This window comes from Gobio gobio (assembly GCF_949357685.1).
Source record: "Gobio gobio genome assembly, chromosome: 1".
Lineage (NCBI taxonomy): Eukaryota > Metazoa > Chordata > Actinopteri > Cypriniformes > Gobionidae > Gobio > Gobio gobio.
In genome coordinates this window covers 12,553,990-12,626,078 of record NC_137097.1, presented here as the reverse complement: position 1 = coordinate 12,626,078, position 72,089 = coordinate 12,553,990, and the positions used below count along the sequence as shown (strand labels likewise).

General features: G+C 40.9%; 2 protein-coding genes across 2 annotated transcripts; one reads left to right on the top strand and one right to left on the bottom strand.

Moving 5' to 3' along the window:
* Window positions 1-18,778: 18,778 nt before the first annotated feature.
* On the bottom strand, window positions 18,779-19,537 carry LOC307135458 (ciliogenesis and planar polarity effector 2-like; the record flags this gene model as incomplete). The annotated part of the gene is made up of 1 exon (XM_079831927.1): window positions 18,779-19,537. The coding sequence occupies one exon, from the start codon at window positions 19,535-19,537 to the stop codon at window positions 18,779-18,781; it is 759 nt and encodes a 252-aa protein (XP_079688053.1).
* Window positions 19,538-26,150: 6,613 nt separating this feature from the next.
* Window positions 26,151-58,236, top strand: LOC307116973 (uncharacterized protein; the record flags this gene model as incomplete). The annotated part of the gene is made up of 4 exons (XM_079801593.1): window positions 26,151-26,168; window positions 35,451-35,674; window positions 49,361-49,762; window positions 58,211-58,236. The coding sequence occupies exons 2-4, from the start codon at window positions 35,512-35,514 to the stop codon at window positions 58,234-58,236; spliced, it is 591 nt and encodes a 196-aa protein (XP_079657719.1). The 5' UTR covers window positions 26,151-26,168; window positions 35,451-35,511.
* Between the last annotated feature and the right edge of the window lie 13,853 nt (window positions 58,237-72,089).

Below are 72,089 nucleotides of genomic sequence, written 5' to 3'. Positions count from 1 at the left end.
TATATCCAGTGCTTATCACCCAGAGAGACAGGGGTCAGTTGAAAGGTTCCATCAGACCTTAAAAGCAATGCTTAGGATATACTGCCTCGAGACCTGGTCTGAGTGGGACGAAGGAGTTCCTTTGCTTTTATTCTCAATCTGTGAAACGGTGCAGGAGTATCTGAAGTTCAGCCCATCAGAGCTGGTCTTTGGCCATACTGTGAGAGGACCACTGAAAGAGAGAATCTTCGGCATTGAGGACTCTACTGACATAATCTAACACATTTGCTTTAATTTCATGATCGGCTTCAGAAAACGTGTGTACTCTATATCAATGTCCCTCCATAAACTTCTGGGCCCTCCGCACTAGCAATGTGTGTGCTATCTCCCCAACGCCACACCACCACCCACACCCTGGTGTGATGCCGATGTGAATAGGATCTAGTTGTATGTTGTTTTTGATACTTTACATGTCTAAATGTTTTGTTTGTTGCTTTGTACCATTAAACTGGTGTTAATTTGCATTTGTCTCTTTTCACCTTAGACCTGACGGTGCTGAAAGAGGAGAGTGAAGTACTGAATGAAATAGAAGAGAAAGATCAATTTAAGAATCATGATTTAATAACTGGAGAAAAAACTTTTAGTTGCTCACAGCCTGAAAAGACTTTGTCACAAAAAAAGGCTAAAAATAAGGGAACTAGAAGTAATTTCACCTGCCAACAGTGTGGAAAGAGTTTCGCTTCAGGAGTAAGCCTTAAAATACACACGAGAGTTCACACTGGAGAGAAGCCTTACACATGTGGGCACTGTGGAAATAGTTTCAATAGTAAAGGAAACCTTAAAGTCCATATGACAATTCATACTGGAGAGAAGCCGTACACCTGCCAACATTGTGGAAGAAGTTTCAACATAAAAGGAAACCTTACAGTCCACATGATAATTCACACTGGAGAGAAGCCTTACACCTGCCAACAGTGTGGAAAGAGTTTTGCTGAAAAAGCAATCCTTAACAGGCACATGCTAATTCACACTGGAGAGAAGCCTTTCACCTGCCAACAGTGTGGAAGAAGTTTCAACCGAAAAGAAAATCTTAATTACCACATGAGAATTCACACTGGAGAGAAGCCGTTCACCTGCCAACACTGTGGAAAAAGTTTCCACCGAAAAGGAAGCCTTAACAGGCACATGAGAGTTCACACTGGAGAGAAGCCGTTCACCTGCCAACAGTGTGGAAAGAGTTTCGCTAAAAAACTAAACTTTAACAGACACATGAGACTTCACTCTGGGGAGCAACCCTACACATGCCCTCAGTGTGGAAAGAGTTTCACTGTAAAACGTCACTTTGAAAACCACATGAGAGTTCACACTGGAGAGAAGCCGTTCACCTGCCAACAGTGTGGAAAAAGTTTCAGCCAAAAAGAAAGTCTTTACAGGCACTTGAGAGTTCACACTGGAGAGAAGCCGTACACCTGTGGACACTGTGGGAAAAGTTTTAGGTATAAAAAAGCCCTGGAGTACCACATGAGTACTCATGTATGAGAGAACTGGTTTCATGTCATCATTGTGGAATTAATTTCACAGACAGGAAATGCCTCATGTTTGGGAGACTGTATAATGTGCTGATTTTTGTAACGATACTAAATTGCCTTATGCTGCGTTCACACCAAACGCAAATAGAGCGTCTGGAGCGAGTGATTTCAATGTTAAGTCAATGTAAAGATGAGCTAACGCGCGTCTGGAGGTCCTGCAGACTCGGTGAATGACTCAAATCGACCGTCTTGCGCGATATGCGCAAGTTACTTTATTTGGTGCTTTTTGTGCATTCGGGCGTTTGAAGTGAATTTGCGTTGAAAAATCTGAACTTTGGCGTCTGTTCGCGCCGCGTTAACCAATCAGGAGCCTGCTTGCTGCTGTCAAGTGGTAAATTGACGTGAAGAGAAACCCCACATAATTTAAAACTACTACTGTTATTGTGTCACAAAATTTAGTTTTATGACTTTTTCAGGTGAGAATGTAGTTGTTTAAATTTCAAATCTGTGGTTTATTTATAAAGAGAGCGCCTATTAAAAAAATGTTTTGGAGTTGTGAGATCCAGGTGATCACCGGGCGCTCAGCGCTCATTAACCCTGGTGAGAGCAGCCTTTCCTCGGCCAGTCCTTCTGATGTTTGCCGCTGGCTCTGATGTCCTGTAGTGGTTAAACAAGAGATATAATTCGTCTTGTGTAGATCTAACTGGCGATCTTTGGTCTCATGAATCTATAATTTGTTGTCTGCCAAATCGTTTTGACTGAGGGCAAAGAGAGGTTCATAACATTATTTTTTAGGATATTTAAATATACATGCAGTGAAGATAATGTAGGTAGTGCGTTGCCTAAACCACATTTGTGTGGCTATTAATGTTTAATATATATTTTTAATGAAAATTAAAAGAGTGGTGTTTTATGACATTTCACCAGGAGGCGACTTGATGCATCTATTCGCTTCAAACGCTCGATTTATATGCAGGTCCAATTCGCTGCAAATGGATTCAAAATGCTCAATTGTCCAACTAGACGCGGATTTAACGCTTTATTCGCATTTGGTGTGAATGCAGCATAAGAGGCCTTATTTCCCTATTTGTGCCCAAATTTTTCTGAATGGTTTAAAGCATATAGTTGTGTTAATAGTGTCCTATGTGAACATGTTCAGCATTTATTTTCCCCAGGTTTTTTTTCATTCTTTTTTTTTACTTTCTTGAAAAACGTATTTTAATGTGTGGCAAGTATATTAATGTGTGGCAAGTATAGTTGTAGGTGGGCAAATATGTTATAGGCACCCCTTCAATGTCAAATTTGAATGGGGGAACACCTACAGACTGTAGTAGGTGAATGTAAACTCATTACTTGTCATTCCGTAAATATCTTATACTTTATCCTAAATTGTACTGGTAGCCATCCCAAAAGAGACGGGAAAGAAATAAAGGGAGTAACATGATATGATTTCCTAGCATTCATTAAAAACCTTGTAGCAGCATTTTGTACCAGCTGCAAGCGAGCAAGATGTTTCTGCCAATCCCAACATAAAGAGCACTACAATAGTCTAGATGGGAAGAAACATATGCATGGACAACTTTCTCCAGATCCCTGGCTGGAAGAATTGGTTTCAGTTTGGCTATTGTCCTTAAATAGAAGAAGCAATTTTGAACCACTGTCTTTATCTGTCAATCAAATATGAGGGATGAGTCAAAAATGACTCCCAAGTTCTTACTTGATCATGTAGGTAGACCTTCCATGGGCCTAAACTATCGTTTACCATCTTGCTACAAGCTGAGCGACCAAAAATAATGATTTCTGTTTTATTTTCATTCAATTGAACAAGATTTTCAGCCATCCACAACTTTACTTCCTCTAGGCATTGTTGAAAGTGGACAAGCTCAAAATATTGTAGATGTTTATTTTACACAAACATTTAGCATCATCCACATTTGATGGGGTCGCCCAAAATGTAATCTTAATACCAGGTGTTAACAGCTCCTAAAAGATCCTTTAATGTTGTCCTTGTAGAAGTTAAAAGATTCATGGCTGGTACCTGGCAATCCGGATGACTTGCTTCCAGCAATTTGGAAAGTCCGCCAGCTTTTGTATCATTGGAGAGTTAGACCTTGTAATCTTCGAGTGCAGAAATGCCCCAGTTTTCACAAATAAATAACACCATCTCTGTCAAGATGACGTTAATAAACGTGAGGTCTCTGTTAAATAAAACTTTTATTTTAAACTACTATTGTTCCAAATAATTTGTGCTTCCTTTTTGTGACTGAAACTTGGCTTGATGCTTTGGACTTGTGTGTAGAAATGTACTCACATGAACAGAAATGTAAAGTTATGTTTTATTTTTTGATAATATAAACTGAAAGTAAATGTTAAGAAAACAACTTTTTTTTAAAAAGATTGGTGAATAGTACTTGCTATTGTCTAAAGGTTGGTATTAGAAAAAGACATCGGTGTGAATCAAGGGAATGATTCATTTAGAAATCATGAACATTGACAATGATGCATCACAAATTGTAATATGCTTTATTGAAAAATATTCAAATTTATGTGCAAAGATTTAAGGTTTTTTTAATTATTGAATGATTGTTTATTTTGTTCATGTTTTTTTTATTTTATCTGTGCTGTTTTTAAAAATTGCATATATATATTATGTATATATCACTGCACTCTCTCTCTCTCTCGCTCTCTCTCTCTCTCTCTCTCTCTCTCTCTATATATATATATATATATATATATATATATATATATATATATATATATATATATATATATACAGTGAGGAATATAAGTATTTTTTGCAAGTTCTCCCACTTAGAAATCATGGAGGGGTCTGAAATTGTCATCGTAGGTGCATGTTCAATTCAATTCAATTCAAATTTATTTGTATAGCGCTTTTCACAATACACATTGTTTCAAAGCAGCTTCACAGAAAGTGCATTTCATAAATGTACATTGAAAAATGTTAGAAAGAGAATGTTAAAGAAAAATGTTAGGATAAGTTAATCAATCATGTATTATTTTAGGCCATAACAACGCTGGCGTTGAGTCGTCTCTTCACAGGCGTCGAGTCGTCTCTTCACAGGCGTTGAGTCGTCTCATCACAGGTGTTGGGGCATCTGAAGTCTCCATGAGAGGCTGGATACAAACTGGAGCTGACGAACTAGTTACCTCGGGACTAGTGTCCCGAGATAACAACAGAAAAGCAGATGAGAAATAATTAGCATAGCTGCTGTTCAGAATATTAATGCTTTTGATCCGATTTAACTGTAGTATAAAACGTATTTATAATGTGAATGCTTGGCTAAAGAGATGCGTCTTTAATCTAGTTTTAAACTGGGACAGCGAGTCTGAACCTCGAACAATATCCGGAAGACTATTCCAGAGTTTAGGAGCTAAATGTGAAAATGCCCTCCCTCCTTTAGTGGACTTGGATATCCTAGGAATGACCAGAAGCCTCGAGTTTAGTGATCTTAAAGAGCGCGATGGATTGTAGGGCGATAAAAGATCAGTTAAATACACTGGAGCTAAACCTCTGTGAGAGCATGGAGCATGTCCACTGTGAGAGACATAATCTAAAAAACAAAATCCAGAAATCACAATGTATGATTTTTTAACTATTTATTTGTATGATACAGCTGCAAATAAGTATTTGAACACCTGTCTATCAGCTAGAATCCTGACCCTCAAAGACCTGTTAGTCTGCCTTTAAAATATCCACCTCCACTCCATTTATTATCCTAAATTAGATGCACCTGTTTGAGGTTGTTAGCTGCATAAAGACACCTGTCCACCCCATACAATCAGTAAGAATCCAACTACTAACATGGCCAAGACCAAAGAGCTGTCCAAAGACACTAGAGACAAAATTGTACACCTCCACAAGGCTGGAATATATATATATATATATATATATATATATATATATATATATATATATATATATATATATATATATATATATATATATATATATATATATATATATACTGTATCTATGTCCATTCTATTGTTTAAAACCATTGTTGATTGGAAACTAGTTGATCTGTTGACAAAATGTTAAATGGCAATGGCTAGATGTAATAATGGTATTTTTGTAAAATGTTATATTACCATTGGTTTAATGGGTTGAAAGGTTAAAATATTAATAGAAGATAAAAAATTTACAATAACAATTTCTATTCTAAATTTTTCAATTTAATTACACTCTGGACTCGACTCGGCCGATAAGAACTCGGACTTGAGTCCAACTCGGCCCCTTTTGGACTCGGACCTGATTGTTTAAGACTTGGACTTGACTTGAACACAACAAAGGTGGACATGGACTCAAAACTATCACAAACTTTCATATGAACCTTTTCCACATAAAATAATGGCTGTTTTTGTTTCTTTATGCTTGAGTGTTTATCAGATATGGTTGTTGTAAACTGCTGTTTGCTTGATTATCCTATAAAACACTCCATCAATGTCACTTTTTCCACATTGAGGGTTGCCACAAAGATTTTTTGCATTACCCTTCACAACCTATCATAACACAGATGTTTGAAGTATTTTTTTCTCACTCACTTTTAAATGCCCGCCCTAACAATCTGCAAATCTCATGTTTACTCATTGGCACCTGCTGACCAGTTTCATATGTATAATAAAGATGGTTTATGACACTAAATATTCACAGTTCTAGTACTATTGTTTTCACAGGACACACATACTGGTACATTTGCATACCTCAAACTTGGTTTGGACAAAAGCATCTGCTAAATGTAAAACAAAAATCCAGATGTGTAATCAGGTAATGGTCAGCTGTTCAATGTACTGTATTAAATCAAAGGCAGTACTTTTTTTTTTTTTTTTTTTTTACTGATTTGTGTAAGAGAGGGCGGGGCACAACCTAAGGCAGGTTTAGTTTTAACACACATGGTTTAAAACTTTCCACACATGCCAGGACGACAAAACTTAGTGTATTTACTAGTTGCCATATCAACATTATTTAGAGAAAAAAATGCACCAAAATAAAAAACATTTGGAAGATATCACTGAACATTTCTTTAACCATAGCAACATTTAATTTCTTACGTTTATTTTCCCTCTCTGTTTTTTGTGTTTATACAAATCTGACAGTTGAGATTTTTCTTAAATGGGTTAGTTCACCCAAAAATGAAAATAATAATCATAGTCATTAATTCCTCACCCTCATGCTGTTCCACACCCGCAAGACTTTGTGTCATTTAGTGACATGATTCAACTCGCTCCGAAGCTTCATGCCGCAGTGTTTTGAAATCGCTGATCTCACCAGCAGAAGACATGAGCCGGGTCTAAATGCCAGTTGCGCAGGTAGGGCTTATAAAACTGGACATGGGAACTGAAAGTATAAGGAACTTAAATACTGACAAGGAGTAATCAAAGTGAACAGGAACAGGTGTGTGGAAATAATGAACAACCAAGGAAACCAACTAGAGGTGCGCTCCATTCGACCGCAAGTGGACTGCGAAGTGGACTTCAGAGGGACATTCTGCCATCTTAAGTGAGAATCCAATCCAAAGGGAGTGAACATGTTCAGTTCAAAGGGCACTGCGAACGGCGTAGGGAAGAAGGGAAAATATACACATCGCTTCAAAGAAAGTGGAGAGGGAAAATCACCCAACTGTCACGTCACCAGTCTGAACTAAGGATGGAGCAGAGCCGATGGAGGAGTTTACATTTGAATATTCATAATTATTATACAAACTAGAGTATTTATGAATGGTTATGGCAATAACTGTTACATCCGCATATTATATTTTATGAATAGGTAAACAGATTAAAAGTGTGAAAAAAGTGAGAAACAGCTGAGGGGTGTCATTTTTTTATATTTTACTTTATTTACCTCAGGAATGTTTACTATGCAGCTGCGCTTGGGAAAGAAAGTGTACGAGATGAGAAAAGACCATTAATTAAGAATACATTTATGCATACCAAATCAAAATGTATTTTCATATTTTAAATGATAGGTGCAGCTTCAAATCTGTTGATAGTCAAGACAGGTATATGTAAACTAATCAAATTAATGGACAATGTTTTGATTATATTTTTTAGATACATTCTAGGCGTTTCTCAATGTCAAGGAAGGATCCTTGGAAGCCAGAGTTCCGAGGATGCTACGTCATCGACGTCCGTCGAAGGGCTGTTCCAATGTCAAGGAATCCTCGGAATGTCAACCAAGGTCCGTTCGAAAAATATGCCATACACAGGAAAGGATGCTTACGAGTAGACTTCGCGCACTTAGCGTTCTCAAATCACCCACAATCCTATGCGCGCAGCTTTGCTATCTTGTTATACAAAAAATACAAAATATCGGACGTTGGCGGAGTCGGAGCGTTAATGGGGCAATATGCTTTCAAGTGTAAGTATTTACGTTACCAAACATTTGTTATAACCGTAGTAAATATAAGTAAAGTTTAACTTTTAAATGCCAGTACAAATCACAACCGTATTGATTATACAAATGACGTTATTGATGGCTAACGGACCTTTTCACTGACGTAATGAGGCTGACGTGCACTTGCTAGCCTGTTCCATTTATGTGTTCTCCGAATGTTAAAGAGGAGCCTCGCCTCGCCTCTGAAGGAAGTGACTTGGAAGGACCAGTCCTGCAGAGGAAGGATCCTTGACATTGAGAAACACCTACTGTGTTTTGTAAATGTATTTGATAATGATATGGTTTAAATTTGAAAGTAAATTAAAATATACATTTATGTTATATCATAATCTTTGCCTTTCTTCGATGACGTTGCAGGGCGTTCCAAATGAGCGATTATTTCCTGCTAAGTCCACTTCAGCTGATATACTGTGCTCAGGGAGTAGGGAGCAGGGATCAGTGCGTAGGGACCCTGTCGAATGGAACGCACTCTAGGAATTAGGCAAAACAGGAACAAAACCAACATATCCTCCAACCAATACGCCTATATACAGTAGGTTGTTTATCACTTCCCTGAAATGTGACCCATAGGAGCGTTTACTAAAGTTGTGCCCCTATCAACAACAGGACACTTTCATTTTAATGCAATTTTCCCTTTTATTTGCATCATAGGCCCATCATAGGCTTCGGGTTTTGCATAGCTCAATTGGTAGAGCATTACAAAAAAAGCAAAAACATAATGTAAACATATGATTATGCAATCGTGGGTTCGATCCCAGGGAACGCATGTGCTCATAAAGTGTATATGCACTATAAATCATTGGGTAGGTTTAGGGGTGGGGTGGGTGTAGTTGTTAATAAAAAATTACTTTTGCTAAATGGAAATAGGACAAATGGTGGTAAAAAGTCCACACATTGCATTAAAATGAACACACATTTTGAGTGGTAATGACGTAACATGACACTGTCATTATTTTTCCGCCAGCTAGAGCAGGGCCGTGCAGAGAGTTCGTCAGGGGCAGGGGCTCAAATGTAAAAAAGGGGCAATATGTAAAAAAAAAAAAAATATATATATATATATATATATATATATATATATATATATACACAGTATATATATATATATATATACACAGTATATATATATATATATATATATATACACAGTATATATATATATATATATATATATATATATATATATACAGTATATATATATATATATATATATATATATATATATATATATATATATATATATATATATATATATATATATATATGTGTGTGTGTGTGTGTGTGTGTGTGTGTGTGTGTGTGTTTATATCCTTATGCTCATCAAGCCTGCATTTATTTAATAAAAAATACAGAAAAAACAGTAGCCTAATATTGTGAAATATTATTACATTGTGTTCTTTTTAACTTTTTATTAATCAGAGAATCTTGAAAAGAGTATCACAGTTTCCTAGCCTGGCGTGGCCATACTCAATTCTAGTCAGAATATGAGTCTGGTACCGCTCCATTGAGCTTTGATTATGGGGCGTGTTTCAACCGAGCCAGGAAAGACCTCAATTGGATAGACCCACAACCAATCAGAGCAACGCGTAACGTTAGTTGTCAAATGTCAACAGAACTCAACTGACCTGTGTTGCCAAGTCCGTGTTTTTCTCCATGTCCGCGGGTTGAAGCGACCCCAATTATGTGATTATATAAACCCAGGAATGCGAATTTTAGCAGGCAACCTTGCCAAAATAACATATTTTTCCAACCAAACGCCATTTTTTTCCGGAGAACCCCCCGGAAAGTTATTGTTTTGGGCTATAGTTTTGAGTAGCAATTGTGCGCGACATTGCAAAAACACTTGGCAACCCTGTCTGCACGCACGCTGGATTAAGTAACGTTACAAGAAAAAGATGAGTGTAAACGATCTTTGCCAGTAATAAAATAATTTAAGGATACACAGAGTACTTACCAACACGATCATCGTTTCTGAGAGAAATAGTGAAGGTGAATGCATATACGAACAAGTTCTCCGTTTAGGATAAGAGCAAATTCAACCCAAGAGCCTTCGATGACGTGGATGATTACGTTAGTGTTTATCATCTGTCCATCATCGTCTAAAGCCCGCCCTGACAATTTCATTGGTCCGAACAGTTTCTGTTCGGGCATAATTACTCCTCTATGGAGCGAGTCCAGACCGAATTGCCCGAGCAAAAAAAATTGTGGGCGGGGCTAAATTCGGCTGGCATCCAGGCTAACAGTTTCCATCATTGACATTAAATCCTCATATTAGAATGATTTCTGAATGATCATGTGACACTGAAGAGTGGAGTAATGATGCTGAAAATACAGCTGTGATCCCAGGAATAAATTATATTTTAAATTATTTTAAAATAGAAAACCATTATTTTAATATATTTCGCAATATTGCTGTTTTTTATCAAATAAATGTAGGCTTGATGAACATAAGAGACTTATTTCATAATGCTGCATAATATTCAAAAATAGTATAATAAAGTCCTTTCACGTAACCATTTCGCCAGTCACTTGGGTTTTGTTAACTTTGATAGTTTCATGAAATAGTAAACGGTGTATCAATATACATAAAAGTGAATTTAACACTACTTACCATTAATGCGACTTTTGCTGCTGTGGTTTTGTGCAGGGATTTTTGTTGTCTGTTAAAATCCATTTTGTCAGTGATGCAATTTATAAAATGAGCCAAACCGCAGGAAATTGTTCCAAAAGCGTTAGTTCGTCTGTCCATGTCATTTTCAACCGATTTATGAATAAGAACAGAAAATTACCGCTTCACATCGCCCAATGGAATTTGAACTTGCTTTGCCAGATCACGATTGGTTGGTGTATATACATGACAAACGGGCATTGGTGAATTGTGTAATACTTTAAAATATATAGCTAATATATAGCTTTGTAATTAAATCAACACATTAGCTCTGATTATGGATGAAAAAAAAAAATATTGGTTTGCTTTTTTCCCGTGAGGCCACACACTCTCTGAAAGCACCATATTTGGCTCGAGAGCCGCTTCCGAACAGAGGAAAATCAGCTGTCAATCAAAACGCACGCGACCCATAGCAACGCGTTATGACAACACCTCAACAGAAATTGTCTGACTTTTGAGCCGTTCGTTACTATTGTATACATTGTCATGTTATAATAATCACATTTATTTAAAAGGACTCAAATGACATGGTTGGGGGTCACCAATGCAAAAGAACAAAGGAAGGAAGTGAGGTCTATTTATAGACCTTGATCAGGGGATTATGGGTAATGTAGTACATCATATGGTAATGCAAGTTGCCAGGATTTATGAGAAACGTAGTACAAAGAAAAATAAAGGGGGAAAAAAAGGAAACAAATGGGTCAATTTACAACAGTATGCACTTATTGTATTGTTTTTTTTACAGTACTTAGTGTATCCACAAGGTAGCAACCGTGCTCTAGAGGCGTCGATTCACAAGTAGTCAAAATAAAACAGACCAGAATGTATGCAAGCTACAATGGAGGTATGAGACAGTATCAAAATTCTGTTCTGTGGGATTTCCTTAATGGCCGTCGTTAATAGCAACGCATTATCACAGCGCACATCCACATATCACAAAAGACGCTCTGCAACTTGAGTCTCTGTTTTTGATTGTATTTAAAATGAACTCCGAGGACTTTAATATTAACACTACTATAATTATTACTATCAACTTCTTGTGATCATTGTTTTGTACACCGTACAAAATAGATCAGATTTAAAATCAGGTAAGATTTAAAACATTAATCTCAATTCAATATGTCCCCGTAATTATTTATGTGGTTCTGTGTACTAAGTGTACAATGAATATACATTATTCTCCCTTAAATGTCACCTTAGTCTTGTCTGAACTTGTTTGTTCATCTTTGACCTCAATACCAAGACTATGTCTGGGAAATATTAATGTGCAGCTTGAGCCAAAGCCCACTTGCCTTGCGTTCACAGATTTGAAGTAATTGTTGTAACTGTAATTGTTTCCCCCTATTACAGCGAGTTTCTTCTAGCATGTTCTGCAGACAGGGTGACCATCCTCGATTATGTTTCCCTTAGGACTTTTGTAAAAGCCAAAATATGACCACGCCTCAGATTTGGTCCTGTAAGAAGGCTGGGAAATCTCCCGGCGCTGTCACTGCCTTCTGCCATTTCTTCTCATTCAAAAAAACTGCTTAGGGCGCTGCGCCTGCACCAGACGGACGCTGACTGGACAGGATTTACTGTGAGTTTTCAAAATCGTGATAATCACACACTGTTTTAATGATAATTACATTTTAAACGATATTACTAAATGTCTTTACATTTTATCGTAGTTTATCATGAAACCGGTAATCGTTCCATCCCTAAGGGCTACACAGATGAGAGATTGTGCAAAGAGGTTAGAAAGTCCCTCATTTTTAGATTCAAGATTCAAGATTCAAGAGTTTTATTTGTCACATACACAGTTATATACACAATATACAACTGGCAGTGAAATGTAAACAGGTCCGCTCCATGGACAGTGCAAATAACAGTTACAAGAAATTAAAATAGAAATAGAATAAAAAGTATTAACATAAGTAGAATTATAAATAAATCAAGTAAAAGATAAAAATAGGAAATAAGATAAAAATAAAAATATAAAAATTAAAATATAAAAATATAAAAAAAATAAGTGGATATGATAAGTGAGATAAACTGTAGACTTAGAAATAAGTGGTTAACATAAATATATATATATGTATATATAAAGAAGTATAATGTGCAAGGTTTATTACAGGTTGTTACGCAGTAACAATAGGAAAGTAAAGTGCAGTGCAATGGCAGTATGTGGATGTTAATGTTTAAACTGGATGTTTATGTGTGTGCGGGGGTGAAGTGAAGTCACGTGACTGAGTTCAGGAGTCTGATGGCCTGGGGGAAGAAACTCCTCCTGAGTCTTTCAGTCTTTGCCATCAGGCTACGGAAGCGCTTACCAGATGGCAGCAGGGTGAAGTGAGAGTTTGCAGGGTGATTAATGTCTCTGATGATTTTAGTAGCTCTACCTCTGCAGCGTTTGGTGTAGATGTCCTGCAGAGACGGGAGAGCTGAGCCTGAGATGCGCTCGGATAAGCGCACCACTCTTTGCAGGGCTTTGGAATCGTGACTGGTGCTGTTCCCGTACCACGCTGTGATGCACTGAGTCAGGACACTTTCTATCGCCCCTCGATAGAAAGTTTTCAGGATGGCTGGTGAAACCCTGAATTTCCTCAGCTGGCGCAGGTGGTACAGTCTTTGTCTGGCTTTTTTCACCTGTGTCTGGATGTGTGTAGTCCAGGTCAGATCCTCGGAGATGTTCACACCCAGGTATTTGAAGCTGCTCACTCTCTCTACCGGTGTCCCGCTGATCATGAGAGGGGAGTATGACCGATGCTGTCTCTTCCTGAAGTCCACAATCAGTTCTTTGGTCTTGTTAACATTCAGAGAGAGACAGTTGTCCTGGCACCATGATGTCAGTTGCTCCACTTCGTCCAAGTATGCCGTCTCATTGTTGTTGGAGATGAGACCCAGGACAACAGTATCATCAGCAAACTTGATGATGGAGGTGGAGCTGTGTGTGGACAAACAGTCATGGGTGTAGAGAGAGTAGAGCAGGGGACTCAGCACACAGCCCTGTGGAGCTCCAACACTCAGGGTGATGGAGGTGGAGGTGAACTGGCCTACTCTCACCGCCTGGGGTCTGCCAGTGAGGAAATCTTCAATCCAGAGGCAGAGAGAAGAATTCAGGCCTAGATCCAGGAGTTTGTGTGTTAGCTTAATGGGAACTATGGTGTTAAAGGCTGAGCTATAGTCAATAAATAGCAGCCTGACATAGTTCCCACTTTTGCTGTCGATGTGAGTGAGGCAGGAGTGAAGGACGTGAGAAATGGCATCTTCAGTCGATCTATTGGGACGATAGGCAAACTGAAGAGGGTCCAAAGTGTCAGGAATGGAGGAGCAAATGTTGTTTTACAACTCTAGCATGAAAGAATACAAAGATATTTACATGGGTTGTAACTCATGGCGAGGGATTGATCAAAACTGCACAGAATGCCTATGCACTAGGGGTGTAACGATTCATTTTAACAACGATTCGATTCGTATCACGATTTGAGGTTGTCGATACGATTCAAGGACGATATTGGTTAATTTAAGTCAAGTCAAGTCAAGTCAACTTTATTTATATAGCGCTTTTAACAATGTAGATTGTTTCAAAGCAGCTTTACAGTGTTAAACAGGAAAATAATGCAGCATAATTTTATTCAGCTGTATAGCCATTCTGGAAAAATTTCAAGTATCATACAGTGACAGTGTGGGCTTTAGATTAATAATTTGATCAGTAATTTAGTTTAAATGGTTAATTTAGTTTATTATTTAGATGTATTTCGATGTTTAGTTGAAAAATTTAGAACGATACGATCCGAAACGATTCAGTGACTTGAAATCGATTCAGTAACTTTTTAGCCAAAAATTGTGTGACTGAAATAAATATCTGGATACTGGTCAGTGCAGGTGAAGTTTCCTAGATTTCTTTTGTTTCTTGTAAGGGAATCAGGTATCAATTCATTATGGATATAAACAAACAAGTAAACAACAATTAATGGCAAATGCATTCAAATTTTATTAGAATAAAGTGCAACCAACAGTTTAGGTTGAATTAACAGGAAGTTAACCTTTTCTGCTCTCATTTTAAATATTCAATACATTTTCAATAAAAGCACAGTAAGTGCAACCAACATTTCAACAGTAGGTTAACCTGCTACTTCTGCTTTTGTTTTCCAACATAAAAATATTACAATATTAATATCAAAAATAAAGTGCAACTAACTTCTCTTCAGGTTTAATTAATAGTAGGTTTACCTGCTACTTTTGCTGTTGTTTTTCAACATTAAAATAATACAAATACAATATTAATATCAAAAATAAAGTGCAACCAACATTTCTATTTAACAAAAGATAAAATGTAACCAACTACCCTTCAATGACGCTACAGATTTCTTTTTCCAAAATATCAACATGATCTGACCGCAGAACACTTCTCTGTGCGTTCACTATGTCGCCAGCAGTATTATAAACTCGCTCTGCTGGCACACTGGTGTCAGGAATGCACAGGTAACAAGCAAGGGTTGAAAGTACAGGTAGCGCTTTCTCCTGGTGGCTTGATAATTTCTCGCTCGTTATCTTCTCCTCTGTCATCCGCCATGCTATATTTTGTTTTCTCAGCGCTCGCTGCTGCTGGTGCGTTGCGATGATGTCACAGATAGGCAGACTGAATCGAGTAACGTTTAACGCCTTTATTATTAAAAGTGCTAAGAAAAAACATCCATATAAAGTCTGACGTGTTAAAATCCAATGCGTTATTTCCTATTATCGATACAATCGATTGATTACCTTTTAAAACGATGTTAGATCGATATATGTCGTCCGGAAGGCCATCTTGCCGAGCACAGATCGATGTAGTTAGATCATAGGAAAAAAAATCGATACAGTGATGTAGTAGATGAATCGTTACACCCCTACTATGCACTCATACGAGTTAAAATAAGTATACTTTGCAATGCTGTGCGTTTGACTGCGCATACGACATACAACTACACTTTCGGCTTAAGGCTTTTCTGTCTGAAACTCATTCCAGACTGATGACAAATAAAACCACTCTCACAAGTGAATGCTCATGTGGTGTTTAAAGCTTTGTTTATATCTGAAACTCTCTCCACAGAGATCACAAATGAACGGCTTCTCTCCAGTGTGAATTCTCATGTGTGTGTTGAGGCTTCCTTTTCGGTTGAAACTTTTTCCACACTGTTGGCAGGTGTCAGGCTTGTCTCCAGTGTGAACTATCATGTGGGAATCAAGATTTCCTTTACAGTAGAAATCTTTTCCACACTGAGGTAGGGCTAGGCGATAAAACGATAATTATCGCTAAATAATTTACCTCGATAAAACGATAACAACAGTTGTTGACAGCCACAGTGGATGACAGGCTTGAAGGATTAGGGTGCAGTGGAGCGAGAAAAATGAGCGATAGTGAAAAAAATTCAGCGCTCACGACCAGAGCGACGTGCACTGCTGATCATAGGTCCACCACACGGTAATATAATTATTCAATTATCTTGCTTCCTCAAAGTTTTTCCATATAGCATTGAGCCCAACACAGCGCTAACTCTACATTAGCCTAATATCAGTTCACGCATGGGCTTATCGCCTCGTTGTGGGTGAATTACAACAAGCTGTTACCAAACTATGATCACTAAAACATCGTGGAACTTGTGGAAAAATACATAGGTATCATATTTTTTTGTTTTTGGTGATTTATTAATAACACATCGCCTGTATTAAGAGAATAAAATAATAATTTATTTAAATTATTTGTAATAATTTAAAAATAATTTCATCCAATGTTTAAAGGGAATAAAATAGACTTGACAGCCTGTAACGCTTAACTGAGAGATTGGATAGTTGCAGCTAAGTGCAAACAAAACTCACGTAGGCGATCTGACATTTCACATGGGGTGTTATTGTCAGCGTTCCCACACACACATGCGCCGTGCAATGCAGCGTCTCAGGTATCTCACACCGGACGTGCACATTTTATACGCACAAGCTCAAATTTGAATCGACTTCTGACAGAAGAGCTGCACGGTGGGTGAGTTCTTGTAGCACAGGGTGAAATCAGTATGTACATTGACGATTTGAGGGAAATATAAAATTTAGCAGAGCCAAATGTTATATCATTACAGTTCTAGATTTTACAATAGATATTTATTTTATATATTATATTTATATTAATAATATTCTACTCTACCTCAGTTTTTAAAATTGTTCACCTGTTTGGGAAGTGTTTGTCATGTTTTGACAATAAAGGATAGTTAACCCACTATTAACTGTCTGTTTTCTACGTCTTTCACTCAGAAGCAAAAATATGTCTTTAAACTTTAAAGAAATAAAGATTTGACATTTATCGATATCGGCTGATATGGAAAACTATATTGTGATAATTTTTTTGGGCCATATCGCCCAGCCCTACACTGAGGGCACACGTAAGGCTTCTCTCCAGTGTGAACTCTCATGTGCCTGTTAAGGATTCCTTTTCAGTTGAAACTCTTTCCACACTGAGGGCAGGTGGAGAGTTTCTCTCCAGAGAGTGAACTCTCATGTGGACTTTAAGGTTTCCATGTTGTTCAAAACCCTTTCCACACCGTCTGCCGGTGTAGGAGCTCTCGCCAGTGTGAATTCTCATGTGACGATCAAGAGTTTCCTTTTGGTTGAAACTCTTTCCACACTGAGGGCACGTGTAGAGTTTCTCTCCAGTGTGAACTCTCATGTGCCTGTCAAGGCTTCCTTTTCGGTTGAAAATCTTTCCACACTGTTGGCAGGTGAAAGGCTTCTCTACGGTGTGAATTTTTAAGTGGTCTTTAAAGTTTCCTTTTTGATTGAAATTCTTTCCACACTGAGGGCACGTGTAGGGTTTCTCTCCAGAGTGAACTCTCATGTGGACTTTAAGGTTTCCATGTTGTTCAAAACCCTTTCCACACCGTCTGCAGGTGTAGGAGCTCTCGCCAGTGTGAATTCTCATGTGACGTTCAAGACTTCTTTTATGGCTTATACCTTTTCCACACACTTGGCAGGTGTAGGGTTTCTCTCTAGTGTGAATTCTCATGTGGACTTTAAGGTTTCCATGTTGTTCAAAACCCTTTCCACACCGTCTGCAGGTGTAGGAGCTCTCACCAGTGTGAATGTTCATGTAATGTTCAAGACTTATTTTATGGCTTATACCTTTTCCACACACTTGGCAGGTGTAAGGCTTCTCTCCAGTGTGAGTTCTCATGTGACTGTTAAGGCTTCCTTTATGGTTGAAACTCATTCCACACTGTTGGCAGGTGAACGGTTTCTCTCCAGTGTGAATTCTTAAGTGGTCTTGAAATTTTCCATTATGTTTGAAACTCTTTTCACAATGAGGGCACGTGTAGGGTTTCTCTCCAGTGTGCGTTCTCATGTGGTCTGTAAGATTTCCTTGTTGATTGAAACTCTTTCTGCCCTGAAAGCGGGTAAAATAACTCATAGTTTCTTTCTTTTCAGCTTTTTCTCTGCTCTTTTTTGAAGTCTTTTCAGTCTGTGAGCAACTAAAATATTTTTCTTCAGTTATGAAATCATGATCATTCTCATATTGATCTTTTTCTTCCATTTCCTTTAGTACTTCACACTCCTCTTTCAACTGCATCAGGTCTAAGGAAAAAAATACAAAAATTAACCAATAGCACAACACAACAGCCATCAAAACCATTTAAGCATTAACCCCTAGAGGTCTGGCATGGCACTTTTTTCTTATCAGTGCAAAATAGACTCAAAATACTTTTTCATACAGGCAAGTATTATATACATCATTATAATCTGTTAAGTTTCTACTTCTATTTTTGTACTCTTCCGTGTGGTGTATAGGTTGTCGACCCTGGTTAAGGTTATTTAAGAAATGTAATTTCGCCAAGGGCTGTGACGGTATGGGAATTTTTCTTACCGCGGTGAAGAAGCAACTAATCTAGCGGTTTGTCGGTTAACCGCACGAGAGTTTTCATGTTTCGTGACAGGAAAACCAACATGTTCACTTTGTCTGGTTTCTGCAAGGATCTTAACGGAGTGAAAATGTTGCTTGCAGAGCTGAATACACGCTCAGGGGGAGTGCTCGTAGCGCATATAGTCATATTTTCTGGCAACTTTCATCCTATGCAATAAAATGTATTTATTTCTCTGTTATGTATAGTATTTCGATAGCAGCATAGTCCATCCAAACATTTTGCCTTATACTGACCAACAGATGTGAAATTGATCTACAATACACACAAGCTATACAATGATCTCTGAGCCCGTTTCTCTGAGAGCAGCCTGTGGGGAGATGGAGACAGATGAAGCAGCCATACAGTCCTGGTGCCACAGATGTTCTGCAAGGGCATTTAGGAGAGGCGCTACTTCACCAAGCCCCGCACTCACATCACCTCCCACTCGGAAGACCAGAAGACCACACACCTCTTGAAAATGTGTTATGTCACTCTCTGTCACGTCTGTGTGCATAAATAAGTCAAATTTGGTGCCAACCACCAATTTAACCACTGGATCTGAAGATTCGGTGATCCGTGATTTCTGATTTGAAAGATCATCAAAGGAGCCTCGATCAGTGAAGGAGAACAGGAAAAGGATGGCATCCACCTGTTCCTTACATGACGGTAACATGTGGTCAAATCTTCGCATGGCACTTTCCCCACAGTCCCAAAGCTCAAAGCGGAAAAACAGCACACGGCCACTGTCCTTTAGTCTCACAGGCCAGAAGACCGCTGTTGTCTCTATGCCTGTGGTCTCATAATGCATTTTGGGGAGATCGAGGCCAGCGAGACGGGCAGCAAGAGCACTCTTCCCGACTCCAGTCTTACCCGAGATAAGAACCTTGTAGCGAACGATGTCCACATTCATATGAGGAGGCATCATCGGCGCCTCCAAGAGCCTAAACTTTCGCCGTGTCTTCTTGTGCAGTATTTTGCTGAAAAACTCTCTGCTGTCTGCACAGCGGTGCCAGTCCGACACCAATATGGATCCAAGTGGGATAGCCATTTTAATTGAGCTAAATTAGGTAAATGAAGAGACTTGTGCTTTATGTTATGATATCAAGTAACTTATTCTGGGCGAACGCTGCTGCTGCTGATTGTGTGAAAGTCTTCGCTGCTGCTGCTGACTTTTATACTGGCGCAGCTCGGAATGTTCGCCGGAATGTTCGCTGGAATGTAGCTCGGAATGCAAGCACTGTGACATCATGAGCCCTGTGATGTCACACCGCGCAGTGGAGCCTCGATCGCTGCTTTCACAGATGATCAACTTTACAGCTTCATACAACATATCATTTTGTTCTTTTCACGGGTGTTGTGTGTCAATTTAAAGTATCGTGTGTGTGATATGCTTTATTATATTTCGCTGTTATAATGTGCATTAGTTTATTATGGCCATTGAAAGGAGATTATCATGTCTTTAGACATGCAGTGCTGCATACATTAGCTTATTTATGATTAGTTGCTTATATTGATGTCCTTTATGTATATTTAATTTGTATTTCTGTTTATTTGTCAAATCGCTTGTTTTGAGGTATTCTGAAGTTGTAAATAACTCAATACTCATGCGTATAGAACAGAGTAACACATCTCGACCCTTACAAAAATTAGCCATGATTTTACTACAAATAAAACAAAACAAAAAAACACATGGTTATTATAGTAACCACAAACTTTTTGCTACACTTCCATGTTTTTTAACCAGTTTAACCATGGTATTTGTATTAAAACTGTGGTTATTCAAATGGTAATCAATACGCCAAAAAAAAAACATGGTTACTATAGTAAACCCATGGTTTATTTTCATACTGTTAAACTTAATATGACATGCCCATTTTGTTTCTTATTATTAATCTTTTAAAATAGTTTGCTGGATATTCAACCTGTGTTTAATGACTTTGGTAAAGTTGGTTTTATATTCACACATTGGGACTTTCGTACTCAATATCTCTCCATTGGCGCATGTGGAAAGATTTATATCAGTAAAGTATTCTTACCTGTCAGTCTACTACAAGCCATTTCTTCTTCCTTGAAATATTTGTTTTTCAGATGTGGATAAAATCATTGTTTCCTATGGACTTGGTCTGCATTCCTGGGAACGCTTACAAAAACGTCATATCCATTTATGCCATGGAATTACACAAAGTGAGCGATGCGTTTGCCGCAAATGTGTGATTTTCCCCTCAATTGCACCTTCTGCACAAGTTGAAAAAATATTTGTGACTTCCACAACAGAGTAGCAATAGTAGTTATCCCCAACATGTTTGATGATGGAAAAAATGGCAGAAATAAGTGTTTTGTAAGTCATCATGCGAGTAATATTAGCTTCACTTTTGGTGTGCACACACCATTAGGCGCTTGATATTTACTTTTTGTAATGATTATGATAGATTTATTAAAGCAGCACTAGGTAACTTTTCAACCTTCATAATATATTTTCAAGACTCTTGTGATGATACATCGACTTACAATAGGTTGAATGACACGTGAATGACACAAAATTCGACTGCTTTACAGCATATACGTCACTTCCTTTATTTGTCTTGCCTCAAGCTATAATGCAAATCGATTTTTCAAATTTGAAGATTAATCTATGGTAGCTTGATATTATATTGACGATATATGGTTATTATCTACCACTCAAACATTGAATTGAAGTATCATATATATTCTGTAAAACGGTAACCAATAGACTAGACTACTATAATGACGCTGGCTTGTAAACGTGAGCATCGCGATCATTTGGCGTTTGAAAAAAAAATTATAAACATAAAATGTATTAATTTATAAATTAAAATTATATTCATATGACATGCTGAAACATATGCCACTGTACCTGGGATGAAGACATTTCACACGCCACGCAAGCAGAACACCTGCATGTGAACTCCTGCAGTGTTCAGGACTATCATAGTTGTCATGTCAACAAATGCACATGTGATGCATCCCCTGATGTAGGATGACAGAGTTTACGACAGTAGTAGAGGACAATACTGTTTCCCAACTGTAGGGGGACCCCGAGAGCAAAACCTACCTAGTGCTGCTTTAATTGATTGATCAAGTATACACTTCTCCTGTCTAATTTGGCTTTCTTTTTTGTTTTCCTTATCCATTTCTATTATATCCAGTGTTTTAAAACTCCTTGGGTTAATGTGTACAGTAGCGTGTCTATGGCAACAATAGAATTGTATTCATTATTTTATAAATAATGCATTTGGCAGACGCTTTTATCCAAAGCGACTTACAGTGCCCTTATTACAGGGACAATCCCCCTGGAGCAACATGGAGTAAAGTGCCTTGCTCAAGGACACACTGGTGGTGACCGCTGGATCGAACCAGCAACCTTCCGCATATCAGTTCCATGGTTTAACCCACTGGACCACCATCCCCTTGCTCAAAGACACACTGGTGGTGACCGCTGGATCGAACCAGCAACCTTCCGCATATCAGTTCCATGGTTTAACCCACTGGACCACCATCTCCTTGCTCAAGGACACACTGGTGGTGACCGCTGGATCGAACCAGCAACCTTCCGCATATCAGTTCCATGGTTTAACCCACTGGACCACCATCTCACATAAATAACATTTAAGGATAACGTTTTTTTTTTTAATGGATTAGGGAAATAGGGTATCTTTGTCAAAAATATTGCTTCATAATTAGCCCCCATTAATTGCAAATGCATAAGACACCTTTATGATTCTTAGAAATTAATATTTTTACCATGAAAGATTTATTTAATGTTTAAAGCCGTCTGAGACAAATCTTGAAATCCTAAAAGATTTCTCTGATCCTAGGCTAAAATCAGAAGTCTTTGATCCTTAGTTTGACATGTGCACCAACAACCGATTAATGACCGTTGCGATCAAATTTTACCTCGGACAAAATTCTGGCAGTGTCAGAAGATTTGAGGCACAATCCTGCAGTGTGACTTCTCCTAGGACGACCGTCAAATCAAGAACCAGTAGGAGCGCAGAACCTGATGACGCATTTCGTGCGACAACATCAAATCACAACAGGGAACATGTCGAAAAGAGTCAGGTGAATGAAAAATGCCAGCGCTTGTTTTTGTTGTTTGCTGAACGCTACCGTTGTGTCTGTGAATGCGGCTCACCGTTACCGAACGTGTCACGGATTGATGACGTAAAACTCAGTCCGTACGAGTCTCTTGCTTGCGTTCGTTTTTCCCGTCTGACTGTCGTACAGTCTGACATAATGACAACGGAGATCCTACAGTGTGACATTACATCAGGGATCATGTTCGTACAGTCTGACAAGCAACATTCGCAGAGGATTTAGAAAAATCGCACAGTGTGCAGGACCCTTTAGATAATAATGTGTACACTCATGAATTCAGTGTATAAGTAAAACATGTTATATCTTTACACCTTACAGTTACAGTATTTATACATACCTTACAGTATTTTTTAAAATACATACTGAAAAAAATGACAATGCGATAAAAAAAAATATTTTTTATTACTATGATTTAAAAGAGAATTTAAATAAATGTAAAATGTATTTTTATAGATGTAGGTATTAAAGCTTTTTATTTAAATGTAAAGAAACCCTGGAGGAATGCGCTGTCAAAGAGCCCTCGCCGTTGTGGGGAATCCGTGGTCCCAGCGAGCAGCTGAGCAGATTCTGCCGCCATGGACACTCGAGCCGGTGGGATGGACTGACTTAAAAACCTCAAAATTAACATTAGCAAAATATTACTCCTTAAACATTAGAAAGGAAGACTATTTCAAACTCCATATGTGAAAGTACGTTTTATTTAGCAAAAGGCATTATTTGCCAGCATTATAACAGACCTCTGTATACATTAGAATGTAACTGTATTAGACACAACAAATGAAAAGGACAGAGGTGTAGAAAACTAGTGCATCCAGAGATACAGGAAAAACTCTTTAACAAGTAAATTATTTTTTTAAACGCAATCTGGGTGCTAGTGGCATTCAGTAACGCAATCCCAGTAAATACTAAGTGAACACAAAATCTGTGTTCTGGAAAATTTCTAAATTTGAGAAGTATTACAATAGACTGTAACAATATTAGTCACAAGAAGTGAAATAAAAGACAATAAACAGTCTCTTGTGCATCCAGAAGATTTAGACAGCAATCTGGGTGCTAGTGGCTTTCAGTAATGCAATCCCAGTAAATACTAAAATGAAAATGCAATTCTCCACTTCACTGGGAAATTTCAAATCTTGAGCTCAGTGTTTAATAGGGCAACTACAGCAGTCACAACAACTGAAAAGAACAGAAAATAAATTGTATCGAGCTCGTACATCCATTCTTCTTACTCCTTAATCAGTAGCTCATTTTTTAGACTCAGCAATCTGGGTGTTAGTGGCTTTGAGTCATCCAAACCCAGTAAGACTTTTTGGATGAAGTTAAAGGTGTGGGTCAGCTCTTTGGGGTAGTTGAGATGTAATGCATATATCAAACCAAACATCAAAAGAAAAGCATCAGCCAACCTGGAAATGTCCCTTAGAACAATGTCACCTTCCAGCACTTCAGCAATTCCAGCAGGGTCAAACTGAACAGTGGAACTCGAGTCTCCATTCACCTGCTGACAAGAGCTACAGCTGAATCTGCAATGTCTGGCTCATCCGCCTCTTCAGTCTGAAAAGCATGAGAGAACTTCATGAGCATAATCAGATAAATAACATTACAAGTCAAATGAGATGTATAAAAACCTACATTCCACATCTTGAAAAACACAGAGTCATCTTCGCGCAAGTAGACAGGGAGGGCTTGAAGTGCAGCTGTACGTCTGTTGTTAATATCATAGTGATCCGGAACAAAGACAGAACTGTCTTAGTGATGCAAGAGAAAAGAAATATCTATATCACCTGTCACTTAGTGAAAGATCACTAATGTGGTGTTTGCGTATTGCACTGGCAAAGCATCTGTCAATTGAACAGAAAACATTATTGCGATGTAGTTTAGTGCACTAATCCCACGGCAAAGGCTCTGATCTAATTACATAGGTCGTGCGGATTTCAGAATGAATTCCACAATGTTCACGCAAGCAGCGCATGATTCAGAGCGGCTCTGATCACACACTCACACACCACCATCACTGCACGTGCTGTGAGTTTACCTGCATTTTTGTCTACTCCTGTGTATCCAAGTGGCTTATATTTGGTTCTTGCATTGATGTGACATGACATTTGTAGCGATGTTGCACTTTGACAGTCAGTTTGAGATGTAGAATACATTATTGTATATTTGGATAGTTTACTAAATAAAACTTTACTCTTATCATAATTGTGTTGTTTTAAACCCCAAACATTTAACTGAGAATATTCTTCATTAACAATTATTCAGTTATTTGTAAATATGCAATTTAATTGTAAAAATAAATAAAAATTCAAAGTAGTTTTGATGTAGCTGGCTACATTTTGGTAGTAACTTTTTCAGAAGGGTAGCTTGACTGTAGTTTAAAGGGATAGTTCACCCCAAAAATGAAAATTATCTCATGTTTTACTCACCCTCAAGTCATCCTAGGTGTATATGATATTCTTCTTTCAGACGAATATAATCAGAGTTATATTAAAAAAGTCCGGGCTAATCCAAGCATTATAATAGCAGTAATAGTTGCTAGTTAGATACTTGTAGTGTATCTAACTACTTTTCCAGAAGGGTAGCATGACTGTATTTTAACTACTTTAATGTATAAGTTGCTTGTAGCTTGTCAAACTACTGTTTCAGAGTAGCTTCCCCAACACTGCACATATAACACTATTATTTACCTGTTCCACAGAGTATCAGAGTTGTACTCTCAAGTTTGCTCTTTATATTGGCAAGAAATAGCCTATATGCAACAGTATGAAGAAACATTATTGTAAGTAATTTTCAGAGCAGTACATCTGATAAACTTCTTCTTATTCTGAGTGATGTGACCGGCACGACAGGATGAGTTGAAGGGCGTTTCAGGGCTTGTTTTTACTCCTGAACAAAAACCCCTAAATATTTAGTGTAATTTTTCATTTGATTTTCATAAACAAAACGAAAAATAAAATCAAAACGTTTCTTATTTCTCATTTTTAGAAATACGTTAGAAACTGCAGTTTTTAGCCTCCTTGTTAGTACGCTCCTTATTCAGTTTTCCACCCCATTTATCTAATATAAGGAAAATAAATCAGAGAGGACACAATCACAATTAACTGTACACTATTTTATTAGTAACATATTGCAAAATGTTAATTATTGATTGTTGCATATTTTTTTGTTTGTTGAGTCTGTGGCTCTAAAAAGGTTTAATTAATTGACAAACGTTTATTATTTTTGCTCTTTAGAAAAATTGCAACAAACAAAAATGGGTCTGTCATTGAAAAAAGTTCCCAACCCTGTACATGGTTTCTGCACACAGAACAGAATCTCACATATTAGATGTGGTTCAAACTCTTTCTCTTTCTTTGGTAATTAATTTTAGCACATCAATGGCCAACACGTGTTTAAATATGTATTTCAACTAGAATTCAACTGATATGTGTTGTATTATCTGTATGTGATTGTCTATACACATCTGTGACTTGAGCATGGGAGCAGGACTTTTATTTTGGAGTGGTGTTGTGACGTCATACGGCCGCGCCGCGCTCGTGCATCTGTTGTGTTTCTGCTGAAGAAAGGTTTGTGTTTTAAGCTTTTAAAGTGCTTACATCAATGAAAACTGTCCAGACAATGTTATCGTTTTAACAAGAACCGTTAAATGACTGTTTGATTATTGAACTTAACATTATAACGCATTATCTAACATTAATGAACTTTATTCTGTGTAAGTAAAGCCCAATCCATACATGAGGAACAGAAAAGATCGCATTTCTTTCAGTTTATCAGTTTATATCATAAACATGAATTCGGCCACTGGCGGGTAGAGATGAGAGAAACCGAGCTTCTGAAACTCATCACAGGCTCAAAATCAAGTGGAGGTGGAAACATTTTCTGTGCTTTGTTCATTAAATAATCGTAATGAATTTAATCCTTTGTAAATTATCATTTTGCGTGTAAGATTACAGATAACACATTTAAATGTTTAAGTGTTTATTCAAGTAAACAACCACAACAATCTGGCCAAAGAAAAGGGTTTAAATGCATCATTGATATATTTCTACATCACTATAGGACATCTGTACATCTGTGTTTGTGGAACTAATGGTCACTCTTTTATTTGTTAAACACAATCCAGAATCCACTAAGGACACACTCCACTTCATTATAGAGAAAACAATACATTAATACAAATATATAATCATAAGCTGGGCCATTCCTGTTATACAGTGACTTTTCTGTCTCTATGATTTACTTATATTTTCTATAAAATGAGTCGCATATTTTTTTTTTTTAAAATGGCTTAAATTACATATTTTGGCCTTCTTTATCACTTAAACAGATATAATAGACATTAAAAATACAATATTGTGTTTACACATCTTTTTATTGATGTATGCATTCAATCGTATCATGTCCTCGTGCAAAGTATTCAACTTCCTCAAGAACTATAAACCATAAAAACATATCTGTATCACAGTTTTAAATTCCAGTTGGTGTGCGTCTGATGCCGATTCAGAGTCCTTGTGGTGTGTGTGTGTGTGTGTGTGATCTAACAGACACCCAGTACCAGCGAGTACAGCATTGTTTAGAAGCCACAATAAACTCCAGCAAGTCATTTTATGCAAATTCACAACCCTTTCTACAGATCAAGTATTATAATGCAAAATATCAAATTGGAGAGTTTTACGGCACTGATACGTGAAATATGAATGACAAATGAATAACAAAAATGATCTACCGGTCAATATTGAGTGTTTATGTGTTCCAGTTCTTTACTGGAAGAGAGGGCGGATATAACCTGAGGAGATGTGGGAACTTTAAAGTCCAGGTGTTGAGACACACAAACTTTTCCTGGTGGTTATCTGTGTGTGGTGTCCGACTTTGGAATGGGTTGGGGAAACAGCTCAAGCAATGCCCAAATATTTATCGATTTAAAGCAAGATACAAAGAAATTGTGTTGGCAAAATATAAGGCTGAAGGAGGGATCGTGGTGTTGTGATTAGTGATGATCATAATTGTTCTTACTATTTATATTGATATTATAAATGGAGATATAATTATAACTGAGCGGAATATGACTACATAGATAGTAAATAATGGAGAGTAAATAATAATAATAATAATGATATTATATGATATATATGACCACTATATTGTAATCTACAACAAAATTGCACTATAAAGTCTTTGCACCGGTAATGATGTTATTATTATTATTGTGATGTAGTGGAGATTGTAATTACTATTATTGTCATTATTGTTATTATTTTTATTAGAAAACGATACTCGGTTACTTAACGTAACCTCGGTTCCCAGTATTGCGTAAGTTCCTTACGCATCGGGAAAGTATTCTTTCTTCGAGATTTCTGAAAAACCCAAAATTATCCTTAATTTTGTAACATTGTCAACGCAGTGCGGCAGCCTGGCAGACCATAGCAGGCTATTCCAGCGTGCTATTGGCTGCTCTGCTGGCAACTGCAGCAGCCTATCGGTGAGCCCGCGTGACGTGGCGACCAATGAGGGCGCTTCGCGCCCACCTGGCCTCATTTGCATACAGGTGGGGCGTGGCCACGTGTATATAAGCGGCGCTCACGGGCTGCATATTCGGTTTTCGTAGTTCTGAAGCGTAAAAGCCCGCGGGGCGCACGGCAAGGAACGCAATACTCGTTCCCTCTTCTAGAGAGAACCGAGGTTACGTTAAGTAACCGAGTATCGTTCTCTTACGAGAGGTTCTCTCGTATTGCGTAAGTTCCTTACGCAGCGGGAACATATTGTCAACGCCGTGCGCGCCTCGTGTACAGCATATGTATCCCAGGGAACCGGGGACCATAACACTGCTCGGGCAGGGTGGCCCGTAAGGAAAACGGGCCACCACATATACAGACACTTCATTCGAACTGACGGGTGGTTACGACGGGTGGTTACAACACCCTGTCCCATGAATGAGGGAACGGCACCTGCCGGTCTCCTTCAAATTCACCACACCTTGTCTTATGAGCGAGGGAGCGGCACCGCCGGTCACCTTCGAACTCACAACAGCTTGTCTCGTAAATGAGGGAACGGCACCGCCGGTCTCCTTCAAACTTACGTAAGCATAGTACCGAACTTGCTACCAGTACATGAGCTGTGTCTGCACAGAAAACACTGGGCAGAGCTAACAGCCCTACTGAACTGATAACACTTTCGCCTGTAAGGCAGGAACTTCCAGATTATAGAATCTCACGAATGTAGACGGAGAGGCCCAGCCTGCCGCCATACAAATGTCGTGGATGGAAATCCCACTGGCCCAAGCCCACGAAGAGGCCATGCCTCTAGTGGAGTGTGCTCTGACACCTATTGGGCACTGCAGGTGTTTGGAAGCGTAAGCTGCTGCAATCGCGTCCACTATCCACCTGGACAGGGTCTGTTTCGAGGAGGCGAGACCTTTAGTGCGCCCTCCAAACGAAACGAATAGCTGCTCAGAACGCCTGAAGGCGGTGGAGCGTGTGACATAAATCCTCAATGCCCTCACAGGGCAGAGGACATTGCCACCGTCCCCCTCGTCGGATGCTGGCAGAGCCGAGAGGGAGATGATCTGCGCCCTGAAGGGAGTGCCGATCGCTTTGGGGACATAACCATGTCATTTGGACCGAACTCCATACACGTCGGGCTCACTGAGAGCGCGTGTAGATCCCCCACGCGTTTTACCGAAGCCAGAGCTATCAGAAACGCGGTTTTTAGCGAAAAGAACCTCGGTTCCACGGCTTCGAGCGGTTCGAAGGGATGAGCCTTCAGGGCCTCTAGGACCAAGGCCAGATCCCATATAGGAACCGACTGGGGCCGCGGGGGATTCATCCGCCTGGCTCCTCTGAGGAAACGGATGACGAGCTCGTTCCTTCCTGGCGTGCTACCTAGCGTCGTCTGGGCGAACGCTGCTATAGCCGCCACATACACTTTGAGCGTGGAAGGGGACCTGCCCAGTTCCAAAAGCTCCTGGAGGAAGGAGAGCACCCGCTGGACCCCACATTGCTGTGGATCCAATCCCTTGGAAGTGCACCACTTAGTGAACACGACCACTTAGAACTATATAACCGCCTCGTCGAGGGGGCTCTAGAGTGCGAGATCGTGTTCATAACCCCTTTGGGCAGGTCAACGGGTATCCGTTGGTCACCCATACATGCAGAGACCATCGCTCTGGATGGGGATGCCAAACTGACCCTCCTGCTTGAGAGAGGAGGTCTGCTCTCAGCGGAACTGGCCAGGGGGGTGAGTGCGACAGCTTCACCAGCTCTGGGTACCAAACCTGGTTCTCCCAGCGCGGCGCTATAAGGAGCACCGGGCGGCGCGTCTCCCTGATTTTCGCTATGACCTGGGGCAATAGGGAAATCGGCATACAGCGGGAGGCTGGGCCAAGTTTGGGACAGCGCATCCTCGCCTTTGGATAGAAACCTCGGGCAGCGGGCTTTCTCTTTCGTTGCAAAGAGGTCGAGCTCCGCTCTGCCGAATAGGCGCCATACCAGCTGGACTGTCTGGGGGTGCAGGGACCATTCGCCTGGGAGAATGAGGCCCCTGGACAACTTGTCCGGGCCCACATTGAGGAGGCCCGGCACGTGCGTGGCTCTTAGCGAGCGCAGCAAGCTGTGTGCCCATAGGAGCAGGCGTTCTGTCAGATCGGCCAGACACCTGGACCTGACACCGCCTTGCCGGTTCACGTAGGGGACCACCGTGGAATTGTCCGACCGGACCAACATGTGGTGTCCCCATATAAGAGAGAGAAACTGCTTGAGCGTGTTCTCTACCGCTATCATCTCCAAACAATTTATGTGTAGGAGTTTTTCCCGGCTCGACCAGAGGCCCGAGGCCGCCCTGCCCTCGAAAACGGCGCCCCAACCCGAGGTGGAGGCGTCCGTCGAGATAATCTTGCGGTGTGAGATGGCTCCCATTGTCACTCCCCGCTGGTACCAGTCGGCTACTAACCAGGGCTCTAGGGCTGAAACGCAGCCCTGAGTCACTCTGATCCGAAAGCCTCCGGACGCCCATGCTCTGTGAGGCACTCGGGCGTTTAACCAGCGTTGCAGCGGGCGCATACGCATTAGGCCCAGCTGGAGCACAGCTGCAGCTGAAGCCATACGTCCCAGCATCCTCTGAAAAAGCTTTAGAGGTGCGATTTTGCACGGCCGGAAGTACGCCGCCATGCGCTGAACTTGGCGCGCGCGTTGGGGTGACAGGCGGGCTGACATTGCCACAGTGTCCAGATTCAAACCCAGGAATGAGGTTGATTGCGTGGGCACTAATGAGCTCTTGGTCCAATTGACCGTGAGCCCCAGGCTGTCCAGATGGCTGAGCAGCACTGCCCTGTGGGCGAGGAGCTCGGCCTCTGACTGTGCCAGGATGAGCCAATCGTCCAGATAATTCAACACTCGCATCCCTTGACTTCTTAGGGGAGCGAGGGCGGCGTCCATGCACTTCGTAAATGTACGGGGTGCTAGCGAGAGGCCGAACGGAAGGACGGTGTATTGATAAGCCTGGCCGTCGAAGGCAAATCGTAAGAATGGCCTGTGACGCGGCGTTATCTTGATTTGAAAGTATGCGTCTTTCAAATCTAGGGAAATTAGCCAGTCTCTCGGGCGAATATGCGCGAGGATCTGCTTGGTCGTGAGCATCTTGAACGATCTTCTCATAAGAGCTTTGTTCAGACGCCTCAGATCCAGAATCGGTCTGAGTGACCCGTCCCTTTTTGGCACGAGAAAATACCGGCTGTAAAAGCCTGACTTGCTCATAGAATGGGGAACCGGTTCTATAGCCCCTTTGCAAAGCAGTGTAGCTATCTCCGCTCGAAGTAGGTGTGCTACTTCCTCGCTCACCCTCGTCTCTGTACGCGCAGAGAAGCGCGGAGGACGGCGAGCGAACTGCAGAGTATAGCCGTGCTTTACTGTTCTCAGCACCCATTCTGATACACCTGGAATGGCTTCCCACGCTCTCGCGTGTGCCACACGGGATAGAACGGCCTCCGGGCTCAAAACGCCGCGTCCCGCGGGTTCGATGGCCCGTATGTGAGGGGCGGGCGCAGAGCGCGCGCTCTCTGTGCTGTGGGCCAGCTGATCGCTCGCGATGGCTGGCCGCCTTACACACTGTGTCTCTGCCGCATCGAGCGGGGAGTACCCTGTGTGTGGCCCTACACTCATCGTCTCGACCACCCCGGGCGGAGAACGAATGGTGTGTGGCGCGGCGCCGGGGGCAGAATGTTCGCGAAAAATGTGTGAGCGCGTTTGAGCGGGCACAACTCTTACGCGTGGAACATGACAGGTTAGTAATGGCTGTGTGACAGCGCGTGTGGTGGTTAGGCGTGGGCGCAAACAAGCGGACACGTGACCTAACTCTGGCACTCGAGCGGCCGGTGGCCGCTTTATGTGAGTGAGAGACATGGGACTTGTGGTGCTTGGGTGCAGGGGTGAACACAGAAAAGTGGGCACGTTTACTGCATTTAACACACATACGGCTTGAGCCGTGCCACCAGACAAAATGCATCTTTTGTGATTTCTCTGGTTCGCCGTAAAAACGGCGTTTGTGGGCAGGCGAGAGGGCGGTTTTGCCGGCTCGTTGGCTGCGCGAGAACCATCTGCAGCTGCCACAATGGTGGGGGCTGACAGGAAGAAGAGTTTTGACGGTGGTCCGGCCGCGGCGGGACTCAGCCGTCGTTTCCCCCCTCTGGCTAGGAGGATTTATGAGGCTCGGACTTCAGCGTGATCCTGGGCCGGGGACCCCGAGGGGGAGGCGGCTTGCCTCTGCTCGAGGAGCGCGATCTGGCGCAGCGCGGAGCTCGGTGCTGGCTGGTCACGAGGACGGCAAGCAGCGGAGCTGTTGCTAGCGCCGGGGCGTCGAGGCAGAAAGAGGTTCATGGCTTGAGTCGTCTTCTGTACCTTGGAAAAACGATCGAAGATCCCCTGGACCGCTGGGCCGAAGAGTCCGGAAGGAGAGAGCGGGGCGTTGAGAAAAGCTGCGCGCTCCGTTTCTCGCATATCCGCGAGCGTGAGCCAGAGGTGGCGCTCAGCTACCGTGAGAGTGGCCATAGAGCGTCCGAGGGCCTGTGCTGCCGCTTTGGTAGCGCGAAGGGAGAGATCCGTCGCGCTTCTCAAATCCGTGATCAACTCCGTGTCTTTGCTTCTCTCGTCCAAGTCGCGGAGGAGATTAGCTTGGAGGATTTGCAGCACGGCCATAGAGTGCAGAGCAGACGCAGCTTGACCGGAGGCAGCGAAAGCGCGGCCGATCAGCGATGACGTCATTCTGCAGGCCTTAGACGGGAGGGCAGCCTTTGAGCGCCAACCAGAGGGCGGGCAAAGGTGCGCTGCGACCGCCTCTTCCACCGGAGGGATAGCGTTGTAGCCTTTCTCAGCCGCGCCGTCAACTTGTGAGAGCGTCGATGAAGCATGAGATGAGACCCTCGCGGAGAATGGCGCGTTCCAGGACTTTGCGAGCTCCTCGTGAAGCTCCGGCAGAAAGGGTGCAGTCCTGGAGGTGGGCGCACGGCGGCGACTGTTTAGGAAGCATCCGTCAAGTCGATTCGGCGCTGCCACCTTGGGCGGAGACCATTCGAGGCCTAGCTGCTCGACAGCCCGGGTGAGAAGGCGCAACAGTTCCGCGTCCTCACCCGATCGAGAGCGCCCGGATGTCCGGATTGAAGAAGCCGCGGAAGACCAGCCCTCGCTGTCGGAAGCCATGATGGAACAGATGTCGGCGCGTTCCGCGCCCGCATCCGCCTCATCCCCGAAGGCGACAACAGAAATGGCGGCCTGGGGTGGGGGCGGGGAGGGCGAGAGAGAAGCCGGCGGGAAGGGATCCGGCGAGCTTCTCTCTGCGAACTCCGGAGTCCGCTGCGAGCGGCGCTTCTTCTTGCGCGGCTTAGCAGGGACTGGAGGGATGTCATCCTCAAACTGGTCGAGTCGAGCCCGCAGGGTCGACATCGACAGTTCTTCTCCGGGCATCCGCCGGCGAGGAGTGCGGCAGCGGCGTGATCACGGCCCAGGCAGAGAGCGCAGATCACGTGGCGGTCTCCGGAACTGAGCGGCGCGCGACACGAGCCGCAGTTGGAACGAGACATTTTGAATCAAACGCTCGGCTCTTTTTGGGAAAAGTGTGACGCAGCGGCGACAACACTTGAGCAATAAAGGATATGGGCTGCCGGATAGCAGAGCAGGCACGGATGGCTGAAGGTGGCGAGATGCTGCCGGCTTCTTCAGGCGCTGTCCTTTGCTTGCTCGTCTGCACGATCACGCCGGCGGGTTCCAGATCCAGCGATGCGGAGGGCTTCGCTGAAGAAAAGAAAATCGAATATGCAGCCCGTGAGCGCTGCTTATATACACGTGGCCACGCCCCACCTGTATGCAAATGAGGCCAGGTGGGCGCGAAGCGCCCTCATTGGTCGCCACGTCACGCGGGCTCACCGATAGGCTGCTGCAGTTGCCAGCAGAGCAGCCAATAGCACGCTGGAATAGCCTGCTATGGTCTGCCAGGCTGCCGCACTGCGTCGACAATGTTACAAAATTAAGGATAATTTTGGGTTTTTCAGAAATTTCGAAGAAAGAATACTTTCCCGATGCGTAAGGAACTTACGCAATACGAGAGAACCTCTCGTAAGAGAACTGTGATTTAACAATATAATACGATGTGGGTATATTTTATATGGTATTACATGATTATTATAAATACCGGGATATATTTGTATATTTATGTTAATGAGGATTATTACATTGCATTATTGTGTTGATTGAGATGGTCATAATGTAATTGGGTATTTTGTATATAAAATATTATAATATCACATCAGTTATTAGTAATTTAACAGACAATGACAGCAGCTATATGGGGTAATATAAATTAATTGGGGGTGGAAGTAAATAAGTCCTACTTCTTTCCACTCCGTTTCAAGCAAGTGTGTGTGTGTGTGTGTGTGTGTGTGTGTGTGTGTGTGTGTGTGTGTGTGTGTGTGTGTGTGTGTGTATATATGGGATATAAGCTATTATATTTTTTCTATGTATATTGTGTGTGTGTGTGTGTGTATATATATATATATATATATATATATATATATATATATATATATATATATATATATATATATATATATATATATATATATATATATACTGTATTTAATTATATATATACTGTATTTAATTATATATATTATTTTTTACTTTATTTTTATTTTTTGTTGCTCGAAATAAACTTCGGTCAAATCAAATACGTAACCATAGACTTTAAAAGTAAAAAAACAACAACTTTAATTTAACAATGTATATATTTTTCTGTCGATCACACTAAGCTATGGGATGCTTTAGATGACTCATTATATTAGAATGATTACTGGAGGATCATGAGCCGCTGATATTTATCTCTGATTATTTAATTATCATGTCCGGTCTAATCCAGGCATGAAATTTGATGGAAGTGGCCGCCCTTGTAATTCTCTATGCAGGAAAAACCCTGTAACAGTGAATCATTCTGTGTAGCGATTGATTCAGTTGACTGAGTCGAATCACTTCAAACACTGACGACTCCTGCTGGTCAAACAGTGTAAATGCAATGAGAACAAACAAACGTTTATTATGACAACTTCTGCAAACCAACTGTTAATGTTTTCATGGTAATGTAGTTTATTTGATCTAATCTACAAATCATAAATGTAAAGCATAAGTGTATAAATACAAAACATACTATATAATATGTGCTCTTAATAATTTGTAGTGTGATTGAGTGTTTTTATGGGCAGTTTTATGAGAGTTTTTGTCCTTTACCAGTAACTGAACTAGAGCTGAGTGAGACACTCAGAGATTTAGTTGGGATGTGTTTCTATTTCTGTTAATTATTCTCATCTTAAACAGGACAAACACACAGAAAAACTCCAGGAGAAGCGACCGAGATCCACGTGACACTATTATAAAGATGGAGTTTATTAAAGAGGAGAGTGAAGACGTAAAGTTTGACGACACATTGAGAGTGAAACATGAAGAAACTGAGGAACAAACAAAGATGGCGTTTATTAAAGAGGAGAGTGAAGACGTAAAGTTTGACGACACATTGAGAGTCAAACATGAGGAACCAACAGGTTGGTTTCATTCTCAAAGCTGAACAGAAATGAGTGATATTTTTGAAGAGTTTCCTAATTAAAGCATTTTTATCTTTCATGAAGTAGGTTTCCTCATGTGGACAGACATGTAGACATCACATGACCAGACAAATACTCATTACTACGATGTCACACATTAGATTAGGGAAAATAATACGAAAGAGGCCTGAAAAAATATTTTGTGGAACATAACCCAATATCTTCTTTTTTTGTAAAGATATATACATACAAGTGTGAAATATGTAAGTGCACTGGGAGTATCAGCAGATTCCCTTCCCATCACAACAATTAACAAGATCAGGAAGGATATATAAACTAAATTAAGCAAATGAAATGCACAATTATAGAAATAAAATCTGTATTCATCACACTCTTTTGCTATTTAATTTATTGTGAAATTAAGCACACACCATTTATCTAGTTCAGGGGTCTTCAACTAAAATTCAGTGGCCGAGGTCCGGACAATTATATACCTAAAAACAATAATTTATGTTTATTGCCAGACTAAAGAAATTAGTGTAGATATATTTTGTTCAATTAAGAACAAATGCTAATATGTTCTCATATGGACAGAACATGTCTGTTCATATTGTTAAAGCAAACATAGGTAATCCTTCACAAATTGATCTCATGTTGTTGTTGTTGTGTTTTGTCCTTTAAGTTACTTTGGTACAAAATATCTTAATTAAACCAGTAACCATGTCTGACAAAAATATGATGAACTAAAAATGCCTTCATCTCTAAATCTGCACTCAAAATACATTCATTTCAACATTACTAGCAACTAAAGTGCTTTTTCCTACAGTCCATATTGCATCTGAAATATAAGTGACTTGATGTTAATTAATTGTTTATGGAACTGGCGTATGAAATCAACGTCATTTTCAGTCGTGATGGTAACCATTTTTATGTAGAAAATAGGACTGGAGTCGAAATATCAGTCAAAAATACAAACATGTATTTGGTTCTAACTAAACTGAAATTTCTATGAACTTCTATCCTGACCTGTCTTTTTTAGGTAAGCAGAACTGAAATACCGGTGTAAATCTATGCGTCTCTTAACATTTTCTCACACACACACACACACACACACACACACACACACACACACACACACACACACACATCGACACACACACATCGAAGTGTCATCGATTTTGACAGTTTTCTCTACTGTGCATGCAATCTTTTTCATTCAGCAACACAAAAATAGACGTAAAGTAGTAAGTTCTTTGACAAAATTACATTTCCTTAATAGTCTAAACACAATCTTACATTGCCACTTTATCCGTCATTGCAGCTTCTTGAACACACAACACTAAATATGTTCAACCCAAGCTAAGACTGGATATAGGCTTTATTAGTTTACTGTCATATGCACACCATGTTTTACAGAGTTGCATAAGTTATTAAACAATATTTAATATTGTTTTATATAATGACCACTAGGAGGTTTTCTAGGTATATGTTTTCCTTGATTGGTTGAAAATGTTGCTTTGAGGTTGAGTTGAAAATGAAAGTAAAAAAGTAATGCACATTCGTTGAATTTTACCATGAAATTTTACCATGTAACAAACACAATAATGATTTATCTCCTATCTACCCACAAATAATTTGAATGTTTTTTTTAGTACTTGGCCCGCTTGATTGGTGTATATAGAACCGTGCATTACACGCGCACACACACCCTACGCGTTAGCAGAGCATAAGCAGCACTTATGTTAACAGATTAGGCATATCTTAACTTCAAGGTTACTTTTATCATGTAAACTACCTATATACAGCATGTTATATGCATATGTGTTTGGGACAGAGGGGAACACGGCCGCATTCTCAGCAGATATATGCTGCCCATCATAAATCAAAGCACGAGACAGACAGGGGTCGGAGGAGAACAGCTGAAAAAGTTACAGAATGGACAAAACTTGTCTGTATTTAAAATACACAAGCTGCGGTTCAGCTGCGTGAGGCAAACGCTGCCAATGTGAAAGCACAACGGGCACGCTGCTCCTGCTCTCCATACGCACAGCTTCTCCGCACTAGCCTACTTGTATGTGCGGTGTGAAACCGATCAGCTAAACTTCCCTGCGGTCAAATCGGCATGATCAAAACTTCCGCGATTTGTAATTTTCCTTTAAATAACAAGTCAAGAGAGTGAAAACGCACATCAAGAAAGGAATGTTATTTCACTATTTAAGATAGCCCGTCGGGCAGGGCAGTGATACATTTTCGTAGCCCAACTGGAAAACACATTAGCCCCGGGACGTCGGGCTAGCGATTTTGCGAACCCTGCATGTGTTCTGATCAGGTCCAGATGGGCTTCGTCCCATACGATGAAACTCAGTTTCACTGCTGACAGTTCTGGCCTCAAGCCATTGAGAAAAATGTTGCGGGGTTCTGACAATTGAATTGAAGTGAATTGAAAGCATTTATTGAATTGAAATAATTTATTGTCATTGTATTTGCATACAACAAAATTAGGAGAGCTGCTCCAGAAAGATGGTTGAAAGACATGCATATAACCAGATAACCATTACCACAAGACATAAACTGTAGAATATACAGTACCATTACAGACTTAGTATTCACATTAACCTCTCATTTAGTGCATTTGTTTCAGTCCTAATATTTAAAGTGTTCACTTGGTGATATTTTTATATATTTGGCATTTTGAGTTTAGAGTCCGGAATGCCACTGGAAAGAAGCTGTCCCTTAAGGCCCATTTATACTTCTGCGTCGAGTGTACGCCGTAGGCTACGCGCATAGCCGACGCCGTCGTGAGCATTTATACTTCTGCGCTGTTGTCTGCGTCAATGTGCAATTCCACATGCAGACACTAGAAGGCAGTGTCCTCGGGCATGTTGGTGTAATCAAGACAACAGCCGAAGAAGAAGCAGCTTGATGTGTAGAATCTGTACATTCATGTCGGAATATCAGCAGCAGTGAGAGAGCGGCTTTTCTTGCAGCTTGAGTTGTTGTATCTAATACAAATTAAGCATCTAGTTGATTAGTAAAGTTAAATAAGGCGATCTGGCGCTGGAATGCATTTGTGAAACCATGCGGAGCTCGTGGCCGCTGTTTTCAGCAGCGGTGGCTCAGCAAGCGATTGTTGTTGCGGAGACTTCATTCACGAAATATACCCTAATGTGTCCCTGTTCTTGATATACAATTACTGATTAACATCTTTGGTTTTAATGAGAAAATAAATAAACTATATTCAGCGGATCTATGTATTTATTTACTACCATAAAGAATCACTGGACTGCAAAATAGTGTGTTATAGCAGACGTAAGGAACTATCATCCAATTTCTGGACACACACACACACTCCTATCGCAGATTTTTTTTTTTTTTATTGACCTGAGGGAAGGGTTCTGGCAGACCAATCACAGCGCTTGCGGTCCGCGTAGAATTGACGCGTTGTTACATTTTTGGAGAGGTGCGCGTCAGGCTACGGCGTAGGGTACGGCGTATCCAACGCGTCTATGCGTAGGGTACGCCGTACCCTCTGCGTGCACTCGACGCAGAAGTATAAATTGGCCTTCTGTCTTGTGGTCCTTGATCTTAAGGATCTGTATCTTCTGTCTGAGGGCAAAAGGTTAAACGGGTGGTGCCCTGGATGTGATGCGTCCTTAGTGATGTTGCTGGCCTTTGAGAGATGGTGGGAGCAAGAAATGATTTCCAGGGAGAGTAGCGAACAGCCAGTTATGTTTATTTTTTGTAAACACTCCGTACAACTGTAGTACCACACTGTAATACAGTACATTAACATGCTTTCAATATTGGTAGCACCAATAGTGGACACCAGCAATTTAGAGTCTAAATTATGTTTCCTGAGGACTCTAAGGAAATACAGTCTTTGTCTGCAACATCTCAGAAATTATCAAAAAAGCACAGCAAAAAGAGCTTGTTGGATATTTGGCCTCCCAGGAACTTAAAGGTGTGGATCCTCTACACACAGTCTCCATTGATATAGAGTGGGGCTGGTTTCACGCTGCGCCTCCTGAGGTCAAAGATTTGCTCGTCTTTAAAGTGTCAAGTCAAGTCAACTTTATTTATATAGCGCTTTTAACAATGCAGATTGTTTCAAAGCAGCTTTACAGTGTTAAACAGGAAAATAATGCAGCATAATTTTATTAAGCTGTATAGCCATTCTGGAGAAAATGGTGATGTCATCAGTTCATTTCAATTATCATACAGTGACAGTGTGGGCTTTAGATCAGTAATTAAGTTTATATGGTTAATTTAGTTTAATAATTAGATATTTAGTTGAAAAATTTAGAAAAATATAGTGTCCCCAACTGAGCACGCCAAGCCAGAGGCAACAGTGGCAAGAAAACCAAAACCCCATCAGGTGACCTAATGGAGAAAAATAAACCTTGGGAGAAACCAGGCTCAGTCGGGGTGCCAGTTCTCCTCTGGCCAATTAACAAACAGCGTAGTATTATTATTATTATTATTATTATTCTGGCAACTTTACAGGTCAGAGGTCATAATAGATAGGAAATATCGAAGGACCGGAGGCAACACGCTAGAGACGGGTTTATTGCGGATGACATATCGATTTAAGTATTATTAAATTGTAATATTCGAACAATCAGAGTCATCACGCTGGAGACGGGTTTATTGAGGATGCCGTGTCGATGAGGCAGTTGCAGGGGGAGTCTAATCACGATCTCTGCAGACACTTCAGGGTCATGCGTTGGTCTTCTCTGGGCGCAGGTCCAGCATCTGATCTGGATCCGGCCCGGATCCGGCTGACTGCAGTAAACCTCGGGATAAAACAGAGAGACTATCATTAGTGTAGATGCCATTCTTCTGATGATGTAACGAGTACATCATGTGTTATAGGAAGTGTTCCCGGTTCCGGCTGACCTAGTTAATGCAGCCTAACAATCATTTCATTGAAAAAGTGTTTTATGTGTATGCCACAGAAAAGAGATGTGTTTTTAGTCTAGATTTAAACTGACAGAGTGTGTCTGCTTCCCGTACAATGCTAGGAACACTGTTCCAAAGTTTAGAAGCTAAATAGGAAAAGGATCGACCGCCTGCAGTTGATTTGGATATTCTCGGTATGATCAACTGGCCAGAGTTTAGAGACCGCAGTAGACGTGATGGAGTATAATGTGTTAAGAGCTCGCTCAAGTATTGGGGAGCTAAACCATTTAGTGTTTTGTAAGTAATAAGCAAGATTTTAAAATGTATGCCATGTTTAATAGGCAGCCAGTGCAATGTGGACAGAACTGGGCTAATATGGTCATACTTCCTGGTTCTAGTAAGTACTCGAGCTGCTGCGTTTTGGACAAGCTGGAGTTTATTTATTAAGCGAGCAGGGCAACCACCCAGTAGAGCGTTACAATAATCTAACCTTGAGGTCATGAACGCATTAACTAACTGTTCAGCATTTTGCATTGAGAGCATGTGCCGTAATTTAGATATATTTTTAAGATGGTAGAATACAGTTTTACAGATGCTAGAAACGTGGCTTTCAAACGAAAGATTGGGATCAAAGAGCACACCCAGGTTCCTCACTGACGACGAGGTCTTGACAGAGCAGCCATCAAGTGTTAGACAGTATTCTAGGTTACTACTTGTGGAGCTTTTTTGTCCAATAATTAAAAAATCATTTTTTTTCTGAATTGAGTTGCAGGAAATTACCGGTCATACAATGTTTTATATCAGCTATGCATTCCGTTAATCTTGTGAATTGGTAAGTTTCTTTAGGGCGTGAAGAAATATAGAGCTGAGTATCGTCAGCATGTGTTTTTCAGAGATAAGTTATTATCAGAGCACCACACCCCTAGTTTCTAAACTTCATCTCTGTAGGCTGATTCATTATCTCCTGCGATGAGTCCAATCACTATAGTGTCGTCTGCAAATTTGATGATTTTGTTGGTAGGATGGATGGAAGTACATTCATATGTGTACAAGGAGTAGAGTAGAGGGCTCAGCACACAACCTTGTGGGTGATGGTGGATGAGAGGTGAGGGCCAGTTTCTGGGCAGTTCGTGATGAAGTCCCTTATCCAGCTGCAAATGGAAGGAGAGAGGTCCACTTCAGTCAGTTTGCGTACTGGAAACCCTGGGATAATTGTATTGAACGCTGATCTGTAGTCTACGAAGAGCATTCTGGGTTCCCTGCTGCTCAAGATGGTTAAGTGCCGTGTGTGAAGGGCTATGTTGAACACATCCTCTGTCGACCGGTTTGGTCTATATGCAAACTGGTGTGGGTCCAGGGTGGAGGAAAGGCTGGATTTGATCATGAACGATTACAGACAGGTTGCATTAACACCAATTATCAAGTTATTTGTGGTTGCTTTCTTAGGAACAGGGATGATGGTAGCAGATCTTAAACAGGGTGGAATGATGGCTAATGTCAGTGAAAGGTTAAAGATCTTTGTAAAGACCTCACCAAGCTGTCTGGCACAGGCCTGGAGTACTTTGCCAGATACTCCATGAATGATCATTCATCAAAAACCAAAGCCCCTCACTCGTTCTTTTATACTCTCATTTCAATGGGTGAGGGCCAATAACACAAAAACACAGTAACAAACTCCTTAGTTGATCTTCAGCTGTCCCACCTTGAAGTTTCTGAGAACTTGTTCAAGGTTACGGTCAATGAACACACTAGTTATATATATAATCTTATGTTCAAAATTTACATTACAATAGCACTTTTTAATTTGCTTTGATGTCAGGCACTCTGGCTCCCGGTAAACATTTGACTATGGTGTCTTGTTTAATGTTCTAATCAGAACGGAAGAGCGGTGGTTTGATCTGCGACTATGCCGTCTCTTCGCTGCCTGGCTGCACAAGCTCTGTTTTTGCCAGAACTGAACAATGTACAGAGTTCACTAAGCTGGTTGCATCCAAAGCTGTGTCTAAAGCGATTGCATTCTTACTATTCTGATTTAAAGTTTGGATCATTGAGTCCAAACTTGAAGTGCCTCAAGATCATTCACATCGTCAGAGGCTTTTGTAATGGGACGGGCGTTAAGAATTGCTTCAATCTCAGAGAGAAGAGTTGGAAAGCTTTCATCACTCATAGATTGTCGTCTAATGGTTGAATTCAACACCTTTTCACAAGCCGAATAAGCCTCTCCCAAACTCCACCCATGTGAGACCTGGCAGGAGGGTTGAATATTCACTTAAGTCCTCTTGATGACAATGCACGTTCGATCTTATGGTTCGATCTTATCTTATTCTAACCCAGTTGCTGCTTCCCTCAGCTCCCGCTCAGCTCATACCATTATCTGATCTCAACTGGGAAACTCAAACCGACAACACATAAACTGTCCTATGGTATTAATACAGGAGTCTGTATTTAAAGCATAAGCCATCTCAAGATGAACAGCCCTGCTTGCCATGCAGGTGAAAATTACCCCTCAGCATTTAACAGTTCCTCGACCTCTCTTGATTTCAATAGGCCCAAAATAGTCAACTCCAACGTTTGTAAATTGGCGGTAAATCAGGTAAAACTCTCTCTGCTGTTGGCAAGTCAGACATTTTTGGCTCTCCAACACAGAGATTATTTTCCAACAAGCGGAATTAGCGTTAGCTATTCAGTAATGCCTACGGAGAACTAATTTCTTCCTGTGTGGCCCAGTTGCTAATGTGCATACTTCAAGATAAGTTGAGAAACAGCCTGGTCCTTGGACAAGATAACTGGACGTCCATCAGGAAATCTCTTGCTGATAATAGCGAATTTCTGCTTTCAAGAGATCATCAGCAGTCAATGATTTGGCACCCATTTTGGCCTTCCTCTTTCATGCTGTATGAAATCTATTTGATTCAGTGCCTGGAGCATTCTTTGCACAAGTAGATGCCGGTAAAGCCCTCTTTGTTTCACAAACTGCATAAGCATCTCCTTGACCTTGAGCATCCATGCGGTCAATACACCGGTCTACTTTCAGTGCTGCTATACAGTGCAGATACGGCAGCCATCTGGCTGAGAGATGATCTGTGGAATATTATCATCCCATTTCTTGGAGCACTTGTTTTACAGGCAGAGTCAATGGTGAAAGAAACCCCAAAGGGTTATAGATTTAACTAACCACAGACAACATGCCACATCTTGTGTGGACGTTCCTTTATGAATGACCTAAAGGTGAATTTCAATGCACCAGTGCAGACCAAGTACTCTTTCCATTGGCAGGTCATCTTTATCCAAGTCAAGCTCTTTGATTTGCTTTTGACCTCTGTTCTTCTGGAATGCTGGACATGGTGACACGACTATTACTGGCACATTGTATCACCGGCATCATCCTTTGCACTCGTGAATTCATCATCATTAATTTTTCCAATGATGCTCATTGGGCACATAAGTGCTTTCCCTTAAAAAGTGTTTTCAATAAGAAGCCACAACGCAATAATAATACTGAACAGAGTGAGATCCACTTCAAGACCACAGAATTTAACAAACTGAAATGTTGATTGCAGAGCAACATAATCAATCAAACTCAGGATGTGATTCAAACTTCGTTACGTATCATCATTATCATCTCATCATGCGATAAATATCGCTCAAAGAAGTTCACTCACAGCCTTTTGTAGTGCTTCGAAGATTTCTCCGCATTCAAAATTGTTCAGTGCAAGACGGCAAGACTCTGCAACACATCAGGTAGGCAATCCACACTCCAGTACATTTACATTTAGTCATTTAGCAGACGCTTTTATCCAAAGCGACTTACAAATGAGAGCAATAGAAGCAACTAAAACAGTCAAAGGCAACAGTATGCAAGTGCTGTAACAAGTTTCAGATCATCTCACACAGAACAATTTTTTATATATATATATATATATATATATATATATATATATATATATATATATATATATATATATATATATATATATATATATATATATATATATATATAAATAAATTAGACAGACAGAAAATGAATAGAATGTTAAGTGCTATTCTTGATTGGTCAGGTGTTGCTGGAAAAGACGTGTCTTTAGCCATTTTTTTGAAAATGGCTACAGACTCGGCTGCTCGAATTGTGATAGGCAGGTCATTCCACCAGGTGGGGGCGATCCAGGAAAAGGTCAGAGAGAGTGATTTCATGCCTCTTTGGTATGGCACCACAAGGCGTCGTTCACTGGCAGAACGTAAGCTCCTGGAGGGTGTGTGTAGTACAGTTCGTGGGTGTGAGAGGAAGAAGGCAAGGGGTCGGCTGGGTTGGACACGGAATTCTCTTTATTTGTCGTATAACTTCGATTCAGCAAACATACGTGCACATCGCACGATTTAAACTTAAACTCTTTCTCAGCGGTTTGTTTCCGGCAGTTCCTCTCTGCAACGTCTCGCTCTCTCTCTCGTGTCTCGTTCGCGTGTCCTTCCAGCTCTCTCTCATCTCACAGTGTTTGGAAAGCGGCTTTTATCCGGTCTCTCCGCGCCAATCACTGTAATCAGACACAGGTGTTCGTTGTTATGCACTTGACCTACTTTCTCACCGCTCGTCTCCTCACTCTCTCCGTCTGTGTAGACTCCGCAAAACCACGCCCCCCCCCCCCTCCTCCTGGAGAGGAAGTCAGCCACAGCCTTCTGTGCACCCGGCCTGTGGACCACCTTGAACTTAAAAGGCTGTAAAGCTAGATACCAACGGGTGATCCGGGCGTTGGTATCCTTCATGCGGTGGAGCCACTGCAAGGGGGCGTGGTCCGAACAGAGGGTGAACTCCCGCCCCAGGAGATAATAACGGAGGGTGAGAACGGCCCATCGAATTGCCAGGCACTCCTTTTCGATGGTGCTGTACCTGGTCTCCCTCTTTGAGAGCTTCCGACTCACGTACAGCACCGGCCGCTCCTCACCCTCCACCTCCTGAGACAGGACCGCACCCAGCCCCCTGTCCGACGCGTCCGTCTGCAACAGAAATGACAAAGAGAAATCAGGAGAATGCAAAAGCGGCCCGCCACACAGAGCAGCCTTAACTTGGGTAAAAGCCTGCTGGCAAGGCTCCGACCACTGGACCGTATCTGGTGCCTCTTTTTTAGTGAGGTCAGTCAGCGGGCTGGTGAGGTCCGAATACTTAGGGACAAACCTTCTATAATATCCCGCCAGCCCCAGGAACTGCCTCACCTCCTTTTTGGTCTGTGGACGCGGGCAGGTTGCAATAGCTGCTGTCTTGTTAATTTGGGGACGCATCTGCCCGTGCCCTAAGTGGAAGCCCAGATACTTGACCTCCACCCGCCCAACCGCACACTTCTTCGGGTTGGCCGTCAGCCCCGCCCCTCTCAGCGAGTTCAGCACCGCACGCAGATGCTGCATATGCCGCTGCCAATCATTACTATAGATGATTATATCATCCAAGTAAGCAGCGGCATATGCAGTGTGCGGCCGAAGGATTTTGTCCATCAGTCGCTGAAAGGTGGCGGGTCGCCTCTGGCCAGAGATCATCTTCGTTGGTTACCACCGTCGCCAGCAACACTGACTCCGCCTCATTCCATTTTTTTAAGATATTGAGATGGTATACCTGATGTGCTCCATTCCTATCCGTTTGCACCACCTCATAATTGAGATCCCCCACTCGTCGTGTGACCTCAAACGGTCCTTGCCACTTGGCGAGTAACTTTGAACTGGACGTGGGCAATAACACAAGTACCTTCTCTCCCGGTGTAAATTCTCGCAGTCGGGTTCCCCTGTTGTACAGTCGGCTATAAACGCTGTGCCTTGATCGGTGAGAATCTCTTTCGGGATTCCCACCCGGGAGATTAAGCGAAACAGCGCATCCGCCACACTTTTAGCCGAAATGTTGCGGAGAGCTACTGCTTCTGGGTATCGCTTTTCATAGTCCACTATCACTAATGCAAAGCGGTGCCCCCGTGCAGATCGTTCTAACGGCCCGATGAGGTCCATACCAATTCTCTCGAAGGGGTCCTGCACAAGAGGTAGAGGGCGCAATGGCGCTTTTGGAGCGGCCGGTGGGTTTACCAACTGGCATTCACGACAAGCGGCACACCACCTGCGCACATTCTCGTGAATGCCCGGCCAGAAAAAATCAGGCCATTAAACGATTCAACGTGCCTGTTTGACCCAAATGGCCAGCAATGGGATTACAATGAGCCGCCTGGAAGAGCATTTCCCGGCGGCTCTTCGGTACTAATAATTGGGTTGTATCTCTGTTTGTCTGAGTATCCTGGGTTACTCGATACAACCTATCTTTAATCACGGCTAAATAAGGGTAAGAGAGCGGCCGGGCGGGTTGAAGAAGCCGGCCGTCGATCGAACGGACCTGTTCAAAGACGTTTTTGAGCGTCTCATCTTGGGACTGTTCCAGAGGAAAATCATCACGCTCCGACAGGATTAGCCTGTTTACCGTGCTCCGTTCCTCTGACCCAGTCCCGGATGGTCCCGGCTCGGCTTCCCCAAGCTGCGCGACCGTGCTCTTCCCCCGCCCTTTCTTCCCCCAGGAGACATCCGCACATATCCACCCCAATAAAGCCCCAAATGCTGGCCAATTCGTCCCCAAAATCAGCGGATGTCGAAGGTGGGGACTAACCGCAACCTGTTTTTCGCCCCGAAATTGGATTGTGACTGGCACCAATGGGTGCTGCACCTCATCCCAGTGCACACACCTTACCGTAACCAGGCGGCCATTATCCAATGCGTCAGGTTGTATCAAGCTTTGATGCACTGCGGTTTGGTTACAGCCGGAATCCACCAAAGCCTGATATGTACCCCCCTTAATACTCACGGGTATTTGGTATAACCCGGCTTGATCGGGGGCAGCCTGTGGCGCGTCGGGGACCCGGACCAGAGTCCCCACCTCCATCACCGGACACCGGTCAATGAAGTGCCCCGGGTCCCCACAGCGCCAGCAGGCCGGCCCAGGCTTCCCCGCCACCCTAGTGGCGGGAAGCGGGTCAAGGGATTGGCGCGAAGAGAGCGGTGGGAACGGTCCGGTCGCTCGATCCGCATCCCAGGATCCCGGTCCTCTGGGCGGGGCCCCCTGACCGGTCGACGCCTCCCCCGATCTCCAACGGGCCACCGGCCTCGGTGGTGGGCCCCGGCGGGACCTAGGCGCAGGGACAGGTCTCGCCGAAGAAGGCGAGGGAGAGGGGAAAAGAGGGGAAACAAAAGAAGAAGGAAGAGAGACAGCTGGTAAGGGCTCGCTGGTAAGGGCCCTTGGAACGCCACCATCTGGTCCTCCACCAGTTGGATGGCCGAGTCCAGCGACGCGGGCCGGTGGCACTGGGTTTTCTCGTGGCAACCGCGCCACGAACTGCTCCAGCACCACCTGGTCGATGATCTGGTCCACGTCGCTTCCCTCGACCACCAGCCATCGGCGACACGCGTCCCGGAGCTGTTGAGCCAACACGAAGGGCCGGGCACTCTCCCCCAGATCCAGCGACCTGAAGAGAGGAGAGGCCGACCCGCTGAAGGATGGCCCTCCTCAGGTCATCATACTGGAGGAGGTTCTGGACCGGAAGTTGCTGCGCCGCCCGCTGTGCTTCTCCGGACAGGAGGGGGATGAGCCTCACTGGCCACTGTTCCCTCGGCCATCGACAGGACTCGGCCGCCCGCTCGAACAGGTCCAGGAAGGCTTCAGGTTCGCCCTTGGGCCCCATCTTCAATAATGGCACTTGCGCGGGCGGCGTTGCAGCAGTGGCTGGTACCTCGGTCCGAACCTCCTGGCTCAACCAGCCCCGGAACAGCTCACGATCCTCCTGCTGGGCGCTGACGAGGGATTGGAAGCGCCGTTCCTGGTCCTCCCTCATGTCCAGCAGGGCCTGATGGTGTTCCTGGTGTAGGACCGCGAGCGACTAAACAAGGCTCGCCAATGGCGTGGCTACCGGCGGAGTTTGCATGACTGCGGCGTCCCTCTTCTTCCTCCCGGGTTTCGGCACCAGTGTAGTACGGTTCGTGGGTGTGAGAGGAAGAAGGCAAGGGGTCAGCTGGGTTGGACACGGAATTCTCTTTATTTGTCGTATAACTTTGATTCAGCAAACATACGTGCACATCGCACGATTTAAACTTAAACTCTTTCTCAACGGTTTGTTTCCGGCAGTTCCTCTCTGCAACGTCTCGCTCTCTCTCTCGTGTCTCGTTCGCGTGTCCTTCCAGCTCTCTCTCATCTCACAGTGTTTGGAAAGCGGCTTTTATCCGGTCTCTCCGCGTCAATCACTGTAATCAGACACAGGTGTTCGTTGTTATGCACTTGACCTACTTTCTCACCGCTCGTCTCCTCACTCTCTCCGTCTGTGCAGACTCCGCAAGTGTAAGTGTGTAAGTCTGAATAAGTGAGTTTAGGTATATTGGTGCAGAGGAATTCCAGTAATGGTAGTAGTATGTTGTACTCCTTTGTTGTACAGTAGTATGTTGTACTCCTTTAACTTTGAGGGTGTGCAGCTGAAGCTTGACTTAACAAAATTAAATTGCAAATAGAATCGCAATCATAATATCTGTCGTAATATTGCAATTAGATATTTTCCCCAAATCCCTATATTCCAAACCACTTCAATAACAACTGTGGCAGTGTTCTGAACACATAGAATCAAAACATGATGAAAAGAGAGTTTGTACATTTTCCTAAAGAAATGTAACCCCTCTTTCTGTAGCTTTCTGGGTATAGGATGTAACATACATGTTTCTGGTTTAATGTCTTTGTCTGTTGTTTTGTGCCATTGAACTAGGGTTAACTTGTTTTTTTGTCTCTTTTAGATCTGATGGCACTAAAAGTGGAGAGCCAAGAACTAAATAAAATGGAAGAGAAAGATCCATATGGGCAACATCATGATTCCATAGCTGGAGAAAAATCTTTTAGTTGCTCACAGACTGAAAAGATTTCCTCACAAAAAAAGCCTGGAAAGAGTTTAATTGAAAAACAGCACCTTAAAGTCCACTTGACAGTTCACACTGGAAAGAAGCCTTACACCTGCCAACAGTGTGGAAAGAGTTTCATTCAAACGGCGCATCTTAAAGTCCACATGAGAATTCACACTGGAAAGAAGCCTTACACCTGCCAACAGTGTGGAAAGAGTTTCACTCGAAAAGAAAATCTTAAAATCCACACGGAAATTCACACTGGAGAGAAGCCTTACACCTGCCAGCAGTGTGGAAAGAGTTTCATTCAAATGGCGCATCTTAAAGTCCACATGAGAATTCACACTGGAAAGAAGCCTTACACCTGCCAGCAGTGTGGAAAGAGTTTCATTCAAATGGCGTATCTTAAAGTCCACATGAGAATTCACACTGGAAAGAAGCCTTACACCTGCCAACAGTGTGGAAAGAGTTTCACTCGAAAAGAAAATCTTAAAATCCACACGGAAATTCACACTGGAGAGAAGCCTTACACCTGCCAGCAGTGTGGAAAGAGTTTCATTCAAATGGCGCATCTTAAAGTCCACATGAGAATTCACACTGGAGAGAAGCCTTACACCTGCCAACAGTGTGGAAAGAGTTTCAGTCTAAAAGAACATCTTAAAGGCCACATGAGAATTCACACTGGAGAGAAGCCTTACACCTGCCAACAGTGTGGAAAGAGTTTCATTCAAATGGCGCATCTTAAAGTCCACATGAGAATTCACACTGGAAAGAAGCCTTACACCTGCCAACAGTGTGGAAAGAGTTTCAGTCAAAAAGAACATCTTAAAGGCCACATGAGAATTCACACTGGAGAGAAGCCTTACACCTGCCAACAGTGTGGAAAGAGTTTCAGTCTAAAAGAACATCTTAAAGGCCACATGAGAATTCACACTGGAGAGAAGCCTTACACCTGCCCTCAGTGTGGAAAGAATTTCATTCAAACGGCGCATCTTAAAGGCCACATGAGAATTCACACTGGAGAGAAGCCTTACACCTGCCAACAGTGTGGAAAGAGTTTCACTCGAAAAGAATATCTTAAAGGCCACATGAGAATTCACACTGCAGAGAAGGCTTAAGGTGATGATACACAGGGCAGCTTTTTGAGCAATGTTGCTGGGCAATGTTGCCATCAAAGGGCAACCAGGTGAGAAAGGGCTCACGACCGATCTAAAGTATCCAGATAGAAATTTGTTGGATGGCAACATTGCCCGGCAACATTGCTCAAAAAGTTGCCCTGTGTATCATCACCTTTACACCTGCCAGGAGAGAAGGCTTACACCTGCCAAGAGGTAATGACCCCTTCCTCTCAAAACAAGATCCATAAAGACAGAGCCAGCCCAAGGCATAAGCGAACTAAGCGGCTGCTTAGGGGCCCCTTGGCCACCAGGGGGCCCCCAAGAGCACATGAAATTACTTTTTGCTGTGTGTTATTTTATGATTATTGAAATCGCTAAATGGCCTTAAACAATTACTAAATAAACTGCAAAATGTGAAGTTTTCTTATATATGCACGGATTGACTCTGACAGCACTGCACGAGCTCGCGGCGCCAGCGGCCGGACACTATTCGCTTGTTAGCCAGGGTTCAAAGTCCAAAGTGTGAGAAAATCGGCTAAAACGTAGGCCTACTACTCGTCAGTTGCCCGGTAACCTTTTTATGAATGGATGGATTTAGTAAACATGGACTGTAGTAGACACTGTAGTAAACACGAACGTTCAAATGATTGCATAACGCGCAAAAACAACATGAGAGGGAGTAAATGCAGAATTAAAATTCTTGGATGAGCTAAACATTGACAGTTTGACTGGTCATTTTGACACGCTTTCTTGTGATGAGAACTGTGACTGATTGCATTGATCATCTGAAGTGCACGCGCTGCCGCAACGGCACTCTACAAAGTGAGAGCGCAAACATTATTTAAAGCGGAAACACCATTTAAAGCGGCACTCCTTAGTGAAAGCGCAAACATAATTTAAATCACCAGATCACATTTAGTTTTACTAGCATGATTATTCAAAGCATTTTAGATGGTTTATTCTATATGTATAGTGCATTAATAGCGGGACAGCGAGCACCGGGAGAGATGCTGCCTGCATTGAAAGTGCAAGTAATGCATGAGGGAAAAAATGAAAAGTTTACCGAGTTTCAGTGACATTATTACATTAAACAACTATATATAATGTTGAATATAATGTATAATAATGCAATGGGAAAATATTTATTGGGTCCTGATAATAATACACTAATAATAATATTATTATTTTAATAATAATAAAAAAGTACAAAATAAAATTAAAGCTGCGAGCAGCGATGACGGGCCCAAGCCGGTGGCACCGCCACGCCGGTGGCATCAGCTTAACTGTGCACGGCAGGCAATATGCATTTAAACAGGAGAATATTTTAGAATCGCTCGAATATGCCACATTTACCGCAGCAACTGGTGCCACTATCACCACAAGCCACACCCATGATGTAATTTAAATCTAGATTAATTTTAATGTCATAGGATAAAATAAATAAAAGTTATATTTTCCTGCTCAAAATTTTGTAAGTCCAGAAGGCCAGTATTTAATTCAAGGTGTTTGTAGTTCTTTTTTACTTATTCACACTAAAGTGATAGTTTTTTGTGATAGTCTATGATACGAAAGGGGTAAATTATCATTCCGAGAGAGAAAGGCACACACACAAACTCACAGGGTGAGAGAGACACCCCCCCCCCCACACACACACACACACACCACACACACACACGTGCGCGCACACACTCAAACACACACACACACCCAGGGTGAGCCTGAGAGTGAGGGGGGAGGGGAAGGACTGAGAGAGAGGCAATCTGCACATTGAACAAGATTCACAAGATTTTAACAACAAAAAGGAATAAAATCTAAATGGTGGGAGAAAGTTTTTTTTATTTCACTCTCTGAAAATATGTTGAATATATTTGAAATCAATATGTGTGGTCCAATATAAAAAATAAATAGAGAAAGTCACACACACACACACACACACACACACACACACACACACACACACACACACACACACACACACACACACACACACACACACACAATGATAGAGGGAGAGTGAGGGGGGAGGGGAAGGACTGAGAGAAAGGCACACACACATACTCACAGGGTGAGAGAGAGAGCCCCCCCCCCTCCACACACACACACACACACACACACACACACACACACACACACACACACACACACACACACACACACACACACACACAGAGAGTGATAGAGAGGGGGAAGGGGAAAGACAGGCAGATGGCATTCCATAGACTTAATGGTTTTTATACTGTACAAACTGTAAATTCTATCCCCCTACACTACCCCTAAGCCTACATATCACACACACACACACACACACACACACACACACACACACACACACACACACACACACACACACACACACACACACACACACACACACACACACACTACCCCTAAACCTACCATCACAGAAAACATTCTGCATTTTTACATTTTTATTAAAACATTGTTTAGTATGCTTTTAAAGCTATTTTGATTTATGGGGACACATGAAATGTTTTCATAAACCATGATTATGTTGTAATAAACACCCCTCCAACACACCCATTTCTGAGGCTTTGCCCATTTAACAAAAACACGTTTGTTTTTGTGAAATGTGAGGACATTCCATAGGCGTAATGGTTTTTATACCGTACAAACCGTATTTTCTATCCCCTTACACTGCCCCTGCCCCTAAACCTACCCATCACAGGAGACTGTGCAGTTCACTTTCTGTGAAAAAAAAACTTGTTCTGTGTGATTTATAAGCATTTTGAAAAGTGAGGACATGGGGAACGTCCTCATATTTCACCCTCTTTTTGTAATACCTATGTCATACCAATGTCATTATACACATTTGTGTCCTGATATTTAACAAAAACATGCCCACACACACACACACACACACACACACACACACACACACACACACACACACACACACACACACACACACACACACACACACACACACACACAGACACACAAACCCCTTAAAGCTATTTCATTTATGGGACACAGGAAATATTCTCATAAACCATGTTTTCATTGTAATTTGTAGTATATTTTTAAAGCTACTTGGTTGCATTTTAATAATACATTATTTAGTATGTTTTTAAAGATATTTTTATTATGTGGACACATGAAATGTCCTCATTAACCACTACGTTGTAATAACAGTGTAATACCCATGTCATTATACAAATTTGTGTCCCTAATAAATCACATAAACACACACACACACACACACACACGCACACACATGCACACACACACACACACACACACACACACACACACACACACACACACACACACACACACACACACACACACACACACACACACACACACAGAGAGAGAGAGAGAGTTTCAAAAATAACAACACTGCTACCTTTTAGTGAAGGGAGGGCAGACAGAGAATAAATATTCAGAAGAAATATATTAAATAAAATAAATATATTGATCTGAAAAATAGTATGATTATTTTAAAGCTATTTGGTTACATTTGAATAAAACATTGTTTTAGTATGTTTTTAAACACACACACATACACGTTGTAATACCAGTGTAATACCCATGTCATTATACAAATTTGTGTCCTCATAAATCACAAACAAGAGAGAGAGAGAGAGAGAGAGAGAGAGAGAAACAAGTTTTTTTTTTATCCTGCTTCAAAACTAATACAATGCTGCCATCTTGTGTTCATTGAGGGGAGAGCAGCAGACACAGAGAATTTCTGTTCCCCTTTTTTGTCCTTATTTAATCCCTTGCCATGGAAACACCGTTTGAGATATCCAATATCCGTTCACATTTTAGCATCTTCAGTATCTTTGTTTCATGTTGACCGAGTTTGGTGGAGATTGAATAAATCGCCTACGAGGAGAACGTAAAAACTCAGACCCCGATTTAACCAAACATTCACCTTCAAACCAAAATATCTGACTTCCTGTTGGTCGGAGCTAATGACTGTAAATTAGAAAGTTGTCCGGCTCGATGAGGTCAATATATATACTGAGTTTGGTGATTGTAGATGAAACGAAGCCCTTCACTTTTGTCAAAAGGTGGCGCTATAGAGCCCCTCATCCCCGCCCGTTTCTGAGGCTTTGCCAATGTGTACTGACTGACATCTCTGATGTGTGTGTTGAGTTTCAAGCAGTTTCAAGCAATTTCAAGCATGCTAAGAGCCTCAGAACAGCCAAAAGATTATTAAACTTTGACACGTTGCCATGGCAACAGTATTTGAAATTTCAGGAATCCATTTCATACGTCTCTATCTGTCATGTTTTCACATTATACTGATGAAGTTTGAAATAAATCGGTTGAAAATAATATGGTGATTCAAAGCATTTTTGAAAGTGACACTTCCTGCTGCCAGTTGGTGGCGCTATAACTTTTACTCACAAAAGTCATATCCATGTGATCGGCCTCTTACAACAAACACACAGCTGAAGTTTCATCCAAACCAGTCAATGTTTGCTGACGTTAAAACACACTTCCTGTTTCCCTTTTCTCGCCATAAATTCGTTGCATCGCCACGGCCAGACTTTTCGAGATATCAAAAATCCGCTCGCAATTTAGCATCCTGGATATGTTCTCTTCATGCTGACCGAGTTTGGCAATGATCGAAACAATGGCCTCGGAGGAGTATATTAAATTCCAGAGCATGCGTTTTCCGAACAACCCATAATAGCTCACTTCCTGTTGGGCTGACACATAACTATGAGCACGAAAGTTGTTTGGCCCGATGAGGTCTATATGTGTACCAAGTTTCATACATGTACGTGCAAGTGTGTTTGATATATGGACCAAGTTTTCAGACCCCACTTAAGGGGGCGCTGTCGAGCCCCCCTGCCACGCCCGGGTACCAGCTTCAGCCCGGCTCTGATGGCCGCGCATTCTGACGCCTGTGCGAAGTTTCAAGAGTTTTCGAGCATGTTAAGTGCCCCAAAAGTACCCGGGAAGTCGAAAACAAACAAAAAAAAAAAAAAAAAACAAAGAATAATCTGAGGAAGAACAATAGGGCTCTGCGCCCTTTCAGGGCTTGGGCCCTAATAAAAAAATAAAAACATCTTGATTCTGGCTACATATTGGGATACATATCGTATCATGAGTTCAGTATCAAGATACATATTGAATCGTGACATGAGTGTATCGTTACCCCTAATGCGAATATCTTGTAGGACATGCTGCATGTTTTGGACGGAGTACTACAGCATAGCTTCCAGTTTCTCAGTAAATGTTTTTCTGCAAGTGCTATATCATCTCCTTGGAATTATAAGTTGTGTAGCCTACATTTTAGGAAGTTTGTATTTAGAAAATAAAAAGGTTATTTCTACACAGTCGAATTTCACCAAAATAAAAGCTCTGTTTAATGATTGAAATAAATCAACATTTCTTGTTTTTAAAAGAAGTCTCTTCTGCTAATCAAGGCTGCATTTATTTGATAAAAAAACAGTAATATTGTGAAATATTATTATAATGTAAAACAGCTGTTCTCTATGTGAATATATAGTAAAGTGTCATTTATTAAAGCTGAATTTATCATCTTCACTCCAGTCTTCAGTGTCATGATCCTTCACAAATCATTCTCATATGAGGATTTGATGCTCAGACACATTTATGATTATCAGTTTTTATATTACAATATTTTTAGGATTCTTTGAAAGCTTTTTATTTAAGAGAAATGCTGTCCTTTTGAACCTTCTATTCATCAAAGAACCCTGGGGAAAAGTGAGCATTTTCAGCATAAGAGACTAGGCAAAAAAACAAAGTACATATCCCAGGCTGAACTGTAGGACTGTAAGACTTACTGTAAGGCTTTGAATATTAACATCTGACCACTCGTGTGGGTTTGCTACTGTTACAATTAAAAACTGTGTAAGTGTAAAAACCATGACAGGCAGACATGATGAAAGCAACACAGCTACAACTACTAACATTGATACTGGGTGTGCGAATGATCAAGAATTGACAATAGTCAATCGTATTGGTGGCACAGAGGGGCCCCCAAATAAAATTCTGCTTAGGGCCCCATAAGGGCTTGGGCCGGCCCTGCATAAAGACATGGATGAGCGAGGTTGGTGTGGAGGAACTTGACTGGCCTGCACAGAGTCCTGACCTCAACCCGATAGAACAACTGTTGGGATGAATTAGAGCAGAGACAGCGAGCCAGGCCTTCCAACATCCAACATCAGTGCCTGATCTCACAAATGCGCTTCTAGATAAAAATTCCCATAAACACAGTCCTAAACCTTGTGGAAAGCCTTCCCAGGAGAGTTGAAGCTGTTATAGCTGCAAAGGGCTGGCCAACTTCATACTTCAGAAATATTATCGTTGCTTTATAATATTAATATTGAACCACTGTTCTCACATGGACTGATTTAAATATGTTTTTAGTACATTAATGGATCTTGAGAGTGTAAATTGCTTTGCTCCCTATGGAGGCCTCACTGAGCCTTTGGATTTCAACAAAAATATCTTCATTTTTGTTCTGAAGATGAACGGAGGTCTTATGTGGCGTTCACACCGTACGCGAATAAATCACGCTATTTGCGCAAATTTGGATGCTTGAAAATTTTTAGTTTACTCAAATCAAATCAAATCACTTTATTGTCACACAACCATATACACAAGTGCAACAGTAGGAGAAATTCTTAGGTGCAGTTCCAAGCAACACAGCAGTCATGACATGACATGAGACGTACAACATTTAAAGCAACATCCAAGTGCTCAGGGGGGCACCACAAGAAAATGCTCTCTCCATCCACCCACCCCGGCTCTATAAAATTTGCGAACGCCGCCATCGCGGGCCTTCATAAAGTGCTTCATAAAGTGATCCATAAAGAGTGCTTCATAAACATCCATACCTGTGTATTATCTGACCTGTTTCTCACTTTTGCTTGAGTGTAAACAGGTCGTTGTTGCTGCTGCGTAAGTATTTGATTGACAGCCTGACAGATTCTCAGTATTTGCTATTAGTTATTAGTTAACCCACCTTCACTAGATCAGTCCTAAATTGTGTAAAAACTGAATGATTGGTCGATTACAGCGATGAAGAACCTTTTTTCTTACATTCACCTTACTCTGTGGCCATGTAACTTTTGTGGTTAATAAATATAACACCAATTTGTACATCAATTTCAGATTACATTTTCATATGATTCAGATTAGTTGTTTAAGACTTTACAGTTCTTCTACATATGTCCATCCATACAGACCTGTGTAATATTTGACTAATATTTGATATATGAATCATATGTGATTTCTTATTTTTCTCCCATTTTCTTTTATGTGTACCCATGTCTGTAAAATCTGTCCAGTTTACTGCATCCATTGCGTTAAGTAATCTTTCTAACAGACTGTCGGTCAGATTCTCAGTAGGGGAGAGCGGGGAGTGTTGTACTTATTCCATTTACCTATTCAAATTCACCTCCTTAATACGCCGATACAAATAAGCAGTATCGTGTGCATGGTTTGTTTCTTTTTTGTTTTTAAGAATTGTATTCACTATCACTAGCTGTTTATTTATTTTCATTTATTCATAGGGTTGAGGCTGATGTGGCTGTCAATGTAAGTAACACACACAACATGTTAATTAGACACATTAGTCATATCTTTATATTGATTTATGCACAAGTCTGTACATGTCCTGTAGGGTCCACATACACATTGCTGTCTTAGTCTTTAATGTATATAACATTGCGATATTTTAATTTACACGTTTTGCCATAAGTAGAAATTAGAGTGAAGGTTAATTTAATTTATCTATCTATTTTTTGAGCATGTGCAGAGTGTAATGTGTTGAGTAAAAACAAGGTTTTGTAGCTTAAATGAACAGCTTGATTTGTGTGAAATGTGTCTTTTTTCGCCCACAGTAGATTGGACATCCTTATTTCCATCTATGTAAGAACTATTTTTAAATGTAATGGGGTAGCATCATCACCCAAAAATGCAGTTGATTTCACACATTTTTTTGTCATATACTGAAAATATGTTAATTACTGCATTTTGTATTTATTTGTTATTACATTGTCGCTCCTCTGCACAGTAAGTAATCATGTTAGAATTTATTGTAGTAGAATTGTTTTATTATTAGTAGTATTGTAATATTAGCACAATTAACTGTTTAATGAAGTTTGAATTAAGTGCAATTTTGTATTTCCTGTTTTCTGTAAAGAATGAAATTAACTTGTTTTTTTCTCTCTTTGTGTGTGTGTGTGTGTGTGTGTGTGTGTGTGTGTGTGTGTGTGTGTGTGTGTGTGTGTCCTTTACTGTCCTTTACCGTCCTGTCCTATCTATGCCTTTATATCCATTTTTCACCCAAACTTTTCTTGCTTGAATCTCCACCTCTCGCCCATTCTATTCTTTGTCTTCCAAACCCCAAAACATGCTGGCTGCTATCCAAAACCGCCGCTGCACTGCTTGCTGCTTTGCTTGCTGCTTTGCTTGCTTGCACACCAAACGCAATCTTACCCAAAATGCAAAAACCAAAACGCATAAACCCAAAACGCACATGCAAGCTTGCTAGCGCATCTTTAAAATGAAAGAGCCAGACCCATACCCTTGATCAACTCTTTTAAAGTACACAATCATTTTTTGATTAACCCAGCTTCACATCAATTCATTTACTGTTGTTATATATCAACTGTTGTATTACTATTGCTCTATATATTCTCTTGATTTATTTCAAATATTAAACTTTTCTGTATATCTAATTTTATAAAAGGCATTATCTTTGTGTTCTATTTCAAGTAAAAGAAAATATCAATATTTGTATCTATTACTCAGATATATTTGCTTGATTGCCAGTGCTGAAACATCACCATGCCAAGAAAAGGAAAGAGGAGTGAATCTCAGAAACAGCGCAGAAACCAAGAAGCTTCATGCGGCACCAGTAGCGATACCAACTCTGTATCAGGTATGAATGATGCGAACCCGTATGTTCTGTCTGTTGCAGCATCCCACTGTCAAAGTGATTCTAGGTACAACATTTACTCCAGAGGCCGCCAGTGTACATGCAATTCCTTAATGTTTCTAACTGTCCACAATGAACGTGTAATGGCAAAAATTAATTAGTTGACATCACTAATAAGAGACAAACCATAATCCAATTGTCTTTATTAAGATTTATTTTTCTTGCAAGAAAGAGCCACGGTCAACCACAGCCACTCGAGGCTGCCTTGAGTGTGAACTGAGGCCACAAAGAAGCCACAAGCTTCTTATACCCTCAATGTCTAAACACGGGGTAAAGGCAAGAAACACAATACACAAATGGTCCCTCTTTGTCTTAGAACTAATTTAAATTATCCGACACCTTTGGTTCAGGAAGGCTTTCAATTTCAGGTGTCCTGCCGCTACCCCCCTGGGTTTCCACAGACACTGTGTCTTTTGAGCTAAGAGAGGGGATTTGCATGGCTGAAACAGATGTTGACTTCTGTGTGAACGCAAACATAAATATAATTCTGTGATTAAATTTTTTCCCAACACAACCCATCAGCCAGACTCATTGAGTACTGCAAGCAAATCATCCCACATCACTGACCAAAAAGACAAGTCAATGGGGAGACCATCCATTCCAGGTGCCCTGCACCATTCCATGCTCTGCAGTGCAATCTGCAACTGTCCTGTGGAAATGGGCCTCTGAAGTTCAAAATTAACTTCATCAGGCACTTTCGGCAACCCAGTATAAAACTAATTGGCTGACTCATCTACTTCTGGACTCTCACTCATATACAACTCTGAATAGAAAGAAACTAATTTCCTAATTTCATTGGGCTCTGTTATGTCATTTCCAGTTTGAGTATAACGAATTAATAATTCAACTTTGCCCATTCTTTTTTTCTAGACCAAAGAACTTAGTCGGGCCATCCATCTCCTCAACACTGAAATCGAGTGCGGACCAACGCACCCTGTGGTTTATTACCCAATAGTTCATCTAAAATCTTCTTTTTGGATTTGAGGAGCTCAGTACGCCCTTGAGTCCTGTGGACTCCATTGAATTTTGTAGTTCCACTATTTCAATCTCTAGGTCTCTCATTGACCTAGAAATGTCTCTAGGGACATTGAAAGTGTGCTGACGGCACAGTTGCTGTATCTCTATTTAGCCATAATCCCACCACTGTCGTAGCGATCTATATTCATGTTTCTTTAACCCAAACATTTTCCAAAAATATTTAAATGTCTCAATGTAAAACTTATTTTGCAACAATGAGACATTAACCCTTCGAACCCGAAAAATGCACCTGTGCGTTTTGCTTGATTTTTCATCATGACCATGTAAAACAACTTAAAATACTCCGTCATTTTTGGCCTCACAGACATGAACGATATGTCTTTACAAAGCTTAAAGTGTCTATTTTTTTTTAAAGGGCATATTGCAGGTTACATTTTTTTTCGAGATTAATATATAACCATATGAAAAGGTAATGCAGGATTTAAAATGCATTAAAAAGACATAAGGGCACAAATTTAGTAGATAAAGTGGCCGTTTCGTTGGCCGCTTGTAAAAAGCTTTTTTTTTTTCAACATCGCGTCATATTACGTCACCAGAGGGAGTCGCTCGCGAGCTCTGCGTTGGCTCAGTGCAGAATAGGTTGGTATTCAGTACGAGTCTGTGTATTTTCTTTCGTTTTTCTATTCCAATTTATCATTGTCATGGTAAATGATTGTGTCCAGCCTGTCAGGACATCGAGTCCACAGGTTTCCTAAAAAAAATTAGGAATTCTGCAAGGTGTTTTGTGCAGGTGAAGAAATGGGACTTCTCTTCTGCATCTGCCTCGAAACACGAGGTGGTTTACACACGGAGGATTATCATCCCGGGGATATGATGGAGTCAAACATTGTTATACTCATGTAAGGCCATCTACACACTGGCTGCGTGGCGTGAGCATGGCGTTACACACCAGAAACGTGTCTGACGCTGCGCTGCTGCTGCTGCTGCTGCTGCTGCTGCTGCTAGGTAACGTACAGGGAGGGCTATACTTCATGTTAAACATACATATATATAGCCTACTGATACAGCAAAGACCACGGGTGCGTCTCAATCAGCTCCTGGTTCAGTAGTCAGGGCACTGATAAGGACACAAGTCAATGGGCTGACTCCCTGATCAGTGCCCTGACTACAAAATAGGCTACAGAATATTTTGTTCTGTATTGACAGGTGCAATATTTGAAATTTAAAATATTATTTATACTGTCTGTTTCAGCCGCTGGCGGGAGATGTGACTGTCACGGATCCGTCAGAGATGCAGCTCAGAGAAAACGTGAACTGTGCACCGTGACCTGAGTCTTGTTTTTTAAACATTTGCTAATTACCAAATCAGTTGTGATGAGAAACCGCTAACGTTATCACATAACGTTTAGTGTGTACGGATATTAACGAGTGGGACTTTTCCTGATGGTCAAAGCATATTAGTTAATGTTATTGGCAAGGATCAATACTAGATGACTATAACGTTACCAGCTTTGCTACTGCCTGATACATGATAATAATCAGTACAGTGTTGTAATCTGAGCAGTGTTCATATCGTTAGCTTTATCTAGCTAACACTGGTCTCTCCCCTTGTGAAAAATAAAGTGCACTTTAGTGTACTTTTTTAAAGTGTACTTATTGCACAAATAATATACTTTAAAGGTATACACTTAGTGTAATTGATTTCCAATGTATCACATATTAAGGTGAAATAAAATGTAATAAGTTGCCATTAAGAGTGATTGTTTGGAACAACTTAAGTGGGACTTTAATACAACTTTATACGTACTTTCATAATTGCTTCTAATTTCTTCAAAATATACTTAAAGTGCACTGCTCAATCTATTGAGAAGCAATTCATGTGAGCTAAAATATACTTTAATGTCAGCTAAATATACACTTAAGTGTGAATTAAATGTAATATTTTCGCCGCTTAAGTGCATTTGATTTGTATTTAATTTCAAATGTATCACAGCTTAAGTTAAAATGCACTAATTGCATGTTAAAATGCAATTAGTTGAACTTTTGAGTAATTTTTTGAACCACTTAAGTGAGATTTTAGTATATTTTTATATGTACTTTAAAATATGGTAAAAGTGTACTTTTGAATGTACTGACAAGCAATTAATGTGAACTAAAATATACTTTAATGTCAGCTAAAAATACACTTAAGTGTGGATTAAATGCAATGTTTTCGGCGCACTGAATGCACATTAAACTGTTTGAGAACCACTTCTCATATACAAACATGACCTGGCCAAGAGGCTACAGGAATAAATAAAAACATACTGTACATAGTACATAGTCAAACACATAACACATAGAACAAACAATTGAATTAAAAATCGGTGGACCACAAAGAAAAAAAAAAAGAATTAAAAAAAAAAGAATAAAGTGCTTAAATATGTATGTATGAATATGGTTCATGATAATCAGCAGGAACAAAAGTCAACTATGTAATTTTGGAGGTTTTGCTTAAAGGTGGAGATTGGGATCAGAGATGTAAGTTTCAAGGTATTTTGTAGTGTGTTCCAGTCATGTACTGCTGCAAAGCGTAAGGCATTAGGTAGAAGGGGTACTAAATTTAATCAAATTACTTGATCTTGTGTGATAGGTGTTATGAACGGCATGAAGAAGAGATGACAAATAGAGAGGTGTCTTGCCCAGGATTGTCTTGTATATAAAGAGAAACCAATGATGAAGCCGCCGGGTATAAAGGGAGGACCAGCCCACCAGTTTATACAGGTCACAGTGAAAAGTATGAAAGGGTGCATTAGTGACAAAACGGATGGCTGAATGATAGATTGTGTCAAGCTTTTTTAGGGCTGTGTTTGGTGCCATTCTGTAGATAATATCGCCATAGTCCAGAATTGGCAGTACTGTCATCTTAACGAGTGTGCATTTGGTAGCATGAGTAAAGGAAGCTTTATTGCGAAAAAGAAAGGCCAGTCTAGCTTTGACTTTTGTTTGAAGGTTATTGATGTGTGTAATGAATGACAGGGATGAGTCCAACCAGATACCTAGATATTTATATTTTTTGACATACTCCAGAGCCATACCGTTCATGCAGGTGATTGTAAGTGGAGTCTCAGTTACCGGTTTTCGGCTAAAAAGAATACATTTTGTCTTACTGATGTTAATACGGAGGTGGAGATTGTCAAAGAACTGCTCTATAGAGGTGAAACTGAGTTTGAGGCTAGAAGCCGCAGAATTGGGAGAGGAACCAACTGAGTACAAAATGGTATCATCTGCATAAAGATGAATCCGGGAGGTGCCAGCAGCTCTGGCTATATCATTGATGTAGATAGAAAAAAGGGTTGGGCCCAGGATGGAGCCTTGAGGCACCCCTTTAGAGATAATAAGTGGGTCTGACATAATGTTTTCACTCTTCAATTGCTGGGCACGGTTGGTGAGATAATTGGCAAACCAATCACAGCTAGAGGAGGACAGACCAATACTGGAAAGCCAATGTAAGAGGATCGTATGGTCGACAGAGTCAAAGGCCTTGGCGAGGTCTATAAAGGTGGCAATACAGACCTGTTTGCTATCTAATGCTGTAATTACATCATCAAGGACCTTTGTGGTGGCTGTTATGCACCCATGTCCCGTTCGAAAACCAGATTGCATGTCAAATAATATATGATTTTTATCCAGGAAATCATTTAACTGTTTTTGGACGAGCTTCTCCAGAACTTTGGCAAGGCATGGTAGGATGGAAATTGGGCGATAGCAATTTGGGTCAGATTCAGAAGAGGGGAAAAATGATGGCTGATTTCCAATCAATAGGGATCTCAGAGAGCTGTAGGGACATGTTAAATAGTCTTGTGACCGGAGCGGCAATAATGCGGGCTGCTGCTTTTAAGAACATGGGATCAAGACCATCAAGGCCAGCGGATTTGTTTGTATTCAGCTTGGTGAGTTCATCCTGGACTTCAGAGGTGGAAAGAGGCATAAAGGAGAAGCCACTGCTGCTTGATGGAAAAAGTTGGGCATTTGCTGAGGTTGTAATTGAAGTGTCCATTGAGACTGGATTAGGAATTGGCATTGAAACTGATTGGGTTGAATTAATAAAGTGATGGTTTAGAAGTGAGGCCATGCGAGACTTATCAGTAATAATAATGTCATTAAATAACATAGAAACTGGTAAATGAGGGGAAATAACTTTATTTTCCATTACCTTGACTGTTTTCCAGAATGCCCTAGCATTAGTGCCACGTGTGGGGAGTTTCTCTTTAAAATGCGAGATTTTAGCTTTTCTGATAGCCTGTGTTGCTTTATTTCTGCATTGACGGAAGGCCCGCCAGTCTTCTGGAGATTGGGTAGAGCGGGCCTTTCTCCAGAGGGCATTTTTATGATGAGTAATCTCAGCCAGGTCATTGGAAAACCAGGGACTATATCTATTTTTTATTCAAAAATTTTTCAGAGGGGCATGTTTACTCATAATCATACTGAAAGTGTTTTTAAAAAAAAGACCATGCCTCTTCCAAGAAGGGGAAGGAATTAATTCTGTCCCAGGACACAGCCGCAACATCTTGGAGAAAAGCGTGCATATCCATTTTTTTCAAAGAGCGCTTGGTTACAATTACTGGGGGCCTTTTGAATGAAAGGCCAGAGCGTATACATGCAATAGCGCAATGATCACTTATTTGACTGAAAACTCCCGCTTGATAATTAGACGGATTGTTAGTCAAAAGGAGGTCAATCAGAGTGGATGATGAGGAAGATTTAGGATTAGGTCTGGTGGGCTCAGTTATCATCTGAGTAAGGTTTAGAGCATCAAACTGTTGCAAAACTGAATCTGGGGAATTGATCATATCCCAGTTCAGATCACCCATAAGGACAAACTCGGACGATATGTATGGAGCTAGGAGTTGACTAAAAACTGTGAGTGCAGAAATTGGAGCTGAAGGTGCTCTATAACAAACAGCAACAGAGATAGAGAAAGTATTTGAAATTCTAAGCTTTAGTACCAGTAGTTCAAGTTGTTTAGGAACTGACTTAGAAAGAGCAACAGTACATTGCAGATGATCTTTAACATACATAGCTACACCACCACCCCTGGTAGCTCTGTCCTGACGATACACATAATAGCCTGGTATGATGTCGTCAAGATCAGTGTTCCCTTTTTTAAGAGATAGCAAGAACATCAGGCTTCAGAGATAGCAAGAACATCAGGCTTAGCTGTGTGCACCAATGTTTTTAAAGTGTCAAAATGCTTAGAATTCAACAGACTGCAGATATTTACATGTAAAAAACCCAATGATTTACGGTCACAAAATTCACCAAATGACAACTGGGCAGTAACGGAGTTAGCTGGCCCAGGATTTGGATGAACATTACCAGAGATAAATAACATGAGAATAATTAACATGCGTCTAAGAGCAACACCAGAACAAATCCATTGTTTGTCTTTTACAAAGGGCAAAGCCAGTAACAAGTTAGAGTCAAACAGTTCCTGCAGTAGCATAATCGAAAAATATGGAAGGATTCGAAATACCTGGGTGACAGAAAGTCCAGATTTAGTAAGCCATAAGGATGGGACATCTCTCGATTGAAGTCTAATGTTCCCCGACAGTGAAATGCTGGGGCAGACCCTAGAGTGCGTTTACCAGCAGACCCGGGATCCTGATACTGTACATGCAGCAAAAAGGTAAATGACAAAATCCAGAGAACCAGTAGAATTTTTATAAAGAAAAGCATGATTCAAATACGATAGTAGTGTAGCACAGGCTTCAATGTGTGCTGGAAAACAAGCCTTGATGTATCTTGATGTAAATCCTGAATCGAAAACCCCAGCCGCAGATCTAGGCTGAAGGCAAGCCAAACTGCAGCAGGTCCATGAAGTCCTCAGACCAGGTAGAGTAGGCCGAGATCCTCTCGAAAACAAGCAGGTAGGCTTCAGACCAGGTGGAGTAGGCCGAGATCCTCTCGAAAACAAGCAGGTAGGCCTCAGACCAGGTGGAGTAGGCCGAGATCCTCTCGAAAACAAGCAGGTAGGCCTCAGACCAGGTGGAGTAGGCCGAGATCCTCTCGTAACAAGCTGGTAGGCCTCAGACCAGGTGTAGTAGGCCGAGAACCTCTCAGAATAGCTGTAGTCAGATAGCATAGGCTTTAGTGTGTGTTGGAAGCGAACCACAATGCAGCTGGAGATAGATGTTGTTATCTTGCTGTAAATCCTGTTTCAAGAACCCGTCACAGATCTAGGCTGAAGACAAGCCACACTGCAGCAGATCCCTGGGCTGTAGCATGAAGATAGGCCTCAAACCAAATAATAGGCCACTACAGAAACTTAGTTTAAGATTAAATGAAGGCACTGTCTGGATTATTTCAGTGAGAGGTGCCATAAAATCCTTTAAAAAAAACTTAAAAATGGACAGACAAAGAGCAGACAGAAAGACATGCAGCCATCTTGGAAAGTGGGAGGGGCTTGGGGTTAGTGAAAATAAAATGGGGTTAGTGAAAATAAAATAAAAGGTGAAATAAAATGTAATAAGTTGCCATTAAGAGTGATTTTTTTGGAACAACTTAAGTGGGACTTTAATACAACTTTATACGTACTTTCATAATTGCTTCTAATGTCTTCAAAATATACTTAAAGTGCACTGCTCAATCTATTGAGAAGCAATTCATGTGAACTAAAGTAAACTTTAGCGCAATTTACATGTACACTTTTATATAATTAAATACATTTTTCTAATACAGCTGCAATTTAGTATAATAAACAAAAACAAATTGAAAGCCTCTACATTTATTGACAAAACTTTGTATTTAATCAAAAACTTTGATTATATTCACAATCTCCCTCATACAAATGTTCCTAAATCTACCCATCACAGAAAACATTCTGCATTTTTACATTTTCAGAAAACATTATTCTGTATGATTTATAAGATTGTTTCCTCATGGGGACCTAAAAAATGTCCCCACAAGGTCAAGATTTACTGGTATTACTATACTTGTGGGGTCAATTGGTCCCAATAACGTAGGGATTACCAGTACACACACAGAAGCAAACACACAGAACCTCACACACACACACACACAACACATGAATTAATACAAACAAAATGTAAAGAAAAGTATCATTCCATGTACAACACTAAGATTCAAAACTTTGGGTAACGCTTTACAATAACGTTTAATTAGTTAACTACTTCATTTAACATGAACTTAGAATGAATAATACTTTAAACAATTATTAATCTTAGTTAATGTTAATTTCAACATTTACTAATTAGGGGTGTAACGGCAAATGTATTCGTACCGAACCGTTTGGGTACAGGACTTCCGGTATGGTGCACGTGTGTACCGGACAGTATGATGGCAATCTTTAACAGTCGGCTTGTTTTACGCACAGAACACACTTCAATCCGAGTTCCTACACAAACATATTAAGTATTCAGTCCATTTTGTCATGAAATTCGAGTGATAAATGACATTTGGATGCTCTTTAATGTGACGTGACAGATCACTGTTCAGGCACGTCAGTTCAAGCGACAGCGCCGAGCGAGTGAATGCAATCATCTAGTCATAGTCAAAGAATAAACATGAATTAACATCAGAAGGTGTGTTGAGGATACATTATCACGTTGTGTAATCGCTCAATCTGTGTTTCAACGGCAGAAAGACGTCAATAAAACAGCTTGTAAACAATGTCACGCAGCATCACATTTACCTCAGAAGTCATTCAGTGTCCACAGCTGTTAGTTCACTTGGGAAATCTACTTTTTCACTAAATATATGACCTATATTAGCCGTTATATTCATTATAGTCTACTGAACCTGTTAGTGATGTCTTGATTATTTAATGTATTGGAGTAATGTGCGTAATGTTTAAATAAATCTGTCATGAAAACGACAGCCACTGTGTATAAATTATTATATTATTTCAACAACAAATTGGAGTAAGAACATAATTTTATAATTAGATTTAGAAGTTAATGCAAAAACTGCCTAATGTGACATGTTTGCGTACTGTGCAAGTGCAAGTAAGGGCTCCCTATATAGTCTACACTTTACAGCATTAGCAGAGATCATTTTTATGTCTTTAAGAAACTTTTAGTTATAATTGAATCCATTTAAGGACAAAGATAATTGGTTCCGTAAACCACTTTTTAATAATAAAAAAAGCACTTTTATATTTAGTTTTCTCTCCCCTGCTGTACCAAACTGTCAGTTTTGTGTAGCGTTACATCCCTATTACTAATGCAATCTTAAAATCCAAAGCTGTATATGTTCATTAGTTAATGAACAATGGCTATAAATTTCATTAACTAGCTTTGAACTATATTTTATTAACTAAGGTCAACAAATATTAATAAACACTGTAAAAAAAATATTGCGCATCACGTATGTCAGCCTTTTAAGCAGCATACACAGCGCCTCAACTCCTCCCACAACACTTCTCTGATCACAAACGATCTCATTGGGAATCCCGAGAACATCAGCCAGAATTGGTAGGTCACATTTTCTCACGCGAAATTCATTTAGGCATTTGTCTTCTTCCATGTTATCAAGGTTAAAAGGTAAGTATTGCTTACAAGGTAAATCTAGGTTTTTAGACTTATTCACATCAAACAAGAGTAAAAACTCTTCTTCTGACAATAGATTATTATTTAATGCCAAAAGCAACCCTTCTCTTGCTTTTTTGAATGACATTTTTTGTAGTTCAATAAATGAATGAAATCTGCGTTGCGCTGTCTTGTTTACGGTTGCTTAGTGATCTTTACGTTCTCGGCTACGGCGAGTCGCAGTTTAAGTCGCGCATGCGCAATACAACGTCAGAACACCGTTGCCGTTCCCCTTCGCAGCTGTTGCTTAAAGTCCCTACTCTGTTTTTCATGGCAACGGTGTGTCTGATATCAAGATAACACACCGCATTCTACAGTGGAATTCAACCAAGCCATGTAATAATTTGATTTAACTCCCAGTACATTTGACCATATCTACACACAACACAACTTCTGCACTACAAATTTAGCCAAGATTGAAAAAGCAAAATACGTGTCGCACAGTTGAACACTGCCTATCACACCATGATCTGACTGCTCTCAATTCACAACAACATGCATCCATCCAATCTACATCAGGCATTTTGACCAAAACTTGAAAGCATCCAATCCTCATCATCATCACAACTATTCCAGAATTCAGCAATAGATTCAAGCAATAATTAAACAAGATACTGACTACTCCACGATCATCTCCACCAATGCTTGCTGGCTGTACGAACAACTAGCTAATTAAGTTGGTGGCTAAAGAAGGCTAACATTAATTGCTAAAGAGTTAAAACAGCTGATCCCTTGTGTGCAAATGCACAAGACCTAGCCATAATAATACCAGTAAATTTACATATCACATCTTACCTTTGTGGCAATGGTCTGCAGATCCATGCTGTGTACAACAACATCCATTTGTTCTACAGGTCATCACTTTGATGTGTTATAGTCCATGGCACTAGCAACCTGGTATGGTGTTTTATATATACTGTATGAAGGCTAAAATTACTTGCTCGTCTATGATACCTTGGCCAGAAATTCTGGCCAATCCCAGCAAAGACTAGGTAGCCCCGCTCGTTCCCGCTCGTTCACTGTCCATGCCAAACTGTAAGCTCATTTGAAAAAAAGAAGTGCGATAGTCATTTAGAGAGAATAATACCAGCATTATGTCAAAAAGAAGTGGACAGGATATCAGAGCTTTTTTTAAAGCCAAGCAGACATGCACAGTAAGTGCCTAGGTATCTTATTATCGACTAAATGAATAACCCAACCTGTCACTCTTTTTGACAATGTTATTAGCTAGCTAGCTAGCTAGCAGTTACCCGCAGCACACAGTTTGCTTAACCTCAGGTGCTCTTCATTTGGATGTACCACTTGTTATCTTCCCGGTCAGAAATGACCGGGCACCTAAAATTGGTGCCATCTGTTGATAGAAAATTAAATAAAACTTGTTATTTCATGTGTTTACCACTAGATGCCTGTATAGCGCTCTATGGAATTTTTTTGTGAAATCTCTAACGTTAGTTGTTTTTGAACCAAATTACTCACTTTTAAGATGTAGAATTGACTGTATTTTTTAGATAAATTCTCAAATAATACTTTTTTGCCAAGGTTTATAATAATAAAAAAAAAAAAATTGATGTGAAGTGTACACATTTTTGGATTATTACTACAGTCAAACCTGAATACAGAGAACGCATTTTGTTACAGGTAACATTACAATTCAATAAAATAAACCAAAAAAAAAACAGTAATGCTTTATCACAGCTTATTATTATTATTTATATTATTATTATTAAACATTCATTTTATAATTATATTAATTATAATTGTTATGTTTTTTACTGTTAATGTTTTAAAGGGTCACCCCTTCATTGCTGCGCACTTTTTTTTCTGCATCGTGGCCGATTTGTAGAGAATATTTGTGTTTTTGTCAATTTCCCATTCATTTCCTATGGTCGGTCGGACCGCAAAAGTGTGACATTTTTGTACAACCACCTTCAATTTCCAATTATTTTATATGAATTATTACATTTACGGTTTGGAGAAAAGAAGAGAAGATATTACAAGAACTGCTGTAGACTGTTGGGTGTACACCACATAAAACCCACAATAAAAATTAGACAGGCCAAAATCAATGGGGTTATCAATCTTTTTAAATTTGTTTTATTAGGAACAGGAACTAAGTGAAAGGCAGGAACTGGTGGAAGACAGCAAAGAGGTGAGGTAGCACGTTCAAAAACAGAAACAAAGTCCTAAAAGGAGAAATCAAAAACAGTTTTTGTTTAAAAAAGCACAATAAAAATGAGACGGGGCCAAATCAGTCAAATTACCATCCATCTTCACTGTATTGTTTACATATTAGGGACAAGAACTTACTGAACGTCAGGAACTGGTGCACAAGAGAGAGGTGAGGTCAACACACAACAAACAAAAAAAAAGACAGGTACAGGTTAATGAACAACAATAATGAAAAACAAGTTACATTACATATGGTTTATATCAGGAACAGGTCCCAGGTCCATCTGAAAGAAAGACAGACAGGCAGGAACAGACAGATGAGCATGACGAGGTGAGGTCTGCATATATCTGGAGAAAAAAGCTATACAATTCAAATAAACAGACAGCAACAATAATCTTAAATGAAGCAACATTACTGTTTGACAAAAATGATTCCACTTACTAAACTACTACATTATTTACACAAATAACTATATACAAAAATTATGCATTAACTAAACTACTACTCAATTACACCTTCATTCAAATCCATTGAACTAATTACATTTCAGGAGCAGCCAGCTACTCAAAATGAGGGGATCCACCTCAAACATCCTTTTGACTGTCCGCACCAGCCCAGTGCAAGGGATATTGAGCCACTTACCCAATCAAATCGGACACTAAGGTTCCAGGACAGCTGGTACAAAGCGTTCCCCTGGCTACACTACAGCCATCAAATAAAGGGGGTTTTGTGTATTCATTGCATGAATACCTTTGCGCAGAAAACCTCCCCCTTGGCCAAAAGTGTTGAACCAACCTTCATATCGGCAGGCTTCAGAAACTGG